The following is a 72,089-nucleotide window of genomic DNA, read 5'->3' on the forward strand; positions in this document are numbered from 1 at the left end:
ATCTTTGCCAACTGTCGGGGTCGGTCGGCCTCGGGAACCAACGCTAATGCGTTAGCAACTTGAAAGTTCACTGCATCCCCCTTGACATTCACAAGGATTAGATCGCAAACCACATCAAAGGAGCCACACAGGCGCATGCCCAATTCAACAGCCGCCTCCGGTCCGTATTCGTCTTGAACACATTTAAGAACCCCACCTAGATTGGTCACAGACGGGGAGCCATAGCACCTCGAATAGACCGCTGCAAAAGTTTTTCCCCAGGTCTCACAGTCAGCAAGGTCAGGAGCCAGATCCTTCGGCAAACTCAGTGTGAGAATCCGGTGTTTATCACCCGGACTCGTATTGGGAAACACAGCTTCCAGCTGGCCGAATTTCTCAGCAAGCCAGAACGGAAAATCGTCCTTTTCCTGGGGCTTCTTACCCATCACGGAATTAACCATGACCGGGTTGATTTTCAGACCAGCATGTTCTGCTCGAAGCTGTGCGCCTCTAGGGGCCGCGTCCTGAACATTACGGCTAGTGTAATGAACAAGCGCTCTAATCACTTCCACCGCGACTTCATGAAGCCGCCGCAGTTCTCCCACGTTACAAGTGGCACGTCGGGGGTGAGGAGTAAAGCCAGCCAAAGCGGGCCAAGGAGTACCCGGAATGGACAATGGGCCTAACCTCGGAGCGGTTAAAGCGTGCGGTAGGGCGCCACCAAACCAAACTCCATGCTGCCAAGCGTCAATAGGAACTTCCAGTGCTCTGTACGGAACGTACGCAGCCGGTACATCCGAAGCAGTGTATGAGTGGAACACACCAGAATTAGCGTCCACCGCCGGAAATGTCACCCACGAATAAAACAGTTCGTACGGGTAAGCATGTTCCGCGCTCACCACCAGAACCACAGCCAAGCCTTCCAAAGGAACATCATACATCCGCAAATGGTCACGCACCGCAATGCGACTATGCTGCGGGATGTCCACGGCTTGAGCCATGTTAGCACAGGAACTAGAAAAAACAAATTAAACTTTGTAGCACAACTGGGTAGTAATTCAAAGAAACCGTTTTAGATAGATTCAAGCTTGAAAAGGACCTATTTCAAAAATAGGTAGGTTTTTCCGACACTGCCGTTTTCCGGAAACGGGAATGTAGGCGTTAAGGTTTGAATGATATACTACTCGAGTGTCATGTTATAAGGCCAACCAACGTATGGGCGCCATGTCGCAGGGTTTACGTTCTCTCACAGAACTGTGCACAGAGACCTAGAACCTAGGTGAGTTAGGGTGACCCACAACTCACCTTTGTTTCAGAAATCCCCTTACCAAGCTAGCTACAGTGTCGCATCGGAAGTGAATACTTCCCAATGTCTTAGACAATCCAGAACATGAACTTAGAGTACCTCAGGTATCGTGGAACACATGAACACTCTTTCGTTATATTATCATTCCAAACCGAAACTGGGAGGCAATGAAAACATGTGCAAGTTTGAAATGTTTATTTTTCAATGCAGCATTCTCAAACGCAGTATCTTGTATAATATCAACATACATATTATAAAAATCAGAGTCAGCAGCATAGTCACTAATCCATAGTAAGCAAAAGGTGATAACATGTTATGATGCAAAATCTATAGAATTCTGTATCATCTATATTTCGCGCACCCTAATTAGCATATTATATTATATCTAAGAAGGTCTCATCTGGGCTCTTAGCAGGGCGGCCCCATACCTCTAATTCTCAGTAGGAGGAGATCACATCAACCGCTACCAGCTCTCAGCATGCGAAGCATCAAGTGTGTTGATTCCTTCCCTGTAATTCTATCTTAAACTCACGTAGAGCCAAATGTTGGCACAAACATTATTTGTGTTATGACTAACGTGGTGCGAGGATCAGGCCTGCAGCAACCTTGTGTTAGGTTATTCGGAGAGTGTGCAGTTCTCAGTGTGCAGACAGTTGTACCAAGTGTTCCAGGCACGACTGATACCAGTGCAATAACATATTATTCTCAAATAAATCACATCTTTCGTCTAGGCTAAAAGCTGTAATAACAACTAGGTGTCGTGTGCAAACCAAAGCAGAAAGAAAATATGGCGTTTAAACATTTAATAAGCACATGCTAACTTAACACAATCTATGGAAACGTAATAACCATATGACAACACCCTCTGCATGCTCCGCAAGATATACAGATGGATCCCCTCCAAAACCAGAAGAACAGTCACCCAAGCCCTCATCAGATGTAGGCTGGACTACGGCAATGCCCTCTATGCAGGAACCACAGCCAAACTCCAAAAATGACTCCAGGACATACAAAATGCCTCCGCACGACTCAGCCTCAGAATTTCCCGCAACAGCCACATCACTGCCCACCTGAGAAACTTGCACTGGGTCCAAGTGAACAAGAGGATCACCTTCAAGCTCCTCACCCACGCTCACAAAGGGCTACACAACGATGGATCAGCATAACTCAACAAACGACTCACCTTCGGAAACCCCGAACCGCCGGATCCGTTCCAATAACCGCACACTCGCCATCATCCCACGTATCCGCCGAACGACCACTGGCAGCAGATCATTCTCCCACCTCGCCCCCAAGACATGGAACACCCTCCCCATCCACCTGCGGCAATCCCAGGACCTCCTGACCTTCAGGAGACTTCTCAAGACCTGGCTTTTCAATCAATAGCTGCCTCCCCACTCTCCTTTTTAGGAAACAAGGGACCCCAATAGAAACATCTTGCTATAGCATAGGGAAATAAACTAATATAGAAATATTATAGCTAGAGGAAGGAATTCAACTAGAACTATAAATAAGAATACCTCTTATCGTAAGATATATAAAAAATCTCTTCAATAGGCACCCTATAACGACATAGTGCACACAAGAAGAGAAATGATAGGATGATACATTTAATTATTTATTTTTTATATGAAGTTCATATTTCCTTTGTCGTTACAAAAATTAAGGATGCATATATAATTCAAATTGATCAATTAAAAAAATTGATTTCAACAGTCGGCATAAATATATACAAATCCACATGATAGACGAAGCGTTGATTCAGGCAGTGCGGCAGATTTTTTTAACATCCTTAGTCTGGATACCAGCATAAGCTAGTAGCTGTCTATTGCTATGCCTCCTCATATGCCTGCATAGATTGGCGACCTAACACCTCAGAGAGGAATGGAAAAGTGGTTCACTTAGTCTATGGAGGTGGCATAATGTTTACTGCCAGGTTTGTTCAGTCCCTGAATACAAACCTACATATGGAAGCCCTTTGCACCAAACCCGGATTGTGAAGGGGGCAGGCAAACAAGTGGCTATTACTTGTTCTCTCAGTTTCGCACAGTGCAGTCTAGAAAGTAAAGTAAAAATATTCAGATTTTTAACTGTAGTCCAAGAGCTACTGGGAAGGAACTATGTTCAGACTTGCAAAACTTATGAGTATGTTATTAGACAATAACTATTAGACCTGGCACCCTTGGCAGGGTTCCTCCCTAACATTTTGCCTAAGACCTCCTGTGTTTGCAGAATTAAATTTTGCTGGCCTTCGTGAGAAGGTAAACTTCAGTGGGACTAATCTGGGACTGTATCTTACCCGCTCTCAATTGCGGTTGGACTGAATGTTTTGACTTTGACCCGGTCCAGTGCGACCAGATAGTCACTGTTGGAGCTTTATGCTTTTAGGCACAATTTTTGGTTTAACCTTTGAAAATCCATAACTTTGGTTCTACAGATAGGAGTTTTGTTATTTAATGAATTAAGCTCTATTTTACTAACTGGTAGTAGGAACTGTTTGTGGGTGTTTTCGCTGCTTTACTTTTTTTAAGTGTTGCACACATACTTTACACATTTCGTCTAAGTTAAGCCTGACTGCTTTGTGCCAAGCTACCAGTTGGTTGACCCCAGGATAATTTGGGGTTTGCTTGTGCCTTGCCCTGACTAGGATTGTAGTTGTTGCTTGATCATGGCACGCACTTCAGTCAACCAGTAATTTCTGACATTGGTGACTCAGCTCAAGGCCAGGAGAGAGGGCTGCCCACTAAAAGCAGCATCAAGAAAATGAAGCTCTAAATGGCCTTGAGAGCTTGGATAGAGCCTCACCAGTTTCCAGTCACAGAAAATGACCAGGAGAAAGAGAATGGTGAGGGGGGGATCATAGCAAGACCTACAGGAGGGTCTTCGATTGCAGTCTGTTGGGGGGGGGGGGTGCCCTACTCCCATGATTGGATATCCCCTCCTGTGCATGGAGCAGTGTGTACTCTCCCAACCTGCCCCCGAGGTGCCGGCGGAAAGGAAAGTGGAGAGGGAGCACTGGCTGGATATGGCTAAACTCAAGAAGGAGGAAAAGAGACTGTCCATAGAAGCAGATCAAAGGAAGCTAGCCACAGAGGAAAGGAAATTGGCGAGGAAGAAAGAATTGCTTTGGATCATTTGTCTCATGAGAGGAGCCATACAGAGCTGGACATCAAGGCCAGACAGGCCGGGTCCATAAGTGATGGTGGAAGCATTTCTTCATGCCCTCTGGAGACAAAAGGGTCCATATCTCCAAAGGTCTGGTGCCTGACTTTGTTGCAGGACAATATTAACAAGATTTTTAAAGCTTATGAGAATACCTTACAGATGAACAAATTCCCTTAGAGGGATTGGGGGCTAATCTGTGGAGCCATATCCCTAGCAAGGGGAGTGACACCATACTCGCCTTGAAGAAGAAGGAAATGAGGTATAGTCTATGAACAACCGCCTTGTCAGGAACAATACCCTTACAGCATAGAAGTACAGGCAGAGGTTCAGGGCCAGCCAGAAGCTATCTCAGCAGTCTTGGTGGATTTCATGGTTTCCGTTTGCAAGGCATTGGATGGTTGGTTGAAGAACAGGGAGGTAAATGATTACAAAGCTCTGTATAATCTGTTTGCAAGCAAGCACGTGTTCAATAATTGCTTTCCAGAGCTACATCAACACTTTTTTGATAGGGAGCTCACTGACCCCGGGGAGCTTGCTAAGCAGGTGACTACTGGTTCAGTACCAGGGTGTGTAAGACAGTATCTGAGGATGGATCAACATAATGGTGGGCAGGTACCCATTAGAATGAAGCGGGTGACAAACATAAAAACAAGTTCTCTAAAGGCCCAAACTGGTTCCATTCCACAAATCACAAATCTCACCCGCCAAATGAGAAAAAGGAGAGATGGTTTCTGGCTGTTAGTCCTCAGGGAAGGCACCCCTTAAGAGCTTTGAGTGCCAACAGGAAGGGCACTTCAAGGGGAATTCCAATTGTCCTAAGCGGGCACATCCCCCACTGGTGGGCGGTCACTAGGATTGGTTAGAGTAGCACTTATGGAGGAGATTGTCCCAGTTAGTGGGAGGAACATTGAAGAGGTATAGTCCATGAAGGAACGCCTTGTCCCTAGTGTCCCTGGGTGATGGAGAGATGGTGCAGAAAATGTGCATGATTAGTAACACTGGGAAATACTGGCCATGGGTAACCATCAACAGAGCCAAAATGAGGACTGCCAGATGTTATCTGGTGTGTCATGATTCTGTCAATCTCTGTTCAACATTTACAGGGAGTCATTCACCATCATCCTAAAAAAAGCCAACATTCCCTTCCACCTCTACGCTGACGACACCTAGATCTACCTCGAAACCTCCAACATAGCGGACATGCAAAGACTCAATGTTACCCTAAAGAAGTCCAGAAATGGCTGTCCCAAAACCATCTGAAACTCATCCAAGATAAAACTGAAATTATCCTCATAGCCAACAAAGAGCAGACCCCCTGAATCACGGAATGGTTAAAGTCTATTGATGCGCTCAACTGCCCTCTCCTCCCGGCGGACTCCCTGATGTCACTGGGAATAACTTTAGGCCCCAACCTTGACATGGTCAAACACATCAAGAACACCGCAAGATGTGCCTTCATCAACATAAAACTACTAAACAAAATCAAACCCTTTATCCCTCCAAAAGACCTTATCAAGTCAGGTAATCCCTTGTGCTATCCAGATTAAACTACGGGAACGCCACCCTCACAGGCACGGCTAAGCTACACCTTGCTCCTCTTCGATCCACCCTAAATGCAGCAGCCAGAATGGTGATGGAGTGAAGAAATATAAACACATATCTGCCACTCTCAAAGAGCTCAACTGGCTCCCAATAGATTTGTGAGCTAACTTCAGATCTGCCTGTCTCACCCACAAGTTCTCTGCACACTGGCAATCCCACTTATCTAGCCGCCAAACCCAGCAAAGCGGGATAGACAAGAAATTTCAGGAACACCAACACTATGCAACTGATCCTCCCGAAAACCTGTAAACAAAAGACCTTACCTCGGTCTTTGTCTGGAAATGCACCCAGATTTTGGAATGCCTTCTCCATACATGTCAGGATGAACCCTTCCTTCAAAGAATTCAAAAGCCAGTTCTGAGTGCTCTTCCTCAATCGAGCTCTCACGAAATGACAAAGGTCCTACAATTGCTGATCCACAATTAACTGAGGATCCAGTTACTACGATCAGAACAACTCCTTACAGCATCTTACTCTTGCCCCACACATTACTCTCCCTATTACCACCTCCACTACTACTCTACCTTTGAGTGACTTATGCTGATCAATGACTCAGCTTTGAAAAATGTGTTTACTGTTCCACTCTTTGTTTACTCAACTGTTATTCGACAAATGTTGTAAAGGGCTCCATTACCTTCAGGTCTGGTTAGCGCTATAGAAAACTCCAAAATAAATAAATAAACAGTCTTTCATATTTGATATTGTTTTTGCCAGTGCTTGTTTTCTTTACATATTTGCTATTGCTTTTAACAGTGCTTATTTGGACTATCATGATTCTGTCCATCAATATATTTTCATATTTGCTATTTATTTTTACTAGTGCTTGTTTTTACCAATGCTTGTTTTAATGGTTTTATCTGTGCTTGTTGTTTTGCACTGTCACTTGTTGGTGCCAAAGCTTATTACAGACTTCCAAATCATAGTCTGCTTCTTAAGGCATTCTGGTCCATCTCAGCTCCAGTAGAATCTGGAACTTTCTTGAGAAGGCCTTTAAATAGTGGCCACACCCAGTTCTCTTTGTCGGTTATTGAGAACTCTAATAAACAGCAGCAGTGAAGCTCCGGTTGCAGTCAGAAGCCTCTTGTCAACTTAATGCAGGTTCTAGATCCTCTCTTTGAACAACAGCAGGTAGGATCGTTCCATTTTGTACAAGGGGCCATATGCTGATGTTTGCATTTCTTGCTTCTTGTTTCTTGTTTTTGTACAAGGGGGCCATATGCTGATGTTTGCATTTCTTGCTTCTTGTTTCTTGTTTTTGTACAAGGGGGCCATATGCTGATGTTTGTCTTTCTTGTTTCTTGTTTCTTGTTTCTTGCTTTTGTACAAGGGGGCCATATACTGATGTTTGCATTTCTTGTTTCTTGTTTTTGTACAAGGGGGCCATATAACTCTAATGAGCAACAGCAGCAGAGCTCCGGTTGCAGTCAGAAGCCTCTTGTCAACTTAATGCAGGTTCTAGATCCTTTCTTTGAACACCAGCAGGTAGGATGGTTCCATTTTGTACAAGGGGGCCATATGCTGATGTTTTCATTTCTCGTCTCTTGTTTCTTGATTTTGTACAAGAGGGCCATATGCTGATGTTTGCATTTCTTGTTTCTTGTTTGATGTTCCAATTCTTGGGCATTTGTTTAAGGAATTCTGACACATAGAGTTGAAGCGTGTTTTTGGACATTGGTATATTAGCATTTACATAACGCTCAATTTTGGACACGTAAGAGAAATCTGGCACATAGCGCTGATGCGTGTTTTGAAACATTTGAATCTTGGGTTTCAGTACATCGTGCTGAAGCGCTTTCTTGAGCATTGCTATATGGTACATTGCAGGTGACTTCAGAGCAAGTAGTACCTAACACATTCCACCAAGTTGCTGACAACCATTTGAGTCACCGTCAAGTGGCTCTAGTTCCCTTTTGGGTATGGGAAGGTCTCAGGTTCCTTGAGGGTAGTTTGGAGTCTGTCTATGCGTGTCACCTGTCTGCTAGCCAATGACTGTGAGCACACCATCTGAAAGGAGGTGAAGATCAAGTTAGGGTTGACTGACCATACAGACCATGGCCTATCCAAGAGGGTAGTCAGGATGACCTTGAGCCTGAAAAAATAGTCCAGGTACCTGCCGAATGTAAGAAGGACAATGGTAGGGATAAACTCACTGCTGAAACCCCCATGGTATGGGAGGAAGCTGAACATCAAGGGGACGCCCTGGAGCCTACAGGTGAGGATGTTGTGCACCTGGGGATCCTACCTGAGCTGGCCAACTGGCAGCAGGAAGGGAGTCTCAACAGGGAGGAGTTCTGCAAGGTGCAGAGAGAGTGCCCTACTCTTGTAAGCCTATGGCAGAATGCCGGGTTCAAGGTTCGATCCCTGGCGCCAGAGGCAGATCAGCTCAGCATCTTGTGACTCTGGGCAATAGCTCACTGAATCACTCCAGTAGCCCCCAGGGTCTTGAAAGCCTTAAGGGGGTGATATGTTCATGCTTTACAAATAGGAATTTAATTATTATTATGCCTTAAGCATTCATGCCTTTACCACGAATATGCTTTTACCATGCATGCCATTACAACGAGTTTCATTCTAAAGGCATGAATGATAAAGGCATATGTGTGGTACATGTTTAGGTATATCTGTGGTAACCATTCCGCATTCGGTGAAACGCAGTAAGAGCTCCTTCCTAAGGAACTGGAAGTCTTCGCTCAGTCTAACGAAATGCCTAGAAACCTCTTCAATACGGTGAAAATCAGGATGCTGTTGCTTTAAGGAACATGACTTTCACCAACTTGCCGGTAAAATCAGGATGATATTACTTTAAATTAGAACAGACTTCTTCAACACAGCCTCTTCCGCTGACATGAGGGATGTGGCAACCTTTAGAAAATAGTTGAAATCATTCTCTGAATGGCACACATCAGATTCAAATGTTGTAAGAGTTGATTGTACAGCTCTCCCCCGCAAAGCTGGGGCATCCCAACCAATAGTTTGATCCAGAATATCGCACTGACCATCTTAAGGATCTGCAGTCAGGTGCATAAAAGAAGGTCTAGGATCCAGACGTCCAGTCGTGCAAAACTGCTGCTTTTCTATCAGGCTGTGTATAAATCTAGCCCACATTATGTGTCAAGTTCTGATGTCCTGCTTTGCAAAGCAAGAGCCCTAGCTGCTGTAGAAGAACATGCAAGACCACACCATACAGGGGAAAGCATCTGCACTGTTGAGTACAGAAAAATTTGGCATCTACACTAATTTGGATATGAGGTCGCTCACCAAGCACATTTGCCCGGTACATTACACAGCCCCTCAGCTCTGGGTTTAGAAAGAACCCGGCCATTACCAGCCATGACAAATTTGGAGCATCTATATGCCTTTACTATGAACATTTTGTGGTAAAGACATGTATAGTAAAGGGATATGCGATGTAAAAAAGTATGTTGTAAATGCCTTCAGGGTAATGATGTATGCGTTATATTGACAGTGTAGTAAAGGCATGTGTGGTAATTGCAGGCATGGTTCTGTCATATAACCACATGAAAGACATACTGCTGGAGGTTTCTCCTCCCTTCAAAGGCACAACTTTATGTAAAAGAGGGACCTCAGACACAAACTCTTCAGTACACTTCTGGATCTGTGGATACTCTGTGAGAAGGACTGCTGTGCTGCTAAAATGACTCAAAGACCGCGCTGTGCTGATACCTGCTGTTTGGGAGCTGAAGGCGAGCAGGAGCTTGTCTGATTGTCGTGACCGGGTCTTTCCTTTCCTTGGGACATTACTAGCGCTGCACTCCCCTTCCCAGAGTGCACCAGGACGCTGATTGCTGACCCACCGCTGCGGGACTGCGAGGCTTGGGAACAGCTGTAGCCTCTTCCCGCAGCGGCCACGCCCCCTCAATCACTGAGTCTATAACCTTTCGCAGCACCCGCTTCGCGGGTGCTACTCAAAGACCGCGCTGTGCTGATACCTGCTGTTTGGGAGCTGAAGGCGAGCAGGAGCTTGTCTGATTGCCGTGACCGGGGCTTTCCTTTCCTTGGGACATTACTAGCGCTGCACTCACCTTCCCAGAGTGCACCATGACGCTGATTGCTGACCCACAGCTGCGGGAGTGCGAGGCTTGGGAACAGCTGTAGCCTCTTCCCGCAGCGGCCACGCCCCCTCAATTACCGAGGTCTACAAGTACAAACTAGGGTCCTACGCGTAGCGGAACGCGTGCGGGACGAGGCCCGGGACGAAGCCCGGACTAAGGGCGGACAGTCTAAGACAGTCCGAGACAGGTAGAGTCTGGGCTGGGCCAGGAACTCTGCCCGTTTCCATCAACTCAGGAGGTGAGCTACTGTTATAGCTTGGGGTTAACTAGCGCTATCTAGTGTTATTGTACTCGACCTGGTGTGGCTGAGCTGTTCTGCGGCTTTAAGAATATTGCTTTGTACTTCTCGCTTCTGTGAGGGTTTTGTTTACCTCTCTACGTTGCGCCATGTCAGGAAAAAAGCCATCTCCTGCTAAGAATACTATGGACAACTATCTCCTCCAGGTAGTCGCAAAAATCAACAACGATAGGAGATCTTCACTTGGCCTGTGCACATCACCTAACCCAATCACACCAACATCGCCGATACCAACCCTGGACCAATCCCAAGTGCCACATAGCTCCTGTAGTGCTCCTGCTGCTGTTTCTGATCACGCTGACAATACTACAATTACTCAATCAGTCTATGTTGAGTCAGACAGCGAAAATGAGGAGGAGGTCGATCAACTAATTCAGGACAAAGCACCTACTCCAGTGCCTTCATCTCGCACTACTAGAGGAGGAGCTAGAAGGACACAGCCTAAGCGTGGTGGGCTAAGATCAAGTCGGAAAAAGATCACATCCCCTCCTAATAAAACCTTGGTGGAGGAAGATGGATCTCTAGATGACGCTTGTAAGTCTATATCTAGTGGACAACTTATGGCACTGTTGGACATGATAGATATCAAGGTACAGGGAATTGTCAAGCCGTTGATTGGCAGAATAGAGAAACTAACTAAAGAGGTCAATCGTCTAGGGGATCTATTGAACCACACCTTAGCTGAAGTTGGTAAATTACCCGAAGCAATTACCAGCAGTGTTGAGCAAAAGAGGGCCTCTTCCATTCCGGTGGGTGGTGGGGCTCCCCCTTCTACTGATTATTTGGTGGCTCCCCAGGTATCTACATCGAATGGTGTGCAGGTGAAAGATGTTCCTCCCATTGTACCCCCTGCTTCAGAACCTGCAAACGACTCGGTGGAGTTGATAGTTGAGGCTTCTCCCTTAGTTTTGGTTCTAGCTAACGTCCCTCTCCTGGCGCCTGGGCAGGAAGAATCTACCTCTTCCCTATTGTCTAAAGCCCTATATTGGTTGACCAATAATATGCTAATAACTCCCTGGGGTAAGCATCAGCTGGCCGGAGAACAAGTAAAGGCCAGGAGAGTGAAGTGGATAGGAAATAGTGTTGTTAAGAGGTTTCCGGGTGATTGTGTTATTTTACATTTTTCTGACCCAGAGGTTCTGACAAATATCTTGCCCAACCTCTTACCCCCACAGCGAAGATCTACCGAAATGATTCCACTCACCTTAGATTTTTTCTATCCGCGAAGTGGGAGGGTCTCTAATAAAACTATGCTAAAGACGAAGGGGAATGTAGTCTCAACGAAAGGGCGGAGGGAAGTGCAGCCGACAGAGTGGGGTCTAAATCTGGAAAACAGGTACTCAGCTCTTTCCAATCTAAATGACTGTGACTGACTCCCCAAGGGTAACAATGTAGCACCCCTAACAAGTGTGGAACAAATCATATCTAGTTTGCCTCCCCAGGATGATAGCTGCCTTAATAACGATTTGTTGAACAACTTAGTTGTCCCAGTAGTAGGTGAGATCTGTATAAAGAATCTCCCACCCGGTGTACTAGAGGGACATGTGCCCGGGTTTGCTAATTTAATCTCCTGGAACTTAGCTGGTTTGACTTCTAAGCTCGATTGTGGGGACTGGCTTGATTTTGTCACTCAATTTGATATCTGCATATTTCAGGAGACTTGGGCATGCGAACCTGTTTTTATACTAGGTTATTTGAATTTTTCAGTGCCAGCTGTAAAGGGTGCGAAAAGCAGACCTATGGGGGGGCTTACTATCTGGGTTCGTCAGTCACTAAACCTCTCAGTCAAAAATATAGCTATTAGCAACAGCGATATACAGTTGATTAGGCTAACCACAGTCACTCTTGGGTCACTTGATATTTACAACATATACGTTAGGAGTGCTAAAGGTGGTAGATCCGAAGTTCTAACAGCCTTGGAAAACTTCCTCGATGAGCACTCACACGAGAACAACATTGTTATAGCAGGTGACCTTAACCGGATGTTTGAGCCCTTGGTCGTGGTAGAGGCCTATACTGGAGCTGAAGAGGACTCTCTTTGGGGTATCCCAGAACTACAACTGAAACCAGTTTCTCGCTGGACTGAGGACATAATAGCTATTAACGCAATGTGCCTTGAAAAGGGTCTGAGAGCCATGAATGGAAGAACAAGGAGGGATAAAAATGGCTCTGTAACGTTTGACAATGGGAGTTATAAAAGTAGAATTGATTATGTAATCTGTAGTCTGCCTTTGTGGCCTACCCTCTGTGACATGGAGGTTACCATGAGACCAGAGAGTGACCACAACCCCCTATGTGTGACTCATAAATGGTGGTCTGCAGAGACAAATTCTACCTGTACGAATGACCTTGTTCCACCGCTGATCATCCCTGAGAATAACATGCGTAGGTTAAGATGGGATACTGTAGTTAACAATCAACAGGCTATAGATCCTATCAATGAAGAAACTGACCAAGCCATATTGGCCATGGAACTGATTAGTGCCTCTTCTTCTGGCTTGGGGGACGAGGTTAAAATTCACGATACACTTTTCGCCAAGATCAAGGAGCACTTTCTTAAACCTGACAAGAGAAAGGGGGCTAAGGCCTGTAAGGATGCAAGATGGTACAATACTGACTGTAGGAAGGCAAGGCTCGCCCTCGGGCAGGCAATTAAGAGGAGAGACTGTGTACTTATTAGTCTTGCCAGAAAGGCATATAAAGCATGTATAGCTAAAGCTAAGAGGGAGTGGGATGAGCAGCACTGGTGCAAACTGAAGAAGGCCAGCAACAGGAAGGACTCCAGAGCATTTTGGAATATTGTAAAATGGGGTTCCGAGAAAGCTGAAGAGTCTCCAAACAACAATGTATCACAAGAGGCATGGGTAGAATTTTTTAGCTCACAATATACTCTTAATACCCTAGGCGCAAATGAGGATTGTTTCACAATGACGTTTTCTGAAGACTGTCTCTTCACTCTTAAAGAGATTATGTCTGCTATTAGCGCAGTAAAGCGAGGGCGAGCCCCCGGTTCAGATTGAATAGCTGCTGACATCTTTTTAAATGATAGAGAACGCTGGTGCAAATATATTTATTTGCTTATTAATTTTATTGCTCAGGGAGCGGATGTCCCTAATTCATGGAGAGGCGCAGTGATCATCTTCGTGTACAAAAAGGGGGATCCTTCCCAGCCTTGTAACTACAGGCCTATTAGCCTTATTGACACTGTTCAAAAAATTGTCAGGCGTGTGGTGGTTAATAGGCTTCTTGATTGGGCAGAAGATAATAACATTTTATCGCCTTTCCAAGCAGGATTTAGAAGGGCAACCAGTACGGTTGACCAAGTGTTCCGCTTCCAATTGCTACAGTGGAAGACCGTGGTGCTAGGGGGGGGCAGCCTGTATGCGGCATTTGTCGATCTGCGGGCTGCCTTCGACCTGGTCCCCCGGGCCAAACTGTGGCAAGTCTTGCATAGTTTGGGGGTCCCGAAAGAATTACTAACAATGATATTGCGTCTCCACGAATCTAATTTCGCTAAAATCCAATGGGGTGGCCACTGGATGGTTACAGCTGATTTCCGTGTCGAACGAGGAGTTAGACAAGGGTGTTCAATGGCCCCTACTTTGTTTACATTGTTTATAAATGGTGTTGTCTCCCGATTGGTACCCGCAATTGTTGACGCCCCTTTCCTCTCAGGCCTAAAAATCCCCATACTAATGTTTGCGGATGACACGCTAATTTTATCAAAAACCCCTAGTGGCTTGCAGCATGCTCTGTTGATTTTTGAGAATTTTTGTGGGGAACATGGACTTGAGGTGAATACCACCAAAACTAAACTCATGGTTTTTAAGCCGCATCGCAGCTTCAAATCTAAAATCATGATGAGCGGTCGGCCTCTAGAGTTAGTCAACTCATTCACATATCTGGGTATCCAAATTTCTGATAACAACAGGTGGAGCCAGCACTTAAATATTGCTACATTGCGGCATAAGCAAATAGCGGGCGTCATCAATTCAGAGCACAGGAAATCCTTAACTAAACCTGTTAAACCAGCCCTATTAGTCTACGAAGCAAAGGCTATTGGGTCTGCATTGTACGGTGCAGAATTGTGGGGCTTCGAAAATCTTAATGCTTTGCAAGCCTCAGAAAACAAATTTTTACGGGCATTGACTGGTACACCTAAAAGTACTCCACTGTTACCCCTGTGATATGACCTCGGAAGGAAACAAATCAAGGATTTAGCCAGACTACGTCCGATCTTGTATTGGCGTAGACTCTGGACTACTCCCGAGCTCTCACATTACGCCACAGGTTTTTTGGACATCATCAAGGCTGATGGCTTCCATAAAATAAGTTGGCTTAATTCACTGAAAGCCATATTATTTGACCTTGGGTTGAGTTCTTTATGGTTGGACCCTGCTGGCGCATTATTCCCCTCAAAGCTTGTCTTAAAAAACATTTTTTGGGAAAATGCTGCTAACAAAGTCCTAAGTACTCATAGCATCGGGTCCATGTCTATGTACTACCTTGAGGCTAAAATGTATCCAGCCTTGGAAACATACTGGGACACCATCTCGAAGCCAGGTGATAGGAAGCTTTTATTTAAATTGAGAGCTGGTGCACTTCCTATAAGAACATTGACTGCAAAATGGGGTCATGGAGGTAGCAACATCTGCCCAGCTTGTGGGACGGGGAAGGAGTCATTGGGCCACTTGTTGTTCTCTTGTAAGATCTACACTGTGCCAAGACGTGTCTGGTTAGCACCTATGTGCAGGAACCTTGGGACAACATGTAGCTTGGTAGCTATGCGAATTATATGTACGAGCCCAGTTACCTGGATTATGATAGCTACAGCAAAATACCTCGGCTGGGCGTGGGCAATCAGGCAGAGACTGCTAGCTAAATAACTATTTTCTGTCTGAAAAAATGGTCCCCTTGTATCTGTAATCACTGCTTTTTAACTATAAATGATTTTGCATTAAGACAGAGACTGCTAGTTTGATAACTATTCTCTGTCTGCTATAAAGTGTGTTTTTTGTATTTGTATTACTGATTTTAGCTCACCGGCGTTCTATATCTTGAAAAGTTGTTTACTGTATTAATCCTTTTCTAACCATTTATCAATTTCTGTAATGGAAAAATCTTTTTAATTCAATGTATTCCTGTATGTATCTTAAAGTGCTGTGTTATTGTGTTCGACAGAAAAATGTTATCTGTTTTTAAAATTCTGTGTTTACTATGCTTTTATGAGTAATACTCGAATAAAGCACTTTTTGACTTGGCTTTTGACTTTGACTTGGCTAAAATGACTGCCACTATGTTGGACAGCTGCTCTAAGGGAACTGCTGCCCTGCTGTCTTCTGACTCTTTCCTGGGGAAGAAGAACTGGCACTGCTACTCCATCTTGAACTCAGGACTCCAGAGTGACTCAAAGGGCTAGTCGGCTTACCTCCTGATCTGACCCCCAGAGACATAAAAATGCTCCCCAACAACTCCTGGGCTCATCTTCAGAGAGTTCTTTACCCCCAAGAGGTGCCTTTCAGGTCCTGGCCACTTGTTGTGGCTCCCGAATTCTTGAAATCATGCTTTTGGGCTCTTCGAGACAACAAACAGACCCATTTGCACTGGATTTGCACTGCAGGTCTCTTCGCACAGCAGCATTGACAGCCCGAATAGGACTGCCAATGTGAAGTTCCAGACTGACCTTCCATGACATACTAGCCTTCTCTGACTACTGACCGCTACGCTCTCCTGGTTCCTCATGACCCTCTCCAGCGCAAACGGGACTCTTGGCACAAAACTAGATAAGGTAAAACTTCATCAGGACTAATCTGGGACTGTTCATAACGAACGTTCCTTTATGGCTGGCCTGAACTTTGGACTTTGATCTAGTTTAGCTGTTCACACTTTAGCTTCTATGTGCTTTTTTCAGTTTATTCTTTATAAATTCATAGCTCCGGTTCTACTGATTGACTTTTCGTTGTATTGGTTATTTATTGAATTAAGTTCTATTTATCTATCCTTGTATGGGATATTTTGTGTTGTGTTTCACTGTTGACCATTTGAAATACTGCAGAAATACTTTACACATTGCCTCCATATTAGGCCTAACTCCTCTGTGCCATGCCAGCGGGGGTGGAGCACTGGTTAATTTGGTGTTTGCATGTGCCTTACCCCAACTAGGAATATGGTTGCTGCTTGAACAGGGCTCAAACTCCAGTCAACCAGTAGCCCAATTTCTAACAGTAAAAATACTCACTAGTTCAGTTGGCTTTGATAAATGTGAAATGCTTTCACAAACTATTGCACTGACTTTTACTGGAACGATAACTTATGCAGGGCTGACTCACAAAACATTTTTGAAGTGTTTTTCATCACAGATTAGGTGTAGAAAAAAGTCATGTTTGAATCGTAATTCAACAACCTGATTCACAGACTCAATATCATTGGACTTTTAATATTATAATATGTGCTTACTATAGTAAAACTAATAAGCAAAGTGCTGGCTGGCTTAGTTTTAGGTTTAATAATAGGGAAGAAGGCTGTTACAGACAATGCAAAGTTAAATGGCGGGTGAGGATATTGTGTTATGTCTATGATCAAAATGACTTACCATGTGAAATTGGTAATGATGGCCTTCTTTTATATCTTAGCAACAGAAGGGAAATGCCAATACTGATAATCAATTTAAAAACGATTTTTTTTGCCAAAGTATAGACCACAGTTCAATACTTGGATATGCTATTCAATAGCTGTTTATTCAAAAATTATTTTAGATAGTACACAATTTTGAGTTAGTACTGCATTTCAGACAAAATTATATCACAACAAAGGACATCAGGACACAAAAAGTGGAATAAAACCTCATCCATACCATCACTCATTATTCATCCAGCATATCACAATCAAACCCGCTAACATTCAAACATTCAAGCTGGGTACTTCACACAATCTGGGAAGTCAATGAACCAGTTAGTGAAGTAATGGGTCTGCTGTGGAATCTCAAGCAATCCCTAGTGTTTTAACACTATTCACAATACAATTGAATCATTAGAGAGGCCTCTGGATCTGCTGGTTCCGCCTTGGTGCTCATTTATTTTGCATCTTGATTTGCGTGTATACACTTAATCGCGTTGATTATGATCAAAATGTTATGATTCAATTGTATTGTGGAAAATGCATCCTGCCCTTGGGCCTACCATAGGGGTGTCTGATATGAAGAAAAAGGAAGGTTTAGGGACTGGCAAGTGGGTGTACTTGCCCTGTCAGCATGGCAGTACCAGACTGCACACATGCTCTGCAATGGCAGACCTTAGACACACTTTAGCAGGCAGCTTCTGTGGGTGGCACAACCAGTGCTGCAAGCCCACCAGCAGCATTTGGATTACCAGCACTCTGTACTCCTGGTGCACTGTACTAGGGTCTGACAAGTCAGCCAATAATGGAATCACTAATTCATACATCAATTTACAATAGGGAGGGCATATGCACTTTAGCACTCATCAGCAGTGGTAAAGTGCCCAGAGTCATATAACCAACAACAACAGGTCAGACAAAATAGAGGAGTAAGGCAAAAAGTTCAGGGATGACCCTGCAAAAAGGCCCACGTCCAACAGTTTGCAAACAGGTTTGCAACCCGTTTGCTAACGCAAAAATCTACATGGCCTTTAACAAACACTATTTTGTGACTCTCAAAAAATTGCGACTTGCAAAATAGTCTTTTGCGACTCACTATTAGAAAGAGGCGCTCCCTTCCTAATAGCGACTCTCTAGCCATGTGTAAATCGCAATTGCACCACCTTCTTTAAGAGGGTGGTAATGGAGTTGCAAATGGGAAGGGGTTCTCATGGGGCCCTTTCCCCTTTGGGACTTGCTCTAAAAATATTTTTTCGGGCAGGCAGTGGTCCCAGGGACCACCACCTGCCCCTAAAAAATGAAAAGAAAAAATTTCATTTTTTTTAAAATCCATCCATAAAAACTGCTTTATTGACAAGCAGTCCCAGAAATGGAGGTCTGCTGAACCCAGCAGGCGACCATCCCTGGGAGGGCTAGCCATTCCCAATGGGGTCGCAAATTGCGAGTAGCTCATTAATATTCATGAGCCTCTCATTTTGCGACACCAATGGGAATCACAATCAGTGTCTCTAACACTGTTGTACATTCTAAATTGTGACTCGTAAATTGCGAGTTGCAATGTGGAATGGTCCTACATCTGGCCCTAAGTCAAAAGGTAAGGTCAACCTTCTGACTGGGATGAACCTGGTTTCAGAATATGACCCGCGTTTCATCTCAGTCAGCTTTAACCCGTTTAGTGCGTCGAACATTCCGCCCCAGTGCGGACGTTCGATTGCGCTAACGGGATTCGGACGTCCAACGGTCGTGCGCAGCACTAGCGAGGTAGTGCACGCGACGACCGTTGGACGTTTGCAGCACTTAAAGGGTTAATTTGCACCTAGGTCCCAGTCAAGCACAACCAAAGGACTGTAGTTGCCATTTAATGCTTTTAAGCACTATATTTAAACTTTACATATTCATATTTCCAGTTCTCCTTATTGGATTTTTGTTGTCTGGTGTTATTTTGCTCATTAAACTATTCTCTAGTTTTAAAACTGGAAAGAGATGTATATTCTGTTGTGTTTTAGACTTTTTCTTTGTTTTGGTACATTATGTTATGTTAAACCTGTCTGCTCTGTGCCATAGCCACCAGGGGTTGAGCTCAGGCTTAAGTTACTGAAACCTTTACTGGGCCTGTTGGACCTAACAATAATAGAGATGTTATTACTTGTGGTAGACTGCCATCCACACCGACTTACAATTTACTTTCTCACACACCTATCCTATGTTTTTTATATTTTTGACCATGGTAAACCATTTCCTCTTTCCCCTATCGTACTCTTCATTGTGGTTTGACATAAGCCTTTAGAACTCTTTTGGTGTTTGAATGATCATACAATAGTTACCTCTTTGGCACCATGAGTGAAAGTCATTTATGGCTCTGATAGTCAGGTAGCTTGAATGATTGTCAATTTTAAGTACATGGCTCTATTTTTCCGCATCCTACTAAAGCCTTCTGTTCAATGCTGGAACCGGCAAATGATGATAAAGCAGCTGGACTAACTACATAAGTAATAATTGGACAGTACATTTATATTGTTTACATATTCCTTCCAGCCCTGAGCAAGTCTTGAGGGCACCATGCCCGTGAGATGAAGGACACTTGGCCCAAAAGAGTTAAACATGTATTGTCGATGTATATGGAAAATTGAAAAGTGGACTACGGGACACATCATATTGATTGGTTACTTGACTGTGTGTTGTCATTTTTGTCATGCCTAAGTATGCGTACAATAACTACATGAACATTGTATTGGCGTGCAAGCATTTGCTGATTGAAGATGTCTTGCGTCCTAGTTGAAGTGGCACTTTTCTAAACCGCTATTTACTCTTGGAACATATTTAATGTTTCAAATCTCAATGTTACAACCCTTGTTGATAACTCCTGGAGTGACTGGCTCAAGCCTGGTGCGTCCATGAGGCAAGATAAGGAATTTCCCCTTCTGGGTTGTTGCCAAAATAATGAAAACGGACAAAAAGTGGCCTTTTCGGTGTTCAGGGTGCACTTCAGCAGGTACAATTTTATTTTGCCTGGAGTACTGAAAATCCTTGCATAGTTAGTTCTTGTCTACGCAGCGTTGAGCTGCCTCCCCTTAGACCTGATTTTGTTTATCTGACAGCGCATTCCGGGAAGCCGGAGAGAATTTTTTTTTTAAACTTGACTGCTCTGTTTTGAAGGATTATTTGTCAAAGTCGTATTTTCATGGGCTCTAATTTGCGTCACTCTTGTTAGCGTAATGATCACAGAATGCAATATTGTCATTGAAGATAAGAGTTATATTTCTTTAACAAAATGTAACAAATAGTCTCTGTAACTTAAATACGTTCCTGGTTCACCGGAAAGGATCTCGTGTTACTTAACACTGCAATGCAGACCTGGAGTGCCCTGGCAGTATGGAGGGAACAGAGCAGGCCTGCCCATTAGAAGCACTGCGAATCGATAGGTCAGGAGACAGAGAGTAAATCATCAGAAATATGCCAAGCGTCGCTACTGCATTTGCTTCCGCATGCAATCAGTGTCTGCAATTCTCTACTTATAATTTAGCTACAACTAGAGCAGGAACGCATACATAAGTAATGGTTTGCATGCACCTTTAAACCAACATTACCAGGCCTAGGTTAAAAGCCTACTTTATGAATAAAACAAGAATATATTTTGGGGAAACCATTAATAATGGTTGTTAAATAAACGGTTGATCTAAAGACTAGGCCAACGGATATGCACTGAAAGTTTAACCTTTTTATCTCATTACAAACAGATGCCTTATAGATCGCTCTTCTAGTCAAAGACGTTTCTCACCTTAGGGGACAAGTAACCTTTTCATTTTTGGAATAATGTGTGAATTGTTGCTTCATGCGGATCCAGCCAGGTGTTTGAGCTTGATATACTGACAGGAGTGAATCAGCACAAAGCGGGCACATATCAGCATTTTAGGGATTTTGAGAGATAACTTTAGCTATCTTCATTCTTTCCAGGCATTATTTTCTAAACCTTCGAACTCAGCTGAGAAAGTTAAAACAATTTCATGGGTGTGTGACTTGCTAGAGGTTTGCAAACTTCTACCCTAGGGGTCTTATTTATCAGCACTGATACAACACTGTGCAACGCAGCGTTGTGTCCGGAAAATCTGCACTGTGTTGCAGCACTTCCTTGCCCTACGGATGCGCCATATTTCTGTTATGCTGCATCTTTGCATAAGGACCAAAGATGTATCACAAAATTCTGATGCAATGGTGTCACAAATGGCACAAGGTGCCGTAATGCAAGTGCACCCTGCGTAATGCAAAGCTGATTCGCAAGTCGTAAAGCACCTTTATGTGCCGCAAATCAGCAGTGCTTCAGGCAGGTGTGCTTTGCATTGCAGGGACATTTGAAAAACCAACGCAATCTACGCAGCAATATCCACAACACTGAGAAGAATGGAAGGAGCCTCAGGGAACCAGGAGGGTATCAGCCCCAATGGAGAAGACTCCACAGCAGCCCTGGAGAAGAGGAAGTCTAACTTCAGCGAGCAGAAGAATCAGATACTAATAAGGGAGGTGCCAAAAAATATATCATCTAATATTTGTCACCTCAAAATTGCCATGAGGAAGAAGGCCATTTGGCAAACAATAGTGGACACATTTAATGGTGTAGCACAAACAGAGAGGACTATCCTGGAGTGCAAGAAGAGGTGGTACAGTTACAGGCGTAGACCCAAAGAAAAAGTGGCCAGGAACCTTAAGTTAACCATGAGGGCCGGATGAGAACCTGAATCCAGGAGAAGTTGGATCCATTGAAGGAAGAGGAGTAATCCCTCATTTGAACAGAGTTAGTAGCTGGAGTGGAAGGACAGGACCGCGCTGAAGTAGAGGACCAGCAAGAACTGCAGGGTGACTAAAAACAAGGGACCATATATTAGCAAACTGTCATGTAGGGCAACAGAGCAACACACTTTGCTGTGCTGCTGGGTCCTGCACTGCGTTAAGGGGAAAGGGCAGGAACGCCTCTCATGTTAACTCACTATTCACATAACTGTCTTTTCCTTGGGCAGTACCAATTTTACCAACCCAGTCCAGTCCTGCCAAGTCTCCCAAGTCCATGCATGATGTGCTGCCACAGTCAAGGTATTTCAGTATTGGAGCTTGTAGCTTCATTTATCCCTTCACAAAACAGGCCTACGAGTTCCAGAATACAAAGTAGAAAACCGGGACTAGAGCAGTACTTCATGCATGAACCTTAGAAACTTGGCAGATATGCCAGAGCCAAAGCAGCCCCTCCTGCACCATGATGCATATGTGCCTGTGTTGGGGCTAGTCTGCCAAAAGTGGAATGTAATGTAATGTGGCTTTATAGATGGTCAACCTGTCACCTGAGTGGGTATCCAGATGCGGAGTGTGTGCATGTTCTGCACTGTAGGATCACTTGAAGAGCCTTGTGTACAGTTACCAGCACAAATTCATATTTGATGCAGCTGTTCTGATGTGCTTTATGAGGCTTTTACAGGTGTAGCTTGTTATGTAAGAATCCACTTTACCTCATTTCTTGACCTTATGGATACTGGCAATGGAGGTGAGTGCAAGTGATGCACAGTGGAGGTCCATGATTGTTTGGTGGAAGTGTAGATTGTTTGTGAGCTAGGTGGGTCCCTGGTGCTGTAGTGCCTTGTAGAGGAGGCTGAGTAACTTGAACTGACAATGTGTCTGAATGGAAAGGCATTGTGTTTTACTGAGGTGAGGTGTGATGTGTGTGCCGTAAGGTAGGCTGAGTAATAGTCTGGCAGTGGTGTGTTGAATGTTTTGCCTCTTGTGTAGGAGCTGTACAGAGATGCTGAAGTAGGGGGAATTGATGTAGTATAGTCTACATGTGATGAGGGCCTGGGTGATGGTCTTACAATTGTCAGGAGGGAGCTATCGGAAGAAGCGTCTGACCTTGCAAATTACGGGAAAGCAGGTGGTGGTGAGTGTGGCTGAGTAAAGAGATTTCCAGGACTCTGCAGATGAGTTCCTTATGTTCTGAGGGAAAGAAGTGAGCTTGAGCTGTGGCATACTTGCAAGTGTGACTGTGGGAGGAACAGAAGAAAGAAATGAGGGACAAGGAGGCAGGAATGACCACTAGCAAGCAAGAATTTTTAAAGGACACCGACATACATAAATAAAAAGCAATGGCAAGAAAAGGGATGGACTTGAAGCACACAGACTAATTACAGCAGGTCTCATAGAGACAGGGCATGCACCATCTAGCTTGACCTAAAAAGGAGAGGAAGAAAAAGTAGGAAGGTCGAGGGTCTGAATACAGATTGTCAAAAAAGAGGCAATACTTCCATGGGCTTGGTTAATTATCAAAAGACTGGCTAGCCCAGCAATGCTGATTCTGTGCTATCGCCTGGTCTGAACGTTGATTGACTCTTATTTAATAATAGATTTTCTTCAAGACAGTTACTGGTGAATGAATTTTTGGTTGTCTTGGCTGGGAGTGGAAGCAGATAGGCCAGTTTATAGGTGTAAAAATGTGGGGTATCTGTTGAGGTTTTTGAAGTAGTGGCTTTACTGTGGCATTTTCCCGAAAAGACAGATATATTAAAGTTGAATGCTCTTTAGACCTTTATGGTTAGTTTCGATCACGGCAGTACTGGAAGGGAGGGACCAGTGGTATTCTCAGGAGTGGACTTGAAGTTTACAAGTTGGCGGGAAGGCTAAATATTGCCATCAAATGATGGGATGGGCTTTCTTGCTATTCCATAACCATTAGTAAAGACTGGATCAAGTAAGTGGCCTGCCTGATTAGAGGGAACATTTATTCACTCAGTGAAATCTAGCCCTGTCAACTAGTCTAACAGGTCTAAATTGTCTAAATGGAGACCAAAACATACCATAAAGTTGTCATTTTGGAGAAATATGGAAACTAAGAAGCAATATAGTTTGTTGCTGAAACTGACCCTGGGTGCGGAGGGTGTTATATAATTGCACCCAGGTAATAAAGGGTAGTATCTACTTTAAGAGAGAACATCAATCCTTCTAAGTTAGGGAGTTAGGGAGGGGGCCTTTCATGATGGATTCAATAATATTATCCTTAAAAATCAGTGCAGTGCCTCATCCTCTTTTCTGTGCATGATTGTGTCAACAGAGTCAAACATCTGCGGATACTGCTACCTCAATATTTGGGCAAAATCCTTCAGGAGCCAAGTCTCAGTGAGAAGCAGTATGTCTGTTCAATGGGACTCAATGACTTTCTGAATCTCTATTTTGTTTTTGAGCAAGGATGTCCCGTTTATAAGGTAACCCAGATGGATAATTTGGTCTAATACAGCTAATACTCAAAATCTACATTGGAAATTGTAAGATCACTTCTGTATCAATTGGCATAAACCCACATAATTTTCAAAGATGTTTGCTCTAGGTCAAGAGGGCAGCATTAATAATGTTGGTTGTCTTGGAGTGCAAGCTTTTGGGATGAAGAGAATTACCTATGTTAGAGTGATTCTATCACAGGGGGACCAGTGTTGGTGGTGCTAAGCAAAATCTTGGCACAGAGAGGCACATATGGACTTGCCTTGGGTTCCCCATCAGTGTGCTAACTGAATGCATCCATTGCACAGACACGCTGTTTGTTTTAAGATATAGTTTGCCCTAAGAGGCGGGGCATGGCCAATTTGGTACTGATTAGCATCTAAGCAAAAAAACACGGGGCGGCAACTACAGTCACAAACTGTCACCCAATCATGAGAAATAAAGTAAATAAATTAATAAAAGCATGTGAAGTCACCGTCCTAAGATGACAACTGCTTTGTATAATGGAGCCCGGAAACTCCATAACTAACAGAGTAAGACCACTGACTCATTGTCAGTGAAATTGCTCTCCCACCCTCGCAGCTCCACCATTAAGTGAGGTGCCCCTGCCCCTGCACTCTTCAGTGTTGGTGATCGAGGCCCTCCTCCACCCGCAGATTTCCCTGCGCCTCATCCCTGGTGGTCCAGTGGACCTCTGTCTCCTTTCTTTCTTTCTGCTCCTTCACTCGTTTTTTTCCCCTTTCTATCTTTCACCTTTCTGCACCTTTGCTCTTTTGCGCCTTATTTCTGCCCATTCTCCCTTTCTCTCCCTCTGCTCCTTCACTCGTTTTCACTCGTTTTTTTCCCCTTTCTATCTTTCACCTTTCTGCACCTCTGCTCTTTTGTGCCTTATTTCTGCCCATTTTCCCTTTCTCTCCCTCTGCTCCTTCACTCGTTTTCACTCGTTTTTTTACCCTTTCTATCTTTCACCTTTCTGCTCTTTTCTGCATCTCTGCTCTTTTGTGCCTTATTTCTGCTTATTTTCCCTTTTTTCTTTATCCCTTCTTTCCTCCCTTTACCTTTCCCCGCCGCTGCTGCCCCCGCGGCCCCTCCCCCCCCAGCACGACCGGCCCAATCCAGCTCCCCTCCCCGCCTCCCAGTTGTCCAGCCCTCCCCGGCCCCTACTTAATGGCGGCCACTGCGGGGACAGGCGAGCAAGACCACTGACTCATTGTCAGTGAAATTGCTCTCCCACCCTCGCAGCTCCACCATTAAGTGAGGTGCCCCTGCCCCTGCACTCTTCAGTGTTGGTGATCGAGGCCCTCCTCCACCCGCAGGTTTCCCTGCGCCTCATCCCTGGTGGTCCAGTGGACCTCTGTCTCCTTTCTTTCTTTCTGCTCCTTCACTCGTTTTTCTCCCCTTTCTATCTTTCACCTTTCTGCACCTCTGCTCTTTTGCGCCTTATTTCTGCCCATTCTCCCTTTCTCTCCCTCTGCTCCTTCACTCGTTTTCACTCGTTTTTTCCCCTTTCTATCTTTCACCTTTCTGCACCTCTTCTCTTTTGTGCCTTATTTCTGCCCATTTTCCCTTTCTCTCCCTCTGCTCCTTCACTCGTTTGCACTCGTTTTTTTACCCTTTCTATCTTTCACCTTTCTGCTCTTTTCTGCATCTCTGCTCTTTTGTGCCTTATTTCTGCTTATTTTCCGTTTTTTCTTTATCCCTTCTTTCCTCTCTTTACCTTTCCCCGCCGCTGCTGCCCCCGCAGCCCCTCCCCCCCCAGCACGACTGGCCCAATCCAGCTCCCATCCCCGCCTCCCAGCTGTCCAGCCCTCCCCGACCCCTACTTAATGGCGGCCACTGCGGGGACAGGCGAGCAAGACCACTGACTCATTGTCAGTGAAATTGCTCTCCCACCCTCGCAGCTCCACCATTAAGTGAGGTGCCCCTGCCCCTGCACTCTTCAGTGTTGGTGATCGAGGCCCTCCTCCACCCGCAGGTTTCCCTGCGCCTCATCCCTGGTGGTCCAGTGGACCTTTGTCTCCTTTCTTTCTTTCTGCTCCTTCACTCGTTTTTCTCCCCTTTCTATCTTTCACCTTTCTGCACCTCTGCTCTTTTGCGCCTTATTTCTGCCCATTCTCCCTTTCTCTCCCTCTGCTCCTTCACTTGTTTTCACTCGTTTTTTTCCCCTTTCTATCTTTCACCTTTCTGCACCTCTGCTCTTTTGTGCCTTATTTCTGCCCATTTTCCCTTTCTCTCCCTCTGCTCCTTCACTCGTTTTCACTCGTTTTTTTACCCTTTCTATCTTTCACCTTTTTGCTCTTTTCTGCATCTCTGCTCTTTTGTGACTTATTTCTGCTTATTTTCCCTTTTTTCTTTATCCCTTCATTCCTCCCTTTACCTTTCCCCGCCGCTGCTGCCCCCGCGGCCCCTCCCCCCAGCACGACCGGCCCAATCCAGCTCCCCTCCCCGCCTCCCAGCTGTCCAGCCCTCCCCGACCCTTACTTAATGGCGGCCACTGCGCGGCCACGCAGCGGCCGCGGGCTGCGGGTGCGCCGCTGGTGCACCGAAGGCGCGTCAAAGGCAAGCACGTCTGCGCCCGTCTGCGACCCGTCTGCAACCAGCACCAGGAATCCTGGACCTCCGACCCGCCAACGCTACGACCCAGCAGCACTCCACGCACTGAACCCAGGCTGCAACAACAACTGCAAGCTAGCATCACCAGCCGACACCCATGGACCCTTCAGCTGTCACCGCTGCCGGCACACCTGCAGCACCGCAAAGAACACGGATCCAGCACAACCCGCCCACAAGAACACAACCGAACCGAAGACCCTCCAATGCATCCTCCTCAACGTCCGATCCCTCCACAAACACGCAACAGAAATCTGGGACCTCCTCGACAGCACCACCCCAGACGTAGCATTCTTCACCGAAATCTGGACCAACACCACCTCGGGACCGGACATCGCCATCGCCATCCCCCAAGGATACAAGATCTCCAGGAAGGACCGCCCCATCCACCCAGGAGGAGGAATCGCCATCGTCCACAAATCCAGCCTCCGCCTGAGCACACTCCCTGACGAGTCCACAGAACTGATGGAACACCTTCACTTCAAGATACTGGCCAGCCCCACCGCCGCCCTCCGAGGAACCCTCATCTACCGACCCCCTGGACCCCGCGGACCCTTTGCCAACTCCATCATGGACATTATCTCCCCGCAGGCCATCGCATCCACCAACTACACCCTGCTGGGAGACCTCAACTTCCACCTCGACAATCAACTGGACCCCAACACCACATCCCTCCTGGACAACTTCCACAACATTGGAATCCGCCAGATCGTGACCGAGCCCACGCACTCAGCAGGACACACCCTCGACCCCCTCTTCACTACAGGAAACTCCATCACCTTCAGCCACACCACCAAACTCCCATGGACCGACCATCGTTGCGTCCACTTCACCTTCAGAACACCCACCATCCACAGACACCAGCACCTGCTTCCACAAAGAAACTGGACCAAAATCACAGATGACCAGCTCACCTCCTCACTCAAGAACTCCACCCCAACCATCGCGAAAAACGACGACCCCAACACCGCAGCCCGAACCCTGCATAGATGGATCTCGGACAGCACCAACACCATAGCCCCCCTCAAGAAAAACAATACCCGTGCCAGAAAGCCAGATGGTTTACCACCGAGCTTCGAGAGTCCAGGCGCACATGCCGCCGCCTTGAAAAGGCCTGGAGAAACACCAAATCCACAGAAGCCCACAACAACTTCAAAGCCGCCACCAACGCCCACCATCAACTCATCAGAGAAACGAGGAAAAAAGCGATTGAAGACAGAATCTCCACCCACGCACAAAACAGCAAGGAACTCTTCAGCATCATCAAGGAGTTTGCCCAACCCACCAGCGAGTCTACCGACATCCCTCCCTCACAAGACCTCTGCGACAAACTCAGCATCTTTTTCCACCACAAAATCAAGAGCATCTACGACAACTTCGACGAAGACAACCAACACACTGAACCCTCACCAACCACCCCCGACACCCGGAAACCAGCGATTGATGACTGGACAGCCCTCACCAGCGAAGACACACTGAAGACAATGAAGTCAATCCACTCAGGGGCCCCCACGGACCCCTGCCCCCACCACATCTTCAACAGAGCCGCCAACACCATCGCACCCATGCTCCGCCAAACCATCAACCGATCCCTGGCGACCGCCTCGTTCCCCGACGACTGGAAACACGCTGAGGTCAACCCCCTCCTAAAGAAACCCTCAGCGGACCCCACCGACCTCAAAAACTACAGACCCATCTCCCTGCTCCCGGTCCCAGCGAAAGTCATCGAGAAAGCCATCAACAGCCAACTCGCCACATTCATTGAAGAACACAACATCCTCGACTCCTCCCAATCCGCCTACAGAAAAAACCACAGTACGGAAACCGCCCTCCTCGCCACAACAGACGACATCCGCACCTTACTGGACAAAGGAGAAACAGTAGCCCTCATCCTCCTCGACCTATCAGCGGCGTTTGACACAGTCTCCCACCGCACCCTAATACGCAGACTCTACGATGCAGGAATCCAGGACAAGGCCCTCGACTGGATCTGCTCCTTCCTCTCCGGCAGGACGCAGCGGTCAGACTCCCCCCTTTCCTCTCGGACCCCACACCGATCACCTGCGGAGTCCCCCAGGGCTCCCCCCTCAGCCTGACGCTCTTCAACGTCTACATGGCTCCACTTGCCCCCATCGTCAGAACCTACGGACTCAACATCGTGTCATATGCAGACGACACCCAGCTCATCCTCTCCCTATCCAACGAGCCCAACACCGCCAGACGCAACTTTCGAGAAGGCATGGAAGCTGTCGCCAAATGGATGAAAAACAGCTGCCTTCAACTAAACCACCAACAAAACAGAAGTACTCATCATGGGCCCAAACCCCGACGCTTGGAGCGACACCTGGTGGCCCACCGCCCTCGGAAACCCGCCAACCCCCACAGACCACCCACGCAACCTGGGAATCATCCTGGACTCTGAGCTCAAAATGGACCGCCAGATCAACTCTGTCTCATCTTCCTGCTTCCACACCCTCCGCCTCCTTCGTAAGACCTTCAAATGGATCCCCCTCGAACACCGAAAGACAGTCACTCACGCCCTGGTCACCAGCAGACTCGACTACGGCAACGCACTCTACGCCAGAATAAACAAAAACCTCATCCGCAAGCTACAGAACATCCAGAACGCAGCCGCAAGACTGGTCCTCAACCTGCCAAAACACTCCCACATCTCCCAGCACCTGCGCACACTCCACTGGCTCCCCATCGAGGCCAGAATCACCTTTAAGATGCTCACCCACGCACACAAGGCCCTCCACGGCACACCTGAACAGCCGACTCAAATTCCACGCACCCCAAAGGACCCCACGATCAGCCCAGCTTTCCTACGCCGTGGTCCCCCGCACCAGAAAGACCAGATCGGGAGGCCGCTCCTTCTCCTTCCTCGCGGCCAAAGCATGGAACGCCCTTCTGCTCCACCTCAGACAGACAACATCGCTCCCCATCTTCGCAAGAAACCTCAAAACCTGGCTCTTCGACAGACCCCCTCCTTGATGGAATGGAACCTGCATCCCCCCACCCCCCACCCCTAGGGCCTTGAGACCCTTACGGGTGAGTAGTCGCGCTTTAACAAACTCCTGATTGATCGATTGATTGATTGATTGATTGACAGAGTGCTTGCTACAAGAAGATGCTTACCAAGATGCAACAGTGACCAGGCATGTCTCCTTAGAGAACCCTAAATGTAATGTAGCCTAATCTAGAATGCTTGTGGTCCCTTTGAAGATCGAGGCACACTGAAGATTGAGAACGGGTAATTGTTGGGAAGGGCCCTTTTTGTGGGGTTATCCCCAACTTTTTGCTTCTTCTTCCCTTGTTTTTCCTGACCTGTGGTGGTTGGCAATAGGACTCAGAGCACTTTACCACTGCTGATCAGTGCTAAAGTGCATATGCTCTCCCTGTAAATTATTACTGTGATTGGTTATCCATGATTGGCATATTTGGTTTACCTGTAAAGTCCCTAGGAAAATGCACTGAGCTTGCTAGGGCTGGTAATTCAAATGCTACTAGTGGGCCTGCAGCACTGATTGTGCCACCCACATGAGTAGCCCTAAAATGGTGTCTCAGGCCTGGCACCGCAGTACCTGTGCGCAGTCTGTGAACTGCCATGTTGTCCTGGCAAGTGCCCACACTTGCCAGGCCCTACCCTTCACTTTCTGTGCACATAGGACACCCCTCTAGCAGGCCCAAAGTACCCCCCTGGGTAGGGTGCAGTGTATGTGAAAGGTAGGACATGTACTGATGTGTGTAACATGTCCTAATAGTGAAATACAGCCAATTTAGTTTTTTCACCATTGAAAGTCCACCTTGCCCATAGGACAACATGGGGAAGGCTGTGTACCATTTTACCAGCCTATCTTCCGATGGGAACAAGATGGAGACATGGACTCTGGTACCCTTGAATTCAGAATTTAATAACAGATCTTTTATTGAAGATGGTTTTTAAATTCTGCGTTTAGAAATGGCACTTTTATAAAGTTGCTATTTTTTGGTTCAAACCTTCCTGTGTGCCTCTGCCTGGTTGTGGATTGACTGTCTGGCTTTGGGGTGTAACAGGGGCTAGTGAAGTGTCTTGGCTCCAGGAGCCTGGGTGTGTCAGCCCTAGGCTGAATAGGCCCATCTGCATTTGGAGAGGTGGGTGGGGAGACCCCTGTAGCTGAGTAGGGCTGTACCAGCATCCACAATGGAATGTCTCCACCTCCTGCTGGGCGTCTGAGGACCCTGCCCCCCTTTTTTCAAAGAAAGAAGTTGTGCACTGGCAGAGTGCCCCCAGGACTGGTTTGAACTGGGTCCAGAACCCCCAACACATGATGAACAAAGACTTTAGGGGTATAAAAGTAGGACTATTACCCCTTGAAAATCAGACTTCTGCAACCAAGAGGAACCTCTGCCGGAAGAAGAACAGCTGGAGAAACTAAGGAGCATTGCCTTTGCTGTGTGCTCTGGGGCCGACCTGCTGTTTTGCTGATTCAAGAGAAGAAGGTGACTTTGCTGTGTGCCGTGATTCCCCCCACCTGCTTGGAACCAAGACTTTGCTGTGTGCTTTGTCTGACTAGAGTCTCCAAGGGCCTGAGAACAGCTGGCTTCCTGTTTCTGGAACACAGAGTTACAAAAATTCCCAAGAAGAACCAAGACGCTGTGAGCACGTATTTATTGACAGCCTGTGCTTTAATCACCAACTGCCTGCCATGTGGGAGAATCGCTGTGCTCATCGGCACACAACTGATGCCTTCCGTAGGTCTGCTTTGCCTCCCCCGTAATTAATCGCCTGAGTGTGCTGGTAACATTGTGGGCGGCCTGCCTACAACCTGCGTCCTGTGGGAGGGACTGCTGTGCCCCGAATCGCCAGGTATACAAATCACCGCCTGATGCCCAGGACAAAGAACAGCCGGAGGAACCCAACCCCATCGGCCCAGGGCCCGCTAACATCATCGGAGAGGCCACGCTGTGATTGGCCCATCACAGGAGGCTCGAGTGAGAAGCCACACTACGATTGGGCACGGCCAGGAAGGAGAGTAGTACCACGTGGTTGGGCACTCGCCTGCAGCGCCACGCTGGGATTGGCCGAACGATCGTGAAGGACACCGCAGTTCACAACCCTCGAGGGATCTGCGCTCACCGGAATAAAGGCATCATCACGGGAGGCTGGGAAGTGCTGAGGAGAAGAAGCCTGACCCGCAGGGAAGCCCCATTGAGCTGCCCTGACTGCCCCGCACCCGCCTCGCAGATAACTGGCTCCGATCTTTTTCAGAAGTTCGCGTCTACCACAGTGCTTGCTGAGTGCACTGCCGGTGGGCTGGGTGGGGCACTGGTTGCCGGATTGAGACTGGCAGCTGTATCCGATCATTGGGGGCAGCGGGGGCTTAAGTAAAGGTTGGAGTCTCGTTTTGAATCACATGCAGCATAGCCATACTCGCTGCAGTACCGGGACACAGAGACTGTCTGGATTATTTTTAATTGAGGCTCCCCCTGGCGGGGATTGTGCTTTTTGGATGACAATTTAACTGTAAATTAAGAAAACACTACAAGACATCATTTTGTTTAACTACAAGAGATCAGTGTGTATATTGGCCTTGCATTTGATATTTGGTCTTGCCTAATTTTTGGATAAAGGATCTATTTTTCATAATCATCTGTGTGGTGTCCCTTTGTGGTGTTTCACAGTATTATTGTGGGTGTTGGCGCAAATACTTTACGCATTGCCTTGGGGATAAGCCTGTCTGCTCTTGCCAAGCTACCAAGGGGGTGAGCAGGGGTTATCAACAGTGTGCGCCCCCTTACCCTGACTAGAAGTAAGGGTCCCTACTTGTGCAAAGGTACCTACCTCTGCCAACTTGAGACCCCCAGATCTAACAGTAATAGATTGATAAAACCATTTGAAACAGTTATAAACTGAAAACACAACTCAAACAAATTCCACAGCAATCTCGAAAAATAGAGAAACGAATACATTATTCACAATCATCAGATTGACAACAATCCAATCCAGAGATATGCAAAGTTAAAAATGTATGTGAAAATAGTGCCTTGAAGCACAAAGAGAAAAATGGGCCTGACTGAGATAAAGTCAGTAGTTCAGGCCAACCGTGAGCACGGCTGGATATGGGGACTGAATTAGGCCTACTGAAAATAAGCCCCTTAAATCCAGGTTTGCTGAGTCTTTTGTGGTACAGTGGTGAGGATGCATTATGAGGCAGAGGTCCAGAGGAAGCTGAGTTTTATGATGTGGAGTTCTGTGTCTTCAGCGAAGATACCATCGATGAGGGGCTTATGATGCCAAGTCCAGTGCCAAGAATGGATTGTGCAGCTGTGGTTCCAAAGAAGCTTCAGGGCTGTGATGCATATTCCTGCGTCAATGTTGAGGATGCAGTCAACTAGGAGATTGTGATATGAAGGCATGGTTGAGGATGCATTGCGCAGCAGAGGGTCTGAGGAGGCTTCTGGCCGCAATCTGAAATCTGTCGTTGGGAAGCATTGCGCTGCAGCTGTTCCGAAGTGGGGCAGCAATGAGATGCATCGTGCTGCATTAGTTCTGCTCACAAGACCATAGCTGGGCTGGCAGATCATGTTCAGGATCACATCCAGGTGTCCATACTGATATGGCACCTCATGAGAGTTAGGACAAATAGTAGACAGAGTCCAGGTGCTGGGTTTAAGGTGATTGGAGACTTTTCTGTCCCTGAGGCTGTGATCATAAGGCCTAACAACTAGCCCTTGGAGTATCTCTGGTGGTCCTGAATTCAAGAGGCAGGTCCAGTCCTTTTCACCAAGGCAGCAGGGCAGCATGGCTGCAGGGCTATTGGGGCTACAGAGTAGCAGCCCTTCTTGCAGAGCTATACAGCAGTCCTTCCGAGCCTTCCACAGGTCCAGAAGCGAACTGAAGCGTTTTGGTCTGAGGGCCCATTATTTATTCCTGTTGCCAACTCTGAAGGAGTAGAAGGTTCTGGATGATTCCACCCCAGAGGTGTCTGGAATGTTCTGCCTCCCTGCCATGGCCCCAGGTTATCTGGGGTCACAATAGACTAGTGTCAAACCCTTTGCGAGAGGGCTGAGGCAGAAGCTTTGTGATATGAAAGTTTCATAGGTGACAGCGCATCCACCTCATCAAGGCAGAAATGGTCCATACTGTCAACACCAATTACCTTTTGAGAGCAATACCCAAAGACCAACTGCTAGCTACACCTAGTCATGTGACCCAGGATGCAGGCTGCAGACAACAAATTGTTGGGACAAGAAAATGCCAACTTTCTAAAAGTGACTACAACTTTACCCTTATAGAGTGTTTTAAAATACATTTAGGGCTTCCGATTGTAGGGTATATTTTAAAATTTCCGTACATATTTACCCATATTTATTTTTGGGCCCTTTTATGGGTATTTATCCTTATTTGTTTTGCGTTTTGAGAATAAACGGAGTCATAAAGTGTATATTTAAACTTTTGTTTAACTGATAAACATGCCCTCATACTTTGATGCCTGCTGAGGTTTAGCAAAAGTAAGCAAATATAGCATGCCATTACACCCACATGTAAATATATAATTATATACAACTATATTAATGCCTGTATTTAAGGAAATCTCATCCCGTTTTTTTACTCTCCATGCTTAGCTGTTGGCCTGGAATTTATGAAAGACAGCATGAAGAGTCACTCACAAGAAGCACAATTTTCTGTAGAAGCACCATTTTCTGTATTTTCCACTTTTAAAAGTAAATGCAGACAGAAAACACATTGTTCCTGACTATTTGGGTGTAAAAATCTGTAAAAACTGAAAAGTTGGAGCCTTAAGTATTATCCTTTAGACATCAAATTCAAAATTCCTATCTATTCCCAATTGACAGTTATCACTTATTAAACGTAATAAAGCAATCCAATGTTATCCTATGGGAGAGTGTTTCACTATTAGGACATGCAAAAGTTAACAGTACGTGCCCAACATTTTTACCACACTGCACCCTGTCCTAGGGGCTAGGGGTGACTTATTTGTATTAAAATGAAAAGATTAGGCCTGGCAAAAGGTTTATTTTACCAGGTTGAAATGGTAGTTTAAACTGCAAACACAGGCTTCAATGGCAGGCCAGAGACATATTTTTGATAAAATGGGTGGAACAATATGTGCTACAGGTTTACTAGTAGCTATTAATTTACAGGCCATGGGCACATTTAATACCACTTTTCTAGGTTTCTAATTGTGACTATTGGGTTTAAGCCAATTTCACCATTTTTAAAGGAGAGAGCACAAGCACTTTAGCACTGATTAGCAGGGCTAAAGTGTGCAAAGTCCTGAAACAGCAAAAACAGGACGGTGGAAGTCAAAGCATTGGGGGAAAAATCTTATCCAACTAAGACTCAAAAAGGCAGCTGCCTATAGACTTATAAGAATGCTGGCAGTATAATGTAGATCAAGTTGGAGCCGTCCTTAGCTCTCAGAGGTAGCTTGAGTTCAATCTTTTCCAACTGAAGTTGAAAATCGACATGGTGGGATACACATTACATGGGCAATAGTTTAGTAAAGGTTAAAAGAAATACTGCTTGACATTCAGCTGTTCAATTTGCACGGAAATGTGCAAGACAATATGACCCAAATGTGGCTTCAAAGGGCATTGGTAATTGGCTAAAGTTCAAAGCAAAGAAGGTTTTGCGCAGTTTAATAATTACAACTTCTTGGTGATTCTGGAAAATCTAATTTCCAACATTCTGAATGTTTGAGTTATAGTCAGCCCTGTGATGGACAGAGGAAGATAATTACACTCAATGAACAAATGAACGTACTATGGACTCTGCTGGTTGGCTTTGTACAGTACATAATTAACACATCTTCTAGATCATACCTAGCACACATACACAACAACATATCTGGACTGCTATGTTTGATCAATTACCTCAGTAATTTTCTGGGTGACTGGAAGCAACATGTAACATTTCTGACATCTTCATCATCTCCAGTATGGGAACCCTGCATAGTTTTCATGTCTTACTTAGGCAAACTATGTAAACACTGTTGCTTGCATCTCCCTCGCGGAGACGCAGTCATTACTGATACTCACACACCACAGAACTTGGCAGCAACTTGCTTTTTTCCCCTTCAGATGGAACCCTTTTTCACTAAAAGTTGCAGACATCTAGCAATGTCAATGACCATGTGCAGTCACTTCTCTGTAAACATGACTGACTGCTCATGGAAATAATAGTTCCATATGCATCACTTACGCTAGTAAGCTATGGCCCTAATAGATATGGAAGCAGCAACATTTGGTGCAATGTATGGCTCTTGTCTCACATGTCTTGGGGACACTGGGTGGTATCTTTCAATTTCCAATCGCTGTTGAAACAAATATGTAAACATACTTTAAATTTTAATATTGCCACAAATTAATACACGGACCGAGGTTTAACTATCTCCAGTTCCATTTTTAGTTTTTAGGTTTTACTTAGGTTGAAACTGAGGTTACTGGTGTGCAAAATAACGATAAACTGGAAGGCAGCCTGAGTTATTACCAGTGGCTGAGATTGTTTCAAGCATTCCACCTGTCAATTATTAGTCTATTTGGGTCAACAATTTAACAGCCCCAACTGAGTTGTGACAGTAAAGTAAAAATCTCTGGAAGCTCTGCAGAAGTCTAATTTGATTGCAGGCTAGCAATACATTTGGACATAACAATAAAATGCGAAGGATAATGCAGTTCATTTAAATAAATCTCCAACAGAGAAAAGTGTGGTTCAGGTTATGTTTCTGAATTTTTTCCAGAGACCAGCTCCAATCATGTAAAGGTTTTGAAGTTAATACATTTCAATTTAGTTTCCCTCGGCTCATTGTTGTGGTAAAGCCCCAGATCCATTCAGAAATTCTCAGAGCAATAAAGCAAGGATGTTTTTTGCCATTTTGAGAGTAGGAATCTTTCAGTCTTCTTTCTGAAAAGCATCAATGTATTTCGAAAACCGTGTGTGCCTATTATATTATAAGGCTGATGAGCAATCCCCAACATTGAGCTACATTACGGGCAACTTTGGGGCATTACATGATGATGATGAGGTCTATCTCCCTTGTTTCATGCTTCTTTAGAATGATAGGCAGAGTGGATTTCCCTCCATTGTTGCGACAAACCGCTGAATAAGATGGTGAAATATAAAGTCCTCTCAACTTTGTGAAGGATTTCCCATATTCCATTAACCTGTAACATATTTCTCAGAAAAACGGCAAAGAATCCCTGTGGAAACATTGTGGACTTCTTGTAGCATTTAAAGACTCTGCCTATTTCTGGAGTATGTCCTGCTGCTGCCACACTCTGAATAGCATTACAGCTTTCACGTATTTGGTGTTTGTCATTTTAGTTTTGTTTTATTTGTTATTTCCACCTCTTGTCCCACTTTGGAATGTACGCTTGAGATTGACGTCACCTCTTAATAATTTCCTTCTTTAGGCAATTTGTCAAATTTACCAATACAAGTAGACTCTTTTAAGAGACTGAAACGGTACTTGCTGTGGTTCTCCCAAGAACTAAAACCAGCTCAACACCACTAGAGAAAGATTTCTAGACTATGTACTCACTAGATCGCTTCGCACTGCTAGCCAGGGTTTATTGATAATGCCCAGGATTCACAGAACCAGGAGAGGAACGTGCACCTTTTCTTATTCGGCGGAAAAGGTCTGGAATGATTTACCACCCGACCTAAGGAAGTCCACTTCAGAAGATAAGTTTTGAAAAAGTGTTGGAAATCTTCCATTGTAGGTACAGGATGGCTTACTATGGATCACTAACAGCAGTTTCAGGGCGCTTCTAGTGAAACAGCTGTGCGCTTTGTAAATAAGATGTATTAATCATTTGCAGTACCTGTAAGTGACTTTAGAAGTGTAGTTTGTGAATGGCAATGGTCTTACTATTTTGTGAGTGAATATATATATTAGCATGTCCTTCCCAAAACCCCTCCCTACATTTTCCTAAACCCTGCTTATTTAGGAATAAGTATTTACCCATTTTCTATTGAATCCCTCTTGTCCCACCTACACAGAAAAGCTTGAAATGCTGACGTCTCCAAAACAGGTTTTGTGAAAAACATTTTGTATTATATGAGTGGTATTACTGAAGTAATACTTTCTGCACTGAAATGCATACTGTGACTAGTCGCCTGCATTTTGAACTTCTAAAAATACTTGTATTGCAACCACACAGTACATTTTTAGTAACTGCACAACTGAACATTACTGCTGCACATGTAGAATATATGTATTGCAGCTTAGGGGTTTGGGTTTGAACTCCCTCAACATGAATATGTGTGCCTCAAGCTAGACTTCATCACATGCTGTTGCCTGGAGGAGTTTGGATATCCTCAAGTTGCCATTCCCTACCTACCCCAAAGGATGCTGTCAGGGTGTGAGTAGAAGATGTGCAAAATTGCATGCTGTTAATGACAATGTCAAGACAATTTTCAAAATGATGCATATAGAGTAAAGTGTAGTTTGCTGATTTCTCACCAAATGTTCTTTGTACCATTACTAAGACATATTGGCATTTGAACGATACATGAGATCCACACAAGTGTCTGTTTATAGCAAAACATGTCTTTTGAAGGGAAGTTTGGGCTGAAAAATATCTGTGAAAGCAAGTTTAAAGAGCGAACACATTATGATTTGCACTAATCTCAAGGACAACAACTCTACAGCATCATTTGTAGATTACAAAAGTTTCATAACATGTGCAGGTATTAAAGTTTGGCTTATGGATTAGACATGGATTGTACCCATGGCCGGCTTTAGAGCAGTGTGACCGGTTCAGCCACACTGGGTGCTGACATGTCGAGGGGGGCACTGACCTCGGGGAGGGGAGGCGCTGTGTTTGGCAATAACTTATGATTGGAGACATGAGGGGCACTTTTGCCCAGTAGGAGCGACAGAATCAGAGGTGGAGATCATGGGGGTGCCAAAAGTGATTGTTGCTCCGGGCGCTACTAGCGATAAAGCAGGCCCTGATTGGACCAATGATCTGCATTGATTCAACGAGTTGTAGCAATGACAATTCTATTTGTGTATCCAAACGTTCAGAAATGATTGAAAGTAAAACTGAGGGGATATCTTTGACTTTGCCATTGACTGCAAACGCAGTGGGTAACAGAGATCTGTGACCAACCATGCTGAATGTAGTGAAGAGACTGATTGAATGTAGTTCAGAGTGGTGACTCTTGTTCGTCTATCGTCTACCTATGCCATTTGATTCCAGATATTGAAAGGGTATTTCTCTGAATCGCAGTGTAGCAGGAAACGTGAACTGTTTTGATCCGGAAGACTACATTTTGCCTGGGGCTCCTGGATCTAGCAACAGACAATTTGCCACGTTATCAGAATTTGCTAATAATAGGCAACTCAGTGACCTGGCATACAAGATCTTAATTATCAACCTACTACACGAATCTGCATTCTTTAAAGTTGATATATTTGTCCAGAAAGTAGTTATGATCAAGAGGAAAAACTGAGACAGTGTGAAATAACTGAACATGTAGTCACACAAGTAATTTTCTAGAAATAAGATTTGCAAGGGGCACAACAATTTCTATTGATCCTTGATGACATAAGTAATTTGCAATTCAATGTGTATGAAGAGCAGTAAACATGCTCTCCAATATCTCCTATAAATGGGTTACTGAGTTAATTTTACAAACGTTAAATGGAAGACGGAGGCGAGACGTGATCATGTGTTTTCATTATTGCAGCTAACCAGAGATCAGCATATAGGAGATAACCCAGAATAGAGCACTTTAACTGACTTGAAATATAAAACATTAACTGCTTACACATACCAAAACTTGCTAGAAAGCAGTATACAAAACAACTCTCCTGAGACACAGTACACATGGCACCGATTAGAGATGAAGACATGCCTAAATGTAATGGGCTACTTGAGCTTATCCAGCGAGGGCATCATTTCAAGAAACCATATTTCACCATTATCTGTTTCCTGGGTCAAAGCACACGTTAGGAGATTGGGGGGAACCCTTTTTCCGTCAATAATGTAAAGGTAGTATACTTGTAAAGTGCACAACTGCCCCAGCAACGGGGCGTCCCGGTGCTGTATAACCCTTCCTGGCTCTCCCTGTGAGATGCCCCTCCTGGGCACCCCAAAGGTGAAGCCAGGCATCCCAGTGTTGTTGGGGCCGTTGTGGAGATGCCCTGTTCCCATCATGCACTGGGACAGGAACAGACTAATTTGCATACAGCCAGGTTCTGAAACTGGGATGGTGCAGTGAGCTAAAAAACGGTGTTGGATCTAGCCCTGATCTCTTGACTGGGTGAGAGTATTCTGTTTAATTCAGAGACTCTGTCCCTCACCACCCCTTGTTGTAAATATTTTTGTCCACCCTAAGCGTGGAAGGGTATACTCAGATGTGAGTCCCTTGCTCATTGCACCATCAGGATTCAAGCAAGCCGGGCCGAAGAGGCTGAAATGCCAGAAACCGGTCCCCGGTAGCTTGTTTCCTTCCCAGTGTAAGAATTGGCTTTTGTAGTTTGGTTTGCCCTGTTCCCATCATGCACTGGGACAGGAACAGACTAATTTGCATACAGCCAGGTTCTGAAACTGGGATGGTGCAGTGAGCTAAAAAACGGTGTTGGATCTAGCCCTGATCTCTTGACTGGGTGAGAGTATTCTGTTTAATTCAGAGACTCTGTCCCTCACCACCCCTTGTTGTAAATAGTTGTGGAGATTAAGCAAGCTATTGCCCAGAGTTGCAGCGTGGGACCCATGATTAGAGTAGGCGCCGAGGCGAGAATTATCGAGTCCGTGGACATTGAGCCCAAGACTCTGCCACGTTGGGTATTGAACCCTGGTTCTGGGCCTGATCTCTGCTTCCGGGTCTGCCGCTTCTAACCAGTGAGCCACACTTCTCCAGTTTGGTCCCAGTGTGTAGGAACTGTTTTACATTTAAGTTACTTAGGGGCGCAGCTTCAGGTGGAGTGTTTGGGATATGCCAACTTCCATGTAAATGCATTTTTGGCTTAGTAGTTGGGGATAAGGTCTCTGAATTAGATCTGCTTTGGCTGTGTTGGTTTTATTGGCATCCTAATTTCATTAAGAGATTTTAACTTGTTATTCTTTTGGGATAAAAAAATAGCAAATCTGCACCCATCGAAGTGCCCCTAGAATGGATTTAAATTTACTACTTTTTACTACTTTTTAGAATTCACAAACAATGGCAGTAGTAGGGTTGAAAGTTTATTCCAGTTTCTGGTTTCCAGCTATACTACTGGCAATGAAACATCCAAAAGGTGATTGAACGAATGCCTGGATGTAATCACTGGTAATCTCTTGGCGAGCATTACAAAACATAATTTTTTGCCCACTGTGACACCCTAGACAGAGGGCCTGATTTGGGATTTGGTAGAGGGGGTATGGGCAGACACAGTGGCAGAAGACTTTCCTGCCGTTACTTCACCTTCCAAATTTAAAGATGTCCACCAGCTCCAAAGAAATGTCATTATATTGACAGGAACTGCTGTGAAGTCGGTTCCTTTCAATGTAGGAAACGTTTTATGAATGCTTCCATCAAACATGATGAATGATTTTTCAATGTTGTTTTTTTAAACTAAATCCCGAAGTGGTAGTTTGTTTATGAAAAATAAAAACTAATGACTGTTAGAAATGGGGGTCTCTAGTTGGCAATGGTGTGCACCTTTTTTCAAATAGGGACCCTTCCTTCTAGTCAGGAAAATGAGGATACACTTCTAAAAAAAACAGCTCTACCCCTTGGGAGCTTGGCACGAGCAGTCAGGCTTATTTCAGAGGCAATGTGTAAAGTATTTGCACATAACACACAGTAATACAGTGACAATCCCACAAAAGGGCACCACACAAGTTGTAGGAGAAAAATCCAATATTTATCTGTGCAAACAAGACCAAAATGATAAAAGACCAACTTACAGTAATCATAAATATGCTCTTTGTAAGAATGACTTTAAAATGCAGTTACCTAAATGCTGTAGCTCCTTATGGTCTGTCCGGACTCAAGATCAGCAGACCTTGAGTTTGGTGGACAGGGTAGTATATTGCCATTGCAAATGTTTACTTTTTCACCTAACTCTAAATCAGTCCCAGCGGAAACCTAGTGCAAATCAGTCATGGGACCAGGCCATCTCGAACCTTGGTTACCTCAACCATTTATCCTGCGGCCCACTGTTTTTTTAGTTGGGTAATTTGAGATTACACCCCGAATCTCACAGACTAAACTACACCGCTGAAGATAACTATTACATTAATTTCTGTAAAGTTCTGCAGACATCAGGTGGGCCATGAAAGCCCTTATTCTTTGTATGCACTACTAGATCTTGCTCTAGAGCATATTTTGTGGCATTTCAATAATCAAGAGGACACTGAACTGGTTAAACATAAAAAGTGACCACACTAATACATTTCCCCTAGAATAAGAACTCATTAAAATGTACCAAAGGTCCTCAAAGGGATGAGTACGAAAATGCTAGCTAATTAAGTTTACTAAATCTCATACACGACAGACTTTCTTCCCAACAGCAATTGCCAATGCAGTGATGGTTGTCTGTGGAATTCTTGTGCATTTGGAACCATTTACAGAATAATGCTGCTTTTTGAATGTGATATTATATTCGACAATAATGTTTGCATTTGCTGTGTTCTGCTTCCATTTACATTCATGCGTGGCTGAACAATTGCATTCCTACTTCTATGCATGTGTAAATAAATAAAGAAGTCTAACATGCCCTTAAACCATTAGCAATTCTGCAACCACTGAACATTATTCTAATAACGATGCACATTGTTGACCTAGAAAAGTAAAGGAAAAGAACGCAGACCATGGTATAATAGCAATATCCCCTAAGGCCTTGCTCACATTCCCAAATCATGGCACATATATGGAATGCAATCAGTAATGTAAGTAATGGTACAGTCAAGTGTCAGAAAAATGGAGGAATATTGATACGGGCACCTAAAACATTGCGATGCATCAGCACAGTTGTATCTATGCAGGGTTTATAAATGAGGAAGCTTTGAGTCTCCTAATGACACTCATGAAGTAGTCTGGAAACGAATGTCAGAGACATCAGACGTGCCTGGGCAGAGTGCATCGAGACCAAAAGAAATTGGCTAGAAAAGATGCTAGCAACTAAGATTCTGTGGTGACTATTTTCCTATACGTCCACCTCTGCAAGGCTTAGTGATTGTTACAGTACACAATCCTATCATTTGAACTTATATGTTTTGTCATTCATGTACAGACTATTTTGGGCCATATCTGCAGAATATAAGGATTGAAGTTTCCTAATTGTGATTCTTACCGAATCAAATTTTGGATAACTCAGGGGCATATTACCAAGCAATAGCGATAATTATCGCTATTGCTTGGTTAGAGACAAAGATTTACCGCTGTGCTGCGGCGATTTTTATCGCAAATAAACCTTGGTACTACCAAGGTTTATCGCAAATGCGATAAAATCGGCTGCAATGCATGAATATCGCTGAAAAGTCAGCGATATTCATGCATTACCGAGCTAATGCTCTTAGCCATGTTATCCACCTCCCATTGGATAACATGGCTAAGAACTGCTCAGGGGCAGGTGTTAGCTTTTGGAGATGTTCGCGCTTAGCGCGAATATCTCCAAAAGTTGGTAATAGGAGATAGCGATGATAGCGACTGTTTCCAGTCGCTAACATCTTGGCACGCCCACTTTGCATGTCATTAGTGATAAATATCACTGACATGCAAAGTGGGGCCCAAGATGGTCGCTATATCCTACTAGCTGTCGCTAACTGGTGTTAGCGACAGCTAGGTAATAGGGAGATAATTCTATCTCCGCTTTCTTGGCTTTTAAAGCCAAAAAAGCGGAGATAAACCCCCTTGATAATATGCCCCTCAATTTCTAATGTAAAAAAGGATAATTTACTAAATAACGGTTCCTAATGTTCTCGCACATTGACCTATCTCATGAATATCAATGGGGTAGGTCGCAATTTGTTGTCCATTAGGAATTAGAGCCATCACAGAGATGGTAACCTGCTGGGGTCAGCAGACCACCATATCTGTCACTGCTTTTTAACAAAGCAAGCTGTTCTTCTAAATGCTGCCCGTTTTCCTTAAAGGAAAATAGGACACATTGGAAAAAATCAAATGAATCATATAATTTTCATTTTATAAGAGTAGGCAGTGGTCCATGGCACCTGTTCTTAAAAAATATTATTTTAAACATTCACAAAGGGAAAGAGGTCACTTTGGGATCCCTTCCCATTTGTTAATGGTTACCACCTCTGCTGACGCGTTGGTAAAAAATGAAAGTTTTGCAGCCATAATTCGGTTGCCATTTGGTTCTAAACACGCTACCTCCAATTATCGAGTTGCAAACACAAATAGCAATTCAACAGCTTGTTACTGAATCATAATTTGTGCTTTGTACATATGAGAAGGCATTTTTCCAGTCAGAAAAAACCCAATTCTGAGATTTTGTGACCCCAAAAATGCTTTGCACATATGCCCTTTTATTGATTACCAGTCTCAGACAAGGCACTGTTGAGAAGCAAAAACAGATGAAGATGGTCGTCTATTTTCATTCTTATCGGTCTCTTTGGAGACTAAAGACCATATGGAAAAACATTTTGAAACAGGCCTTGTTTGCTAACAAAAATTTGTGTTTAGACAGAATATCAGAAACAGAAATATTGTGGAAAAAATGTTGTGTCAAGAATATGGTGGACACAAATATTGTGATGGTGAGTTTCCATAGGTAATCACAGTTTGACTATATATAGCACCACATATATGCACCTTGATGATAGTGTCAAGATCCCACCAATCTTAGTATGCCCAATTGCATGAGTGGAGATGACCCAACCAGTCTCACCCAGAACCAGTTTCAACACACTGCTAAATAGAAAACATGAGTGCGGTTGGTAAGTAGGAGTAAATCAGAGGACCATACTGGACAGAGGACAACACTGGAGGAAAAAACAGTCACACTCAGCACAACATATTTCAGGGTACCCCCTTTGGGAACAGGCAGGTATGTTGTATGAAGAAACAAGAAAATACCAATTAGAATTTCAAGAAGTGTCTCCCCTTAGGTTAAACCACCCACACTGACTATCTCTCTGTGTTAAATCTCTTGCAACAAACTCACTGAATAAAGAAAGGTCCATCAGATGTCATTGGGAGGCAAGTTAATCTCAATTATGCTCACAGTAGAAACAAGCTGATGAGATCCGAGAAACAAAGGGACAAAATGAAATGCCCTCCAAAGTATAATGTGGCCATTCCATCAGCAACATATATCAGATACAACAGTAACAGTCACACATGCGGCTCCCACAAAGTCGAGGAACTTATTTTATCAGTGTACTGGCCTTTAGACAGACTTAGAATTCTAGGGATTCCAATAAGAAATAACAGACAGCACAGAATCGTGGGTGCCAATCACTACACATGATTCTCAAGCATATGCGTGGTACTGTTAACAGCAATGCATAGCAGCCGGGGAAAAATAAATGGCGCAATAATCTGCCAATTTCAGGAAAGCAGGCAATTCGCCTTGGGTAGACGGCAAAACAAGCAAAGGTTTGGGACAAAATACAGCCTGACAGGGTCTGGCACCAAGTTGCGAAAGAATGTAGCATGAACCACTGGAAATTTGGAAGTGCAGACATGATTAATCAACCACTAGACCGCCAACCCTAAGACAAGGAGTCAGAAAGTAACAAAGAGGGCATGGACACAGGAGACTCAAGACTCAAAGCCAAGCACAGAGTTGAGTCTGGCTGCAGTTTTAAATGTGCGGTATGCCCTCCTACCAGTAACCACCCCTCAATCCTGCTGGAAAATCATCATACAAAGGGATCCAACACAGAGAAATACCGGTAACAATAAAATGGGAAGGGGACTCACACTACCAAAATCTGCTGAAATAAATGCTGACTTTGCACAAGGTATAACAAGGCATAACAAGTAGATCTGGAGTTGGGAATAATACATTATATTTACCTATTTGCACTTACCTTCTCGGTATTTCCGTCCTCGATATTTTTGATATGATATTATGTCCACACAATATTTCTGTTTCCGATATTCTGTAGGTGATACACAAAAATGCCTTTTCTTATGTACAAAGTACAAATTGAGATTTGTTAACATGTTACTGTATCACAATTTGTGTTTGTGATTCCATATTTGTAAGGGGTGTGTTTAGGTCATCGTTTACAAATACTGAATGGCAGTGGTATGTATTGTTTTGCGACTGAATTCCTATTGCAAAATATTTAGACTTTACTGACTCCTTTAAGGAGTTGGTAACCCATTGGCAAATAGGAAGGGGTCAACGACACCTTTAAGTAGTTGGTAACCCATTGGCAAATGGTAACGGGTCCCAATGAGAGCCTTCCCCTTTGAAAATGGAAAACAATATGTTTTAAGAGCAGGCAATGGTCCCACTGAAAACTGCCTACTCTTAAAAAATGAAATTTCAAACTTTCATTTTTTTCTTAGTAAATGCATCTTTTTTCCCTTTAAAAATAACAGGCTGCATTTCAAATATGGCACAACCAGAGATGTAAGTTAGAGGGAAAAACAGTGTTCTGGGAACAATAGACTCGAAGGGACATACATTCTATTGGAGATGTATAGCCAGATGTAGGTAGGCAATGACCGGTCGGTAACGGCCGAAATTACAGAATTTCTGCCTTTACCGACCGGAATTGTGTTTTTGAGATGTAGGTGTAAAGAATTTACCGATTCGGTAAATACGAGTAGGTAATTTACCGAATCGGAATTTACAGAATTCTTATTTACCGAATCGGTAAATAAGAAATGGTAAAAAATCTGTATTGAGATGTAGGAATCCTCAAAAATACGGAATTTCGTGAAATTCGGTATTTAAGAGACGGTATTTACCATGGAGTGAAAGCAGGTGGTAACCAGGTGCAGGCTATAAAAAAGGCCCTAAAATGCAACACTGTGACCAGAATGGCGGCATTCTACGTCATTGCAAGGCGGCTATGACTACAGGCAGCAGGAGAGAGGGTATGGATGAGGGAAGAGCAAGTCTACAGTCAGAGGATTACGCTCTTCCAACTAACTGAGCCAGAGATTTAAAAAGGTACAGATTACTCCCCCAAACCATCCTGGAGTTGATCAGGGACCTGCACCCACTACTGGAGCACCCAACACCAAGAGCGCACGCCATCCCATCCCATGTGCAGGTGCTCTGTAGCCTACACCTGCTTGCATCTGAGAGTTACCAGAGTGTGATCGCTGCGGTAGGTGGGGTGTCCCAGAGCTGGCTGTCCTGTTTCTTCCGTAAGATCCTGGAGGCCATGATGCAGAGAATGCATTATTACATCAGCTTCCCTGACACACATGCGGAACTGCTCAAGACCAAAACTGAGTTCTATCAAATGGCACAGTTCCCTCACGTCATAGGTTGTATAGATGGCACCCACATCCCAATCTGCCCACCTGCAGCCACAGAATACATCTACAGGAACCAAAAGTCAACCCACTCAATCAATGTGCAGGTTATATGCAACGCTGGCAACATGACAACAGACATTGTGCCGAAATTCCCGGGGAGCACCTACGACTCGCACATAATCAGAACAGTGGGATCTACACACGCCTTGCTGCTGGTGATTTTGGGGAAGGATACCTGATAGGTAAATAACTGTGACACACCCTGGTTGATAATGCACATGAATGTATTTTGAGTATGTAACTCATGGCACTTTCTCTTCCACCTAGGCAATAGCGCATCTGCTGTGCGGTCCTTTGTCCTTACCCCCTACCTGAATCCATCTACAAGGAGTGAGAGACGTTACAATGTGGCACACAGAGCAACACACAAAGTTGTTGAACACACATTTGGACTTTTAAAAAGCTGGTTCCCCTGCCTCCACAAGAGTGGAGGTGCACGGCAGTACACTCCTATCATTTGCTGTAAAATCATTGCGACCTGTGCCATGCTGCACAACTTGGCCACTAAGAAAGGCACAGACGTGGAAATAACACATCATGAGGACATTGATGATGAAACTGAACAGCCAGAACCCTATGCAGCAGGAGCACCAACATCTACTGATGGGAGAATGAGACGGGCAGAGATCACACACTGCTATTTTTAAGTAAGTAAGGAGACACAGCCAGGGGTTCAATGTGAAAGACGTAGTTTAATGAGCACTATGGTTAATGTTAAATGACACATCTTTGTAGTCCAAATTGTGCCTAGCCTAACTAGGCGGACACGGGTTACCTCACCCTAACATGTCCTCTGGAGTGTGGGCAGCATTACTGTCTGCGCCCACGCACAACACTGCAGGATGCCTGTGGTTGGGATTGAACATTGGCTGTTGAGCCAGGGCCTGTAGTTTGGCGTTGGCTGCTCCTCCTAATGTCCCTTATAGGGGTGCTGCTGCTGCTCCTGCTAGTGGTGTCATCAGTGTCCCCTACTCCTTCATCTCCTGAGTTGGCTAACTGGTTTGTCAACAGCACTTCCATTGCTGTTGTAACTCTCCCCATCCCCCTGGTGAGATCTGTGCAGTAGTGCACCAGCCCCTCCTGCATAGCAACAGAATGGCGACATAACAGGGAAGTTGCTGTTGCAAGACGGTTCATGGCCTTTGTCTGATGTTGCATGCACTGCCTCTCCCTGTGCCTCTGTGTGCGGTCTTCATGCAGTTCTTCACAAAGTGACATCACACACTGGGACATGTCGCTCATCCCATCTGCAATGTCCCTCATTCTATCCGCCATTGAGGTGATGACCCGGTTCATGTTATCCATGTTACTGTTTAGGTGACACATTTGTCTTTGTACTGCAGTAATTGCTTTGGCCTGCAGGCGCTGCACCTTGAACATCGTGGCCTCTAGCTCACAGAAGACCCCGTCACCATGGCCACTTGTGCTACCCTACCGGACCCTACGGCGTCTTGCGCCTCTGTGCACAGATACAGGAGTGGACGGAAGACCAGCAATGTTTGCCTCCACTGGCTCATTTTGATTCTCATCCTCCCTTTCCTCATCAGAGGAGGTTCCAAGGATTTGTAGTGGGGGAACATCATGCCTCCTGGGCCTGAAGACTTCTGACACCTCTGAGGCTGCTGATGGAGAATGTGTTTGTGGGTCCTGCGGTGGAGAGTCATAGAGCAGAGGCGATGATAAATGTTGTATGGTGCCTGCCTCTGGTGTGGCAGCTGCATGTGTACTGGGTGCTGGAGGTGTTACAGTGCTGGGCCCTGCACTCCTTGTTCCATCCTCACTCCTCTCCCTTTGGGGGTGCCCTCTTCTCCCTCTCCTGCACAGTCTTGAGTGATGACTCTCCTGTGGACAGATATGGACATTGGCTTAGTGGTGCTTTCACCGTGTATTTCTATATTAAATTACAATTCAGTCACACAATTTCATGGTTCTCAACTGCCTCTAAATGTAGTGTGTTGCGTGCCTGACATTCGTTCATGATGACTGCACTGGTGTATGTTGAAATGACTACCACTGCCATGATGCATTGCTGGTGGATACAAAAGCCTGTACTGGAGGGTGTAACACACAGCCAGACTGGGGAAGGGAGACAGGCAAGGGGGAGGAATCATGGACATGTCCCTTACCTTGTTTTGTTGCAGCTCGGGCTGAGTTGTCAGCATCACCAATCCCAAATATGCTCTCTGGCTCCAGGGTGGACTCCACTAGCGGTTCCACATCCGTAAGGGCAGGTGCCCTGTTCCCTCCTCCACCTGTGACATTGGCCTCTTTTCTCTATGAAGCCAACTTCTTCTTAGTGATGATCCGCAGATCATACCATCTTTTCTTGAGGTCATCCACTTCTCTTGTAGTCACCCCTATGGCATTCACCTTAGCCTGGATACCCAGCCAGGTATTCCTTCACAGCCTCTGCTACCTGCAGAGACTGTTTTCCAAGCAGCTGGGTGTGGTGTTTTACCACCTCCTCCACCAGCACCTGCAGTTCACCTGTGCTGAACTTTAGTTTTCTTTTCCGGTCAGCACCTTCCCTCTGGGAGTCTTGTGAATCCATCCAGCACAGCTCAGCTCAGAACAGCCAGTCAGTGTCTCACAGCTCTCCTGGATGTTCAGTTAATCTGCACCTGCATGGGCGTGGCCACTTCCTGTTTGTAGGGTGGGGAGGATGCACAGGATTGGTTGGTTCCTCTGTTGCTTGGTTGAGGGGTGGGGTGGAGGCACATGATTGGTTGTTAGCGCAATTGCTTGTTTTTTGTATTTACCGCATCGGTGAATACCGAATCAGTAATTCCCATTCATTCCTATGGGCATCCAGGCTCATAGGAATGAATGGGAATTACCGATTCGGTATTTACCGATTCGGTAAATACAGAATTGGAGATTTTGAATTTTACCGAATCGGTAATTGTTACCGATTATTTTGCTGCATCCCATTTTTCATTTCTAAAATACTGAATCGGTAAAATTCGGTATTTTAGAATCGGTAAAACAGAATTACCTACATCGGGCCCTTAGTCACTTCCCTGCATCCTATCTCCTCTGCATGCTTGAGTTTATGTTACTGTCTCCCTCCATCACATGCTGCAATTTTCTAAAACTGAAAAGCATCATTAGTAAACTCTTAAAACCATATACCCCGGACCGTCCAGGTCTTTAGGCAAGCTCAAAAGGGCCGGCCACTTTACGTTGCATATCTATAAATTACTTAATCCTCCTAGGTTACACCTTCTAAAAAGTCTGAAACTGAAAGGGTCCTTTTACATCTCAGAGGAACTGACATCACATTTCTCAGACGCCACCTTGAATAGAATCTGGCAGTCCCCCTTCCTTGCTAAAATTACACCTGCAATTGCGCAGTCATTACACTGGGCAATACACAAATCATATTGGACTCCATCCAGATTGTGCAAACTAGGGAACTTACATTCAGACAATTGCTGACACTGTGAGGAATCTCCTGGCTCACTTTAGCATATGTTTTTTACATGTAAATTGGTTCAGCCCCTTTGGAACAAAATACACCAGACGATTTGGGATGTTTTTAAGATCCCATCCACACCATCATTCCTAACCACAACTTTAGGTCTTGCAGCTCATTCTAGAAATTTGATCTTCCCACACATGATTTACTCCTAATAGATTTGATGCTAGTCCTGGGTAAAAAAAACAATTCTATTAGAGTGGAAGTTTATCACAGTAATGCCGTTCAATAACTGGTGGAACCTCCTGTTCTCTACCAGAAGCGCAGACAATATAATGAATAAGAAACTACATAGTACAGGAAACACACATTGCCTATGGAAGCACTGAACTTGTTTGTAGAAAAAGTGAACCCTTCATAGCTTCCTCACTCCTCCTGCTCCCATAACCCCATTTACCCATCTGGACTCCTATTAGCCATTGTTATAGGTTTAGTAGATCGGCCCGTGCAGCCGTCTGCTGATGCCCCTCACATTCTACTCCCCCCCTTTGCTTACGTGTCTTGCGCTCTATTTCTGCCTGTTTTTTTTCTCTCTCTCAAATCATGATTGCGCTCAGGGACCTCAGTCATTGTCTTACATAAAGTACACTTGATCAACTTTCTATCACATTAGAATATATGGTTTCAAAATAATTCTCTATATAGTTCATCCACCATGTCAGCCAAAATAGCAACTGCTATTATATTATCATTGTGTGCCCCTTGCTTCTTTACTTTACTTGTGTTACAGCTCACATTTGTTTCATATGATGATTTACAATGAACCCTGTAGTGTGTATTCACTACCTTTCTGTAATTGCTTTCTTCTTAAATTAGGCTGGTTGAATTAAAAAAGAGTGCTTTATTAAAAAGCAATCACAGATATGGCGGTCTGCTGACCTTAGCAGGCTATCATCCCTGTGATGGCTGTGATACTTCATGAGTTGCAAATTGTGACCTACCTCATTAATATGCATGAGTTGGGTCGATTTGCACACCCTTTAGGAATCGCCATTGAGGAATTCATTATTTTGTACATTACGAATTGCAATTTCCTAATTGCAATCCGGTGAGAATCGCAATTAGAAAATCACAATTTTTTTTTAATATATGGCCCTAATTCTGTATGTTTGCTAAAACAGGGAGCAACCCCCCCTACCCAGGAGAAGGGGTACAACAGGTAGACACCAGTTCGGAATTCTCATGGGAAAACCAAAAAGGTTCACAACTAATATCAGTATCTTATAACACCCAATACTAAATGAGATATAGGCACACAATCCTTACATACAAAATTAAAGCAAACATACCCTATTTGGCAATTATAATACTCACAAAATGTAAACAATATATATATATATATTAATTAAAAACAAGATTCTTGTTCCACAAAATCATAAATTAATCCAATTCATAACAATATATTAAAATCACAGAATCACAAAAGTATGGATTATAAGAGACAGAAAAAAGTGCAAACTGTTAATCACATCATGTTTGAGTTGTTCCACATTGAATTCATTCCTTTCATTTGTTCAAATGACCATCAATCATATAATCTATTGGGCATGAACATGTTCACTTGGATACAACAATGTATATAAATCCACAGGCGTCAACGCGTTTCAGTAGTATTTCCTTGATAACAACCACCTTCTTCAGGACATAAAGTGATAATAGTGTCTCTTGTATTAAAAGCACATTTAAAAACCTCATAGATTATAGAGGTAGATTGCAATGGTTTCCTTAATATTCAATACGCGGGGCTCCCTAAGGCTCAAATGCGACTTGACAATCTATTAAACAGTTAAGAGCTGCTCCCCAACTGTATTAGTTCCGATGGTCCAGCCTTACACTCCCCTTGATGATCTTCCCTTTCATAAATTGCTTTCTGCAGGTGAATAAAGTTGCAGCTTTCAAATAGAAATTAGAATTAAGGGGGTAATGATACACCTATTCCCCCTAATTAATCTATATGTTGGATCAGTACGTGAAGGTGCCGCTTTCGCCACAAGGACTGTTGTTGCTTCATTTGAAGTTACCAGGTCCCGCAGAATATAGAAGGAATTGAGGTTCCAACATATGGAATATGTAGGAGGAATAGGTGTATCATTCCCCCCTTTAATTCTAATTTCTATTTGAAAGCTGCAACTGCTAATTTCTCCTTACTCTCTCCTACAATCTCCGCTCTCGGCTCGCCCCATTCGTACCAAACGGGGCCCAGTTATGTAGGATCTATGTAGTATCTTCAGCTGCACCAATCGGAGCCGCATCTGGATAGATACTACCTCTGGGGATGAAACCGCCTCCGTCCAATCCTCATCATCAAGTTCCAACCCATTCGCACTTTACTGAGTTCTAATTCGCTCCAATGGGTTTCCCGAGTTATTGACCAATTTCCTGTATATCAAGGATATTGTTTTCTCTGGAATATAGACATCCAGTACACGGTCCTCAAGAGGAGACACCTCTGGGAGCTCCGTGCCCTTTGGGACATGAGTGGTGAGGGCATGTCTCACTTGCACATATCGTTAGTATTCGTTTTCATGCAAAATATACTGCTTTACGAGGGACTCAAATGTGTGCACAGAGTCTTTCCCCCACACATCTTTTATCTGGGTAATTCCGATAAGGTCCCATCTGTTGAATCCCCTAGTATTCTAAAGACTACCCAGCTTCTCAGAGTTTAGCACAGGGAGTGGCCAAAGTCAATCTGCCTTTCCACCCAAGACATTTATTGGGCGCGTGCCACAACTGTGTCGCATGTGCGGTCAGGCAAGTTAACGGAAACCTCCCAGGCCGTGAATATAGAGCTCTATTTATCATCCCTCCCGGGGCTTGACCCCGGTCCATTGCATAGCCAGGATCCCCGGGGAGTCAGTAGACAATATGGTTCACAGCGGCCAGCTGTGAGTCCCAATAATACTTCCGCAGGTTTGGAAGTCCGATCCCGCCATTGTACCATGGGAGAGTCAGTTTATTGAAAGCAATACGGGCCCTACCATCCCACAGGAGCTGTTTCGGAAGAGTTTCTATCTCCCTGAAGTATGCGGTCGGCACTGGGTCCATTGAGTTCTGCAAGGCATATAGAAACCGGGGCAAAGCCATCATCTTGAAGAGAGCTGCTCTTCCGAGCAGGGAGAGGGGAAGAGCTTTCCAGCGCTCCACATCTTTCTTACACCTGTTCTATGGGGAAGCTAACTTATTGTCATATCGCAACTGTGGATCAAGCGTGATAAATATACCTAAATACTTAAATCCTACTGTCTCGACATGAATAGGGCACGACTCCGAAAGTGCCGGCGGGTCGCCTACCAAGACAAAGAGCACCGATTTTGCCCAGTTAATGGCCAATCCGGAGTATCTACCAAAGATGGCAAGCACATCCAGGAAGTTGTGGAAGGACTCCTTAGGGTTGGTGAGGTAAAGCAGCACGTCATCTGCATACAACGAGATCTTGTCTTCCCTGTCAGGTGTCCAATGCAAACCTCGTATTGATCTATCCCATCTGACCCAAGGCATTTTGCCACACAGCAACACGGGTCTGCAGAACAGCCATATGAGGAGACGCATAACTTTAAGGTTGCAGCAGTGACTCTTTATGAAATAGCGATCCTTGAACAGAAAGAGGGAATCCAGTATAAAATGATATAAATCTACCCTAAAATACTTCATTAAAAAATAAGGAATCATGAGAGTCTCTCATACTTAATCACCGGTTTCAGTAAGAAAGGATCCACTTCTTAGGAGCTATTATTTCTTGGCATAAAAATAGAAATATAGAAGGCATAATCTTTCACGCTAACCTGGATTGTTGAAAATCTCAGCATTTCTAACTGAACTTAAGAAAGACAGCTGTCACATGTATTGTGAACCAAAAATCCCCTGGCTTTTTGTTGTGAAAGGAATGTTTGTATCTGCATAGGTCCTGAGGAAGGTGGTGGACTACCCACTGAAACGCGCGTCGACCTTGCGTGGAACCAATTTTAACATCCGATGGTTTATAGTCAGGCAGAAAACTTTTCTGCCTTATGAAATCAAGATTTGTTCAGATACTGCATTTGTATGGAGTGTGTGGATGGTTATAAGTTAGAATGAATGATAGTGTATGAGTGGATTTGTGCTAATATGGGTGAGTTTTTATAGCCAAGTGGCTATATATTATAAAATTGTAATTGCATTTGTTGGAATATGATTTTTTGCACAAAACTATATATATAAAAAAGATACAAATATTTGATAAGAAATTAAAATGAAAAACAAAGAATGATGAAATAAAATACCAAGGAAATGTTATACACTAGGTCTGAGGTTATTGTTGTGTGTGAAAAAAATGAAATACACACACCATGTTGGTAATCAAAAGTATATAGGTTATGAGGGAATTTCTTTGGTACTCTCTACTCCTTTTCCCCTCTTTTCACTGACCTCAAAGTAACGTTAGAGGGGTCCCCTCCTTTATGTTTCTCCAGGCCACTAAGGGCTCCATTGCAAGTGCAAAGAGTAATGGGGACAGTGGGCATCCCTGTCTGGTGCCCCTCCCCAAGGAAAAATCACTAGACTTACAATTATTGACGACAACTCTAGCTAGGGGGTTTGCGTAGAGCACAAGCACCCAACCGATAAATTCACTTCCAAAGCCCAACTTCGCCAATACCGCAAACAGATGTTGCCACTCCACTCTGTCAAAGGCCATTGTGGCGTCAAGGGATACCAGCACCGTCGGCTCATGGATCTTCGGGGAGCCCCAAGGACCCCAAGTAGTCTGTGCAAATTTAGTGCTGTATTCCGATGCGGCATAAAACCAGATTAATCCGGGTGAATCAGGGTCGTGATCACCTTGACCAGTCAAGTAGCCAGGAGTTTCGCTAGTATTTTAGGCTCTGCGTTGAGAAGCGATATGGGCCTATAGGAGGAGCATTATGTCCCGGGCTTGCCGGCTTTATGTACGACCACTATGTTGGCCACTCATTAAACATAGGGGAGCTCACGCTTCTCCCTGCTTTCCATGAACATGGCTCGGTTGTGGGGGGCAAGCTTACCCGTATTTAACTTATACAACTTAATAGGTATCCCATTAGGACCCGTTGATTTACCTGACTTTATCTGCCTGATCGCTTGGGCAACTTCATCGTCTGACAAAGTGGAATCAAGATAACTCCTGTCCTCGTCTGACAGATGTGGCATAACAATATCCCTGATCATTTCGCTATTCTCAACTTCCGTGAATTCACTACCAGCCGTATAAACCCTCCGGTAATACTCAGGGAACTCGTCTGCCACAGCCTGCGGATCCGTAATCTTGTGGGACTCCAACCCTTCCAATTCAGGTACCAGCCTGGACACTCGCTCCCTGTGCTCGAGCCATGCAATCAATTTACCAGCTTTGTCGCCGTGCTCATATATACGGCTCAGGATGGCATTGTGTTGGGCCACTGCTCTATTTCTAACAAGATCTTTGTATTCTTCCTGCCGGAGCCGTAACAGATGTGGCTCCACCGGCGAATGTGACTTGGCCACCTTCTCCTCCAGAAGTATAACTTCCGTCTCCTTCTGTGCTACTTCTGCGTGGCCTATTTTCTTCTTAACTGACACTAAGGATAATACCTCACCTCTCGCTACTGTTTTGTATGCTTGCCAGAGGGACTGTGCCCCCTATTTTCCAAAAAGAAAGGTCTGACATCCGGAGAATCTCCTTTTCAATAGTTGGATCCTTTAACTGCCAGGTGCCAATAGGAGCTATCCTACCCACTGCCGGCAGATCAAGGGCGAGGCGAAGCCACAATGGAGAATGGTCAAAGATTCCCCTTCCAAGATATTTCACTTCGTGGACCATGGATGCCATCGCCGCAGGCAGCAGTATATAGTCTAGTCTAGATAGGTTACGTGAGCTGCTGAAATATGGGTGTAGTGTGTCAATGTCGGGTTACGTATTGACCAACTGTCTACCAGCCCCAGTGTTTCCAGGAAGTCTGAAAGCCATCTCTGAGTCTGTCTGAGCACCCGAGGTGGGCTGCGGTCCACCTCCCCATCTAATATGGTGTTGAAATCAACACCTAAGACTAGGCCACCAAGGGGCAACGTGAGGAAGATAGAACTCACATCTTGAAAGGTCTCGGTCTGGAGACCAGGTGGCACGTAGATAGACAGAAGTGTGACCGTCCGGCCCCCGATCTGCCCCGAGACACCTGTGTATCTGCCCCTTTGGTCAATCCACGTAGCCTGCACAGAGAATGGAAAGGAATTCTTAACTAGGATACCGACCCCCCTAGAGCCAGTGGTGAATCCAGCATATACCACCAATTTATACCCTTCCTTGTGGAGGGCCATGCACCTATTACCGACTAAGTGTGTCTCCTGTAGTAATATCACATCTGGGGAATGTCGTCTGATAAGCTGGCTAACCATCCCTCTCTTGATCTTGTCACCCAAGCCATTAACATTTCAACTCAGCACCCTTATCCCTGATCCTCGGCTATTCTGTGTTATCGAACCCATGCAAAGAGCGTGTCGCTAAAATCTTATCACCTGAGACGAAAACATAATAAAAAAGGAAACCACCATCACACAACAACAAATCAAAAACTCTACTTACTCCCATCCCAACTCCCCCCACCCTGCACCCCTGCTCTTGGCTTCCGCCTGCCCCCAACTTGCAGTGTGCCTGTCGCCCCATAATCTAACTAACTATCTAAAAGTAGAAATGAGGAGGAAGGCAGCTCCATGGATCCCCCCCTCACCCCGGTATCACCTATTTTTGCACCTAAGACAAGTCTAGACTCTCAAAAGACAATATAATATCCCCAATTGCAGTCTTTGAAGGGGCGCCATTTACTACTGTTCTGGCACATCGCTCCTCTCCTCCCTTTCGGGTCCCTCAGAGCCCGGCTGAGGATGCATCTCCAACCAATCCGAGGCGATGTCGGGATTGTCAAAAAAACTGGATTTTCCGTTGTCTTCAACCCTCAGTCGTGCCGGGAACAACATGGCATATTTCAGACCTCTATCTCTGAGTTTTTTCTTAACCCCCAGGAATCCCTGGCGTTGCCTCTGCACCACCTGCGTGAAATCCGGGAAATAGGAGAGACTGGTATTCTAAAATCTCAGAGGACCTCCCGTCCTGGAGGCCTGCAAGATAGAGTCTCGGTCTCTGAAAATAAATACTTTCGCAATCATAGGGCGGGGGGCTCCGGGCCTTGGCCTACCATCCGGGACTCTATGCGCCCACTCAACAGTGAATAAATTACTGAGCCCCTTGGGTTTAAGGTGCTTGAGAACTAGGTCCTCCATGAAGAGATCCGGAGTCTGGCCCTCCGCCTTTTCTGGAACCCCGATGATTCGGACGTTGCTTCTCCGAGCCCTCCCTTCGTAGTCGTCCGGCTTCTGGCTTGTGAAGTCACTAGTCCGCTTGAGTTCCCGTACCTCCTGCTGTAGTGATGCAACGTTGTCCGTCAAGCTGGCAGTTTTATGTCAAGGGATTTAACTTTTTCACTGGCTTTTGTGAGATCTGCATGAATAAGGTTGACCTCTATAGCCATTGTGTCCAGTTTATGATCAAGTGACTCCATTTTCTGTCCCAAAGACCGTTTTACTCCACCTATAGCTGCCATCACATCCAGTAATGTGGGTTACATCAGGGGGCTGACCGAATCTCTTCCCGGATCTCGTGTTTTCTTCAAATCAGGCGGGGAGACTCTCGGCAACGTATACCTGTCCAATTTGTTGGCTTGCACATATCGGGACCCTTTATTAGATCGTGCCTGCTACTTCTCGCTTTCAGGTTTGGTCGCCATTTCGACCTTCACCAGGGCCCCCAACAGAAGCTCACGGCACCGACTCACCGCCGTAAACCACTATTTTGTCAGATTCCTCCCCCGATAGGGTATCTTGCTTGTCACTGGGACCCCAGGCGTCGGGTTTCAAAACCCAAGGAGATCGCTTCAAGACCACACTTCGCTCCACAATTAGGTCTGTGGTCCAGATTGCTCAGGCTTCTCCACCCCCTGCGGCCAGCAGACCTCTCGCCCACCCTAGTTTCTGGGTGTCAAGCGGTCTCACTCTGTGACCAAAGGGCTCTTGCGAGGATGAGAGTTCGTCTTCGAGAGTCGTCGGTTCAGTGGCAGGACGGCCGCCTCAAAATCTCCCCGACCCTCCCATCATAAGGTTCTGCTCACTGTGTGCCACTCTGGCCCCCAATCTTGCCACTTTTCATATGCCTGCCTGGTGGGGTTTGTGTCTCAGAGGCGAGGTGCCCGCTCTCTCGGACTCAAAGACTTCCCGCACCCAGCCCGGTTGGTAACCGGCACCTCTTCAGCCACGCTCATGACGGCTCACCTCCAACCCTCCACAGGCAGGCACCGCCGGGCGAATGGGCAGGGCGTCTGCAGCTGGTTCAACCCCTCAGTGCCAGGGCCCCCTCCGGGTCTTCGGGCCGGCTGGTCACCTCCGGTTTTAACGCGGCTATTGTTGCATTTGCAATCGGCCGCACCACTCACTACAGTCCCTGGCTTCTCCGGTCTCGGAGGCTTCAGACCTCCCGACTTCTTACTCCGGTCCCCGAGCTCACAGCAGGATCAGAGTTGCTGCAATGGGCCCCACAGGACTTCGGCCAATCGCGCATGGGGTTGTGCCTCAGGAAAGAGCCCGGCTGGTGAGTCTCAAAAACCAGGAAGTTCGCCCCAGGACCGCACATCTCTACACAATTGGGTCTGTGGCCCAGACTGCTCGGCCTTCTCCACCCACCGCAGCTAGCAATCCTCTCGCCCACCCTCGATTTCAGGATTTCAGGCGATCTCGCTTTGTAACGAAAGAGCTTTTGTGGCGAGGGTTCCTCCTCGGGGGTCAACTGTTTCGCGGCAGAACAGCGTCTTAAAAGCTACCTGACCCCCCTTCACAGAAGGTCCTGCTCACTATGCACCACTCTGGGCCCCAATCTCGTCGCTTTCCAGATACCCGCCTGGGGAGGGGGCTCGTGCCTCCAAGGCGATGCGTCCGCTCTCTCAAACTCAAAACCTCTTGCCCCCAGCCTGGTCTGTTTCCTGCACCTCTTCAGCCGCGCTCACGACGACTTCACCGGCGGGCGCTGCCGGGCGAATGTGCAGGGCATCTGCCGCTGGCTCAGCACCTTGATCTCAGGGCCCCTCCCGGATCTTCTGGGCCGGCTGGTCACTTCCGGTTTTGATCGCGGCTGTTGTTGCTTTCGTAACCGGCTGCACCGCACACTACAGCCCCCGGATTTCCAGCTCCTGGAGGCCTCAGATCTCCCGGCTTCTTACATCCGGTCCCCAACCTCGCAGCGGGACTGGAGTTGCTGCAATGGGTCCCACAGGACTTCCGTAAACCGCGTGAGGGGTTAGCGCCTCAGGATAAAGAAAGGAGGGGGCGAGAGTACGATCGCGGCAGAGCTGGGGTCCTACGCGGCCATCCTGGGCACGCGCTAGGCTCCTCCTCCTGTCATATATTTTATCCATTAAAATATTGTATTTTGTTTCTTATGTTTTTCTACAAATTTATTTTGTGTTGGTATTTCAATCAACTGTATGCAGTGGGCTTGGTTTCAGGACCTAGCCTGTGGCCAGGTACTGCTCCCAAACCTCGACCTACGCATGCTGGGCTTGGTGCAGGGACTCTCCTGTGGTCAGGCCCTGAGCCCAACCCACTACAGCATGGCCAACCTCTTTTTTAAATTACATTTTGGTAACACAATACTGCAAGTACTACAGTGGTACTCTTGTGCCCCAGATGGTCTTACTATGTACTGTGGTATCTTTGTGGCAGCTGTAATAAAACCAACATTTTTCTTTTATTTAAAACAATACAGAGTCTCAATGCCCCCCTCCTCCCCAACATGGGCTTTGGCCTCTGGGCGTGTTCCTCCTGCACCTTTAAATAAGGTTTTCTTCAAACTATAAAGGGATGAAACAAGGTTTCTTTAGACTGTGTCAGACAGGGACAGCTGTTCAAGATAAACTAGTGAGACATGTCAGGGAACTTGTCAGGAGTGGATATCAAGTCTGGTTCGATGGTGTGGATGTTTAATAAGCCCTCTGTCACTGTATTGTCACCATCTCTGTGAGTACGTTCAGTTACTTTGCAGATCGGTTTAGTGTGAAGACAATGAAAATGTATGAAGGTGAGAAAAATGAACTAGTATTTGTGTGTATTTCGTCAACAGAAAACATATATTAGAGGGATGTAGGGTGGCAGAACTTTTTTCTAAAATAGAGATTTTCTATGTTAGCTGTTTTTTATCATGTTCTTGCTTTAGTGACTACAATAGTGCCGTCTTCTGTCCTCCTTTCAGGACTATACAAGAAAACCAGGGAAAAGGTGCCACCATAGCCACCAGTTTACCTTCCTGTTGCTGTATCCAGTGATGGTCAGTCATGTTAATTTACCTCATTATTATTTTACATTGATTAATATCTCCTCTTTCATATGGAGCATGGCCTCCTGTATATTCCTTTTTTGTTTTTTGATTATCTCCCCTATTATCAATTTTAGTGTCTGCTTATCTCTCATAATTCCTTGCTTTTCCTTTTGCAGTCCCATATTTTTTTTCCGTTACCTCTCCCTCTTTTAGTCACAATGTCAGCTTTCAAATTATTCCCTATCACAATTTTAGTTTCCTTCTATCCCTTCCCTTCTTATCTTTCCTTTTCATGGACATACAAAAAAGAATCATGGATAATGGAATGGCTTCTCCTAAACCCTTGGGTGCCATGGATGTCATGGTTACTTCCTCAGCCATGGTTTTGCTATGCCAAAGACGAATCCATTACTCCCAGGCACCAGCCCATGGGGAAAGCAATTATTTGGCCTCCACGTGGGATGGCTTCTGCTGCCACCCCAACCCCCCTGAGTGATCTGATGATGTTGGCGTACTGATGTCATCAAGTGCAGCCAAGGACACACTGGAAACCATGTGATTCCTATGCACCCAAGGAGAGGGGCCATTTTGGTTGAGTCCTTCTACAGGGGGGGTTCTTTTAGGAATACAAACACAGGGGGAAAGGACTTCCCCAGGGATCTGTAGAGAGTGGATTCCTGGTCCACGCCACTGCACACCAGGGATTTTCTTTATATATTGTTGGGTTATATTGTTTGGAGAGCGCGGCTTAGGCAAGGGTTGCTCCCGGGGGGCCATATTTCATCCATCTTTTGCCCCCCCGGGACTGATTCTTCTTGGGGTTCAAAACCAACTGGAAGCGAGGGAGTTATTGCATCCCCCGCCAGAGGGCAGATCAGCCATTTGTATGCTTTTGCCCTTTGTGGGGGCAAAAGCCCACTAGACACCAGGGAGTTATGCTTTGAAGGGTAGCGACCCCTTTGGGAAAGCTCATTCCCCTCGTGGGCCCATATTTATTAAGCATGGGCGAATTTTGCGAATCTCGCGTTCGCGAATTTTGCGGATTCGCGAACTCGCAATCCGCAAAATCCGCGAATTCTCGCGAATTAGCGGATTTTTTTTTGTGTTCGCGCGGGTTTCTGCCAGTTCGCGAGGGTTTTGTACAATTTCGCAAACGCGAACTTACCTGTCGGGTCGCAAGTTTTGCGAACTTGTTGTTTCTACGTGTCCAGCCTGTTTGGGACACTCTTCTTCATCACTGCCACCCTCTGTCACCACTGCCACTCTCTGATTCATCACAGCACCCTGCCTCAAGTGACCTGAATTAATTTGGGGCTGATTAATGTGTCACAGAATATTTTTTTAGCTGGCACCTGCTTCCTTAGTGCTTCCTGATTAGTGATCTTTTGCACTTGCTAAGTGCTTTCATTGTTGCAAAATTAGTTACAACACCTGCCCTGCCCCAACTGACAATAATGAATTAGGGGCTGATTAATGTGTCACTGGATTTGAACTTCCAGCCTGGCTCCTGCTTGTCTCCCTTAGCTGTAATTCAGGACCTTTGTGGCATATGTGTAACTATTCTGAGGGTCAGAGCAGGGTCACATAATAGTTGCAAGTAGGCAACTGAACTCTGGAGGGGCCCCTCAGGAAGCACTACAGGAAATTGCTACTAATGATGAGCTTGAACTTTTGAACCTGGTAAGTAGTTTCAGTTTTGCTAAGATCGTATTTCTGCAATTTAGCGCTTATTCGCGGGGCGCGAAGTTGAACTGGGAAGCCGCGAACTCACGCAAACAATGCGAGCAAGCCATAAAATCCGCTGCTCGCGGATTTGCGGATTTTGCGGGAAATTCGCGAATCTCGGGGATTGCGAATTTACCGAAAATCCGCAAAATCCGCGAGCGGAACGGATTTTCCGCCCATACTTAATATTTATTTTTATGATGCCCTCCTCTGAGGGAAGATGTGGCATTTTTAGGATGATATGCCTCTGTGGTGTGATTTTGCCCCCTTGAGAGCTATGTGAGTGAATTGAGGGTGAGTGGTAATACTTGAGTCACCTGGTAATGTTATGCATAGGGTGTTTCTGAGTTTCTTTTGATATTTTGCAGTCATTTTTATTTGTGTGTTAATTATGTTTTTTTATTGTACAGCCAGTCGTGTTCTTTGTCTCGTTGGTGATTCCTGTTTGCAGATGCAGCTTTGGCAGATCTGCAGTTTGTGGAATTGTGGTTGGTAAGCTACTCATTTCATAATCTTTTCATCTAATGTGTATCCTTCACCGATTTGCATAATTTGTTGTGTTTAGCTTTTTATGTGATTGTTTTTCAAAGTGACATATTGATTTGTGCACTTTGTTTACTGCCTTGTGTATAACACAGTTTTTTTTGTTTCTTTCCAGTGGGACTTCTTTGGTACTTGCTGTGTCTGTGCAGAGTAAGTGCAGTTGATCCTCAATGTTGCTGTCTCTAGCAAGTGCGTGGTATTGCTTTAGAGAAGATAGGTCTTTTTGTGCTTTGTATTGATTAACTTTTCCTTCTATATTTTACTATATCCCAGTATTTTTACTTCCCGTTAGATAATGCCACACTTTGCTTATTAGTTATTTAATAGTGTTGGGTAGTTTTTACTTGTTTGTAAAGTTACTTTTCTTAGTAAGGATTATGACTTGTGACAGGATGACCACTCAGCAGGTTGTTGTATGCTTTTTCAGTCTCCTTTTGACCATGATTATGAGGCTGAATCTGAATCTGAAGCAGTCGAGGAAGGCCAGGATTTGGCATTGAATTTTCTGTATGAGAGGATGAATTTTCCGCCATAGAGGAATCATCTGCTGATCAAGCCACTCTCAGTGAAGATGAAGTTCTGCTTTTAGAAGAATACACTGATTTGCTAGTGGTTCAGCAAGTGGCATCTGAATTGCATCCTGGGACTGAAAGGCATCCCATTGGAATTGCTGTACTCTGAGTTGATCCAAACATGGTGCAGCCGTGTTGCCTGCCTTTAGTGGGGTTAAAGTGTGTAGAGTGGATACTGAAAAATTTTGTCAGCAATTTTGTTTCACTTGTTTATGAACAGTGTTATTTAGGATGAGATAGTTGAGCAGGCTAATTTGTATGCTGAACAATATTGGCAAAAGAAACAATTGTTGGATGGAATGCTGGCCAATGCAAACATTCACACGCAGTCACAAGGATCTGTGTTTAATCCATCATTCTTTTGACCACCACACCACCCCAGTTTGGACCCAGCCATATGCAAATCAGTCTTGACCCTGTTCCTTGTGGGAACATGTCCTCCCCGAACTGCCAAGCCAGGTTCTCCCAGGACAGGAATCAAACATCCTGGGACCAATTTCAGGGCATCACCCTTCATCCGCTAGGCTAGCTTGAATCCAGTGGTGTAGTGAGCACGGGACCCACGTCTTGGCATACCCTTCCCACTTAGTGTAACATATGCAAAAGAAACAAATGATGGACGGAATGCTGGACAATGCAAACATTCACCCCCAGTCACAAGGATCTGGGTTTAAACCATCATTCTTTTGCTCACCACAACACCACAGTTTGGACCCAGCCATATTCAAATCAGTCTTTACCCTGTTCCAAGTAGGAACAGTCCATCTCGAACTGCCAAGCAAGAACCTCCCTGGACCGGAAACAAGCATCCTGGGACCGGTGTCATGGCATCAACCTTCATCAGCCAGGCTAGCTTGAATCCAGTGGTGTTGTGAGCCTGGGACGCACGTCTGGTAATACCTTTCCCACTTAGGGCGACATATGCAAAAGAAACAATTGATGAATGGAATGCTGGATAATGCAAACATTCACCCCCAGTCACAAGGATCCGAGCTTAGTCCATCATTCTAGGTGCAGAGTCAAGACTGATTTGCATATGGCTGGGTCCATACTCGAATGGCATGGTGAGCAAAAAAAATAATGAATTTAGTCCCAGATCTCTGTACTGGGGTGAATGGATGACATTGTTCTGCATTCTGTCAATCAATTGTTCTTTTTGCATTTATCACCCCGAGTGGGATAGGTATGCCCAGACGTGGGTCCCGGGCTCTCCATGCCACTGGACTCAAGCTATCCTTGCTGATGCGGGCTAAAAGCCCCAAACCGGTGCTAGGATGCTTGTTTCCAGTCCAGAGAGGAAGTGGCCTGGCAGTTTGGGATGGGCTGTTCCCATTGGGCGCAGGGTCAAGATTGATTTACATAAAGCTGGGTCCAAAATAGAATGGCAAGGTGAGCAAAAAAAAAATGGATTTTGGCCAACATCTCTGTAATGGGGTGAATGTATGACATTGTTCTGCATTCTGTCCATCAATTGTTCTTTTTGCATTTGTCACCCCGAGTGGGATGGGTATGTCCAGACGTGGGTCCCGTGCTCTCCATGACACTGGAGTCGAGCTATCCTTGCTGATGAGGGCTGAAAGCCTCACACTGGTGCTAGGACGCTTGTTTCCAGTCCATGGAGTACCTAGCCTGGCAGTTTGGGCTGGACTGTTCCCATTGGGCGCAGGGTCAAGATTGATTTGCATATGGTTTGGTCCAAACTGGAATGACATGTTGAGCAAAAAAACAATGGATTTAGTCCTAGGTCTCTGCACTGGGGTGAATGAATGACATTGTTCTGCATTCTGTCCATCAAGTGTTCTTTTTGCATTTGTCACCATGAGTGGGATGGGTATGCCCAGACATGTGTCCCATGCTCTCCATGCCACTGGAGTCAAACTATCCTTCCTGATGAGGGCTGAAAGCCCCACACCGGTGCTCGGATGCTTGTTTCCAGTCCAGGGAGGACCTGGCTTGGCAGTTCGGGCTGGACTGTACCTATTGGGTGCAGAGTCAAAACTGATTTGCATATGGCTGGGTCCAAACTGGAATGGTATGGTGAGCAAAAAACAATGGATTTAGGCCCAGATCTCTGTACTGGGGTGAATGTATGGCATTGTTCTCCATTCTGTCAATCAATTGTTCTTTTTGCATCGAAAAGTATTGGCAACCATGCCTGACGTAAGCCCTAATCTAGAGCTACATGGGGGACCCCCACAAATCTGGATGAGTTGAAGAAGTTCTTGAGTTTCACTTTTTTTGATGGGCCTGATAAGGATGCTGTTGCTGTCTTTATATTGGTCTACTAGTCCCTTGATCGCAACAGCTATATTTCCTGCAACCATGTGTCATAATTGGTATTAGCTTCTTCTTCAGATGCCACATTTTGTTCATAATACTTTAGCGTTGCCACTAGATCACCCTGAGTATGAACGTCTTTTTAAAGTTCAGCCTGTCCTTGATCACTTTGTAGATCAGTTTTCAGAGATTTCCACAGAACGAAATAGCTGTGGATGAGTCTTTGATCCTGTTCAAGGGCTGTTTGTTTTTTAGGCAGTACATTACTAGCAAGACGACACATTATGGAATTGAGGTGTATATGCTGTCGAAGAGATGTACTATATATGTCTATAATTTCATAGTGTACACTGGTAGGGATTCCAGTAGTGACCCATTGTTTCTCCATTCACTTTTGGAGTTACAGAGAAAATTGTGTAGGAACTTGGTAGAATTGTTTAATTGTATTTTACTTGTATATAATAATGTATTTTTATGTTCTTTGTATGATTTTATTTGAATCGAATAAAGTTAATTTGACTGACTGACTGGTAGAGTGCTTTTTAACAAAGGGTGCCATGGTATACAGTCAAAATATTGAGTTTTTAATATCAAGTTACATTAATATCGAGTTAAAAATATAGAATGGACACAATATCGAATGGACAGAATATAGACTACAAAAATATCGAACAGAATAGCATTAATATCGAATCAAAAATATAGAATGGACAAAATATCGAAAGGACAGAATATAGACAACAAAAATATAGAATGGACAGAAAATAGACAACAAAAATATCGAATTTGAGGTATGTAAGGTAATATAAATTTTTTCAAGTATTTTTTATGTTAGTATATGTGTGAAAATTGTATATTTATTTTATAATTTATTTTAATAAATTAATTTTATGGTATTTAATTTTTGCGTGATATAATTCTGTAGCGGGTTGTGAGTTTATAGGGGAATAGGGTGGGAAGTAATTTAATTATAATTAATTAAATATGTTAATTTATTTAATAGTATTTATTTTGAATTATTCGGCAATTATTAATTAATTGGTAATTAATTAAAATATAATTGGTAATTAATTTTAATTATTTGATTAATTGATAATTATGTACATTTTATTAATGTATTTTCTGTAGTGGGTTGTGGGTTTATAGGGGCATAGGGTGGGAAGTAATTTAATTATAATTAATTACATTTTTAAATTTATTTATTGGTATTTATTTGGAATTAATTGATATATACATTTTTAATTGGTAATTAAAATATAATTGGTAATTAATTTTAATTAATAGTTTAATTGTTAATTATGTTTATTGTATTATTTATTTTCTGTAGCGGGTTGTGGGTTTATAGGGGAATAGGGTGGGAAGTAATTTAATTGTAAATAATTAAATATTGTTATTTATTTATTGGTTTTGTTTTGTTGTAATTTTTAATTGTTAATTAATTAATTGTAAATTGGTCAATATTTTGTATTAATAGGTAATTATTTGTAATAAATATTTTGTTTGTATTTTTAATTGATTAATTATTATATAAAATTGTTAATTACTTTTAATTAATTTGTATTTGGTATTAATATTTAATTTATTTTTATTCATATATGAAGTATTTACTTTCCCTACTGCTGCACTCTCTGGAGTGTGAATAGTAATTTTTACCCCTATGCTATTTAATGCTTTCCCTACTGTTGCACTCTTTGGAGTGGGAATACTAGTTTTTACCCCTACGCTATCCAACACTTTCCCTACTGTTGCACTCTTTGGAGTGGAAATAGTAATTTTTACCCCTACGCTATCCATCGCTTTCCCTACTGTTGCACTCTTTGGAGTGGGAATAGTAATTTTTACCCCTACGCTAACCAACACTTTCCCTACTGTTGCACTCTTTGGAGTGGAAATAGTAATTTTTACCCCTACGCTATCCATCGCTTTCCCTACTGTTGCACTCTTTGGAGTGGGAATAGTAATTTTTATCCCTACGCTAACCAACACTTTCCCTACTGTTGCACTCTTTGGAGTGGGAATAGTAATTTTTACCCCTACGCTATCCAACACTTTCCCTACTGTTGCACTCTTTGGAGTGGGAATAGTAATTTTCTTACTAGCTGTAATTCAGGACCTTTGTGGCATATGTGTAACTATTCTGAGGGTCAGAGCAGGGTCACATAATAGTTGCAAGTAGGCAACTGAACTCTGGAGGGGCCCCTCAGGAAGCACTACAGGAAATTTCTACTAATGATGAGCTTGAACTTTTGAACCTGGTAAGTAGTTTCAGTTTTGCTAAGATCGTATTTCTGCAATTTAGCGCTTATTCGCGGGGCGCGAAGTTGAACTGGGAAGCCGCGAACTCACGCAAACAGTGCGAGCAAGCCATAAAATCCGCTGCTCGCGGATTTGCGGATTTTGCGGGAAATTCGCGAATCTCGGGGATTGCGAATTTACCGAAAATCCGCAAAACCCGCGAGCGGAACGGATTTTCCGCCCATACTTAATATTTATTTTTATGATGCCCTCCTCTGAGGGAAGATGTGGCATTTTTAGGATGATATGCCTCTGTGGTGTGATTTTGCCCCCTTGAGAGCTATGTGAGTGAATTGAGGGTGAGTGGTAATACTTGAGTCACCTGGTAATGTTATGCATAGGGTGTTTCTGAGTTTCTTTTGATATTTTGCAGTCATTTTTATTTGTGTGTTAATTATGTTTTTTTATTGTACAGCCAGTCGTGTTCTTTGTCCTGTTGGTGATTCCTGTTTGCAGATGCAGCTTTGGCAGATCTGCAGTTTGTGGAATTGTGGTTGGTAAGCTACTCATTTCATAATCTTTTCATCTAATGTGTATCCTTCACCGATTTGCATAATTTGTTGTGTTTAGCTTTTTATGTGATTGTTTTTCAAAGTGACATATTGATTTGTGCACTTTGTTTACTGCCTTGTGTATAACACAGTTTTTTTTGTTTCTTTCCAGTGGGACTTCTTTGGTACTTGCTGTGTCTGTGCAGAGTAAGTGCAGTTGATCCTCAATGTTGCTGTCTCTAGCAAGTGCGTGGTATTGCTTTAGAGAAGATAGGTCTTTTTGTGCTTTGTATTGATTAACTTTTCCTTCTATATTTTACTATATCCCAGTATTTTTACTTCCCGTTAGATAATGCCACACTTTGCTTATTAGTTATTTAATAGTGTTGGGTAGTTTTTACTTGTTTGTAAAGTTACTTTTCTTAGTAAGGATTATGACTTGTGACAGGATGACCACTCAGCAGGTTGTTGTATGCTTTTTCAGTCTCCTTTTGACCATGATTATGAGGCTGAATCTGAATCTGAAGCAGTCGAGGAAGGCCAGGATTTGGCATTGAATTTTCTGTATGAGAGGATGAATTTTCCGCCATAGAGGAATCATCTGCTGATCAAGCCACTCTCAGTGAAGATGAAGTTCTGCTTTTAGAAGAATACACTGATTTGCTAGTAGTTCAGCAAGTGGCATCTGAATTGCATCCTGGGACTGAAAGGCATCCCATTGGAATTGCTGTACTCTGAGTTGATCCAAACATGGTGCAGCCGTGTTGCCTGCCTTTAGTGGGGTTGAAGTGTGTAGAGTGGATACTGAAAAATTTTGTCAGCAATTTTGTTTCACTTGTTTATGAACAGTGTTATTTAGGATGAGATAGTTGAGCAGGCTAATTTGTATGCTGAACAATATTGGCAAAAGAAACAATTGTTGGATGGAATGCTGGCCAATGCAAACATTCACACGCAGTCACAAGGATCTGTGTTTAATCCATCATTCTTTTGACCACCACACCACCCCAGTTTGGACCCAGCCATATGCAAATCAGTCTTGACCCTGTTCCTTGTGGGAACATGTCCTCCCCGAACTGCCAAGCCAGGTTCTCCCTGGACAGGAATCAAACATCCTGGGACCAATTTCAGGGCATCACCCTTCATCAGCTAGGCTAGCTTGAATCCAGTGGTGTAGTGAGCACGGGACCCACGTCTTGGCATACCCTTCCCACTTAGTGTAACATATGCAAAAGAAACAAATGATGGACGGAATGCTGGACAATGCAAACATTCACCCCCAGTCACAAGGATCTGGGTTTAAACCATCATTCTTTTGCTCACCACAACACCACAGTTTGGACCCAGCCATATTCAAATCAGTCTTTACCCTGTTCCAAGTAGGAACAGTCCATCTCGAACTGCCAAGCAAGAACCTCCCTGGACCGGAAACAAGCATCCTGGGACCGGTGTCATGGCATCAACCTTCATCAGCCAGGCTAGCTTGAATCCAGTGGTGTTGTGAGCCTGGGACGCACGTCTGGTAATACCTTTCCCACTTAGGGCGACATATGCAAAAGAAACAATTGATGAATGGAATGCTGGATAATGCAAACATTCACCCCCAGTCACAAGGATCCGAGCTTAGTCCATCATTCTAGATGCAGAGTCAAGACTGATTTGCATATGGCTGGGTCCATACTCGAATGGCATGGTGAGCAAAAAAAATAATGAATTTAGTCCCAGATCTCTGTACTGGGGTGAATGGATGACATTGTTCTGCATTCTGTCAATCAATTGTTCTTTTTGCATTTATCACCCCGAGTGGGATGGGTATGCCCAGACGTGGGTCCCGGGCTCTCCATGCCACTGGAGTCAAGCTATCCTTGCTGATGAGGGCTAAAAGCCCCAAACCGGTGCTAGGATGCTTGTTTCCAGTCCAGAGAGGAAGTGGCCTGGCAGTTTGGGATGGGCTGTTCCCATTGGGCGCAGGGTCAAGATTGATTTACATATGGCTGGGTCCAAAATAGAATGGCAAGGTGAGCAAAAAAACAATGGATTTCGGCCAACATCTCTGTAATGGGGTGAATGTATGACATTGTTCTGCATTCTGTCCATCAATTGTTCTTTTTGCATTTGTCACCCCGAGTGGGATGGGTATGCCCAGACGTGGGTCCCGTGCTCTCCATGACACTGGAGTCGAGCTATCCTTGCTGATGAGGGCTGAAAGCCTCACACTGGTGCTAGGACGCTTGTTTCCAGTCCATGGAGTACCTAGCCTGGCAGTTTGGGCTGGACTGTTCCCATTGGGCGCAGGGTCAAGATTGATTTGCATATGGTTTGGTCCAAACTGGAATGACATGTTGAGCAAAAAAACAATGGATTTAGTCCTAGGTCTCTGCACTGGGGTGAATGAATGACATTGTTCTGCATTCTGTCCATCAAGTGTTCTTTTTGCATTTGTCACCATGAGTGGGATGGGTATGCCCAGACATGTGTCCCATGCTCTCCATGCCACTGGAGTCAAACTATCCTTCCTGATGAGGGCTGAAAGCCCCACACCGGTGCTCGGATGCTTGGTTTCCAGTCCAGGGAGGACCTGGCTTGGCAGTTCGGGCTGGACTGTACCTATTGGGTGCAGAGTCAAAACTGATTTGCATATGGCTGGGTCCAAACTGGAATGGTATGGTGAGCAAAAAACGATGGATTTAGGCCCAGATCTCTGTACTGGGGTGAATGTATGGCATTGTTCTCCATTCTGTCAATCAATTGTTCTTTTTGCATCGAAAAGTATTGGCAACCATGCCTGACGTAAGCCCTAATCTAGAGCTACATGGGGGACCCCCACAAATCTGGATGAGTTGAAGAAGTTCTTGAGTTTCACTTTTTTGATGGGCCTGATAAGGATGCTGTTGCTGTCTTTATATTAGTCTACTAGTCCCTTGATCGCAACAGCTATATTTCCTGCAACCATGTGTCATAATTGGTATTAGCTTCTTCTTCAGATGCCACATT

The sequence above is a fragment of the Lissotriton vulgaris genome, chromosome 9, assembly GCF_964263255.1.
Source record: "Lissotriton vulgaris chromosome 9, aLisVul1.2, whole genome shotgun sequence".
Taxonomy (NCBI): Eukaryota; Metazoa; Chordata; class Amphibia; order Caudata; family Salamandridae; genus Lissotriton; species Lissotriton vulgaris.